The 69,942-nt window shown below is 43.4% G+C and overlaps 1 protein-coding gene across 1 annotated transcript; it reads right to left on the reverse strand.

Moving 5' to 3' along the window:
- Positions 1-18,216: 18,216 nt before the first annotated feature.
- On the reverse strand, positions 18,217-51,809 carry LOC311134575 (fatty acid 2-hydroxylase-like). The gene is made up of 7 exons (XM_084168302.1): positions 51,220-51,809; positions 23,944-24,033; positions 21,917-22,059; positions 21,592-21,692; positions 21,298-21,470; positions 20,754-21,006; positions 18,217-20,371 (listed from the first exon to the last, which is right to left on the reverse strand). The coding sequence occupies exons 1-7, from the start codon at positions 51,499-51,501 to the stop codon at positions 20,304-20,306; spliced, it is 1,110 nt and encodes a 369-aa protein (XP_084024428.1). The 5' UTR covers positions 51,502-51,809; the 3' UTR covers positions 18,217-20,303.
- Positions 51,810-69,942: the final 18,133 nt, after the last annotated feature.

Here is a 69,942-nt window from a genome sequence, read left to right on the forward strand (position 1 = left end):
CCAGGGACCCTCTGCACACATCGACAACAGTCACCCTCAAAGCACCGTTACCCGTCGCTCCACAAAAGCCGCAGCCCTTCTACCAAAATAGTTTACTAATGTGATGATGGTTTCCCCATTACCTTCTGTGGACATACCCCTTCCTTCACTATTATTAGTCCCTCTGATCTGCATTTAATCTGGACCCCCATTCTACACAGTGTATCTCTTCCTACTAAATTAACTGGAATTTGTTCTGACACTAATATATGTACACGTAGCTTTTTCCTGCTTTTTATTCTACTGGAACTGTCATATGTATTACCTACGTTTGTCATGAAAATTCTACTGTCTGTGCATCTTTGCCTGACATGGTGTTGGTGAGAGGCATCATTTGGATTTCCACATGAGTAAGTTGCTCCAGTATCTATCATCATTGGGGTGCCTCTATTCTTCACCTGAACCTTTAGCATAGGTTCTTCATCAGCCTGCATAGTTACTGCCACCAGCTGACCCTCCCCTTTAGGATTCTCTGGGCACCCCTAGTATCCATTATTTTATTTATTTTATTGTCCTTCTGTGTCTTAAATTTACTTTTTCCAGATAGTAATAATAATAACATGCCATTTAGCAGACGCTTTTATCCAAAGCGACTTACAGTCATGCATGCATACACTTTTGTATATGGGTGTTCCCGGGGATCGAACCCACTACCCTGGCGTTACAAGCGCCATACTCTACCAGCTGAGCTACAGAGGACCACAGATGAGCGTATAGTGCCTTTTACTGATAATGTTATAATTGTAGCCTATTGCATTACTTTAGTTTAAAATATAAGTTTGTTTATTCAACAAATCTAGAACCCACTATAAGTTGGTGCTATTCCTTCAGCATAATACCCAAAGCTCCTTGCATCCCCTGGTTCACGTAACGAAAATAAATTATCGTTCTAGAATTCACCAACATCACTGGTGTCACGCAAACCACAGAACAAAGCAACAACAACCAGAACCTGTCACATAAATGTCCTCCATCCAACTACCCAAACCCGCTTCAAACATCTCCTTCAGCTCAACACGGTCAAGCAAGCACGACTCTCCTCCACCCGAGAACAAGATCATGGCATTAGAAAAGTATATTCACAACCCAACAATAACTAATATTACATTTATATTCATATTAATAAAATACCTTACTTTTATTCCAGTCTACCTAAACAATTCAAATTATGGCCATAACTCTATCGCAATTGCCAGTCCGCTATTCAAATGTTTGTAACTGTCCTTTCTGATTAGACTATAGTCACTCCTCCCTCTTTCCCGTTGAATAAGTGAGTCCTTCAGTCTGAAAAGACGCAGGCTGCTAAATTGTCCATTCTTATCCTGACTGTTCCGTCAATCTAAACAACCCACAACCATAGTTTAACTATACTTTTAAAAAACTAGACTCTAATCAGCGATGCAGAATCTATGCTTTATTGAAATGACAAGTTAATCCTCCTTTATTCCAATGATAATGGTCAGTAGTTTTAGTATCTGGCACATACCACACTTTATCAGAAAATAGCTTTGAAGGACACATATCTCACACGCTCAACGTAAACAACTTAGCAGTCAACGAGTCAAACCCACATTCATTGATTTGGAAACAGATCTAATAACCTAACCAAATGAATTATATTTTCCCCCTAATATACTAAATTCCTTGACTATATCACCTCTGCTTCTGAAATAATAGATAACTTATTATAATGCTTAATTCTACTACATGCCCTATGTACTTTCTCTCATCTCCACGTAAGTCTACGTGTTTGGGCGTGCAAGTCAACACCTATAATTTTATCCAATCCCTCGTAATAAATTACACTCCCATAAAATTCATTATATTCTAATATATTCACATCTACCAAACCATTAATGTTTCTAATGATTCTTTATTGCCACAAATCAATTAATCACAATCTAGTCTCAGCGGAACGAACAACAAATTACCCAAATCCTTCCTCTCAGTCATAGAATCCTCCCAGAATCGTATATATGCTGGTCACTATTCCCTGATCTTACAAAATTCTATGACAGGCATTGTTGCACGAAACTCCAAGATATCATTTACAAGAATAGCTTATTATTCCACCGTATATATAATTATCTTACACACCTCTATATCTCATCATTCAAACTTCAGAGTGCGACTCACTTACACCATTTATACCACTCTTATTCCATATTTATACAATGTTATTCTCAAACGCGCTTAATTACTATTTGTATAACCTACAGGAATATTTTATTCTATCAGAGGGCCCAAATTTGGAATATTAACCCTATCCCAGTTATTATTTTACTGTAGTCAATTTATCATAATACTACATCACCTCTAAAGTTTCCAAATATAATGTCAGAAACATACCCTAAAAGATTGATCAAAATACAATGCATAGATGTCATATGATCACTCCGGTACACGTGACCTGTTCCTCCAACAGGATTTATTCTACCCCTCCTGGTAACGTGAATTTTCTACGCTTAGTTTGTCAATGAATATCCACGCACCATTTATTCTTCTCTTTCCTAATGTGAGATTCGGCACGCACTTTCTCCATCAGACAGAAGCTTCAAACGACCTCAAATATATTTCCTTTCCTTACAGAAAGGCTATTTACTTGCAGGATTTCTTATTATTCTCACTCACACAGATGAGCAGCCACTTGTGCCTAAATGAATCAGACAGTTGAATGACTCACAGCCGCCCAAGCAAACCATTCACCCACACAAGATGAGCAGCTACTCTATTTAACAATTTCTCTATATTCTGAAGCCCTTGTGGCTATTTAACCCGTTCACCTACTCAGGATGACCTAACTTTTTTACCTAATCGACCCTGCCTAACTTTGGCATCACCACAACACAGGATGATGCCCCACCTACCCGAGCAGACCTCTAACAATGAATTCCTCATTAGAGCGGTAACCGTAGGTTCCAAATTTAGCTAGCCACCTGCCCGTTCAGCCCTCTGGAGCGCTAATTTAGCTCTCCAAAGCGGTATCCACAGGATTTCTATTTATTTAGACCCCTAGGTGATACACTTCCCCCACACACCTGGACTTCTACTACACTTTTCTACTACACTACTACACTTTTTCTACTACACAATTCATATCATTTTTGACATGCATGTTTCTGGATTTTTTTGTAGTTATTCTGTCTCTCACTGTTCAAATAAACCTACCATTAAAATCATAGACTGATCATTTCTTTGTCAGTGGGCAAACGTACAAAATCAGCAGGGGATCAAATACTTTTTTACCTCACTGTATATATATATATTTGCGGGGGGGGGGAAATATATGGGAGATTGGAAGTGATGCAGACAATTACATTGATGGAATTTACAATCTATCTGCAATATTAAAGCTGATCTACCCTAAAAAAAAAAAAGACAAGCCTCTCAACAATTCATACACTCGTTCTCCTTAAAGTCATTAGTGTGGAGTCACTACACTGTTGTTGATCCATCCTCAGTTTTCTTCCATCACAGCCATAGAACTCTGTAGCTGTTTAAAATCACCATTGGCCTCATGGTAACATCCCTGAGCAGTTTCATTCCTGTCCTGCAGCTCAGTTCAGAAGGGTAACTGTATATTTTATGTGTCTGGGTGGTTTAATACACAATCCACAGCATTAACTTGACAATCCTTAAAGAGATATTCAATGTCTGATTTGTTATTGTTAAAGATCTACCAATCATCTACCAATTATGAGGCTTTCGAAAAGCTCCCTGGTCCAGACAATATTGTAAACTATAGACTAATCAAATTTAGTAAGTACATTTTCTTGGAAAGAGAACTGCCCAGTGCTTCTCCACCCATGCCATGCATGGTCTCTAAATGAGACCACACAGGCCTATGCGCACTTGATCTCGGCTCCCCAACTAGGAGAGGAGAGGTAGGATACTGAACTTCAAGCAGTGAATGATGATAGTTTTGAATAATGCGACAAAGATGTGTTTACAGTTTTTGCCCATTGCTTACACACTAAAACCGAATGCTTAGACCAAAGCCTCAATACCTAAACTTCTTGTAGCATACCTTAAACACAGTGTAACCATAGCTTAAACACAATGTCAACTTTGCACTTTGTTTGCAATTCTGCGAAACACTACACACGTTTTCTTACATTAGACACTTTGTTCAAAAACAAAATCACCTGTTATCATTGGGAAAACACTCTGTTCAAAATGCAAAACTCATCTGGCAATTGTATGCACTTACATACACACCTGAAAACACTTGCACAGAAAACAGAACACCAATCAGTCTGAGCCTTAGCACTACAAATAGGCCTCAGGTAAGCCATTTTTAGAACTTTGCAAGCATGGAGGCAATGAGAGTCAGAGTAAGAGGAGGACAAAGAGAGAGAGGAGTCGGATGTGGAAGAGGATGTGGAAGAGGACGAGGACCAGTGCGGAGACGTACAGTGAGCTCCATAATTCATTGGACAGTGACCATTGTTTTGTTATTTTGGTTCTGTACTCTAGCACTTTGAGTTTGAAAGGATACAATGACAATGAGGGTGAAGTGCAGACTGTCAGCTTTAATTTGAGGGTATTTTCATACATATCGGATGAACCGTTTAGAAATGACAGCACCTTTTGTACATGGTCCCCCCATTTTAAGGTACTACAAGTATTTGTTAAATTGGCTTCACAGATGTGTGTCGTTAGGCAGGTGTATTCATTTGTGTCGTTAGTGAATGCAGGAGAGCTGTTGATGAATAGTAATGATTCTAGACGTTGCTATTGCCTTTGGAGGTTGTTATTGGGGTGTGACAACATGAGGAAGACAGCAGTGTCGATGCAAATGAAGTTGGCCGTCATAAGGCTCAGAAATGAAAATCAATCATTCAGGAACATTGCAAAAATCCTGGCCATGCCCAAGTCAACAGTTTTGTTCATCATTAACAAGAAAAAAACAACCGGTGAACTCAATTATGTCAAAAGACCCGGTAGACAGAGGAAGACCACTGTAGTGGATGACCGGAGAATACTCTCTATGGTGAAGAAAAAACCCCTGATAACAGCCCAACAGATCAAAAACACTCTCCTGGATGCAGGTGTAGATGTGTCAAAGTCTACCATACGCAGAAGACTACACCAGCAGGACTACAGAGGGTACACTACAAGATGCAAACCACTGATAAGCCTGAAGAACAGAAAGGCAAGATTACAGTTTGCTAAAAAGCACCTAAAAGAACCCCAAGAGTTCTGGAAAAAAATATTGTGGACAGATGAGACAAAGATTAACATGTACCAGAGTGATGGAAAGACAAAAGTGTGGAGAAAAAAAAGAAATGCCCATGATCCAAAGCATACCACCTCATCCATGAAACATGGTGGAGGGGGTGTTATGGCTTGGGCCTGTATGGCTGCCAGTGGAACAGGCTCACTTGTCTTCATCGATGATGTGACTGCAGACAGAAGTAGAACAATGAATTCTGAAGTCTACAGAAATATTTTATCTGCTCAGATAAAACCAAATGCCTCCAAACTCATTGGACGGCACTTAATCACGCAACAAGACAATGACCCTAAACATACTGCTAGAGCAACAAAGGGGTTTTTGATGGCCAAAAAGTGGAAAAACCTTGACTGGCCGAGTCAATCACCAGATCTGAATCCAATTGAACATGCATTTTACATGCTGAAGAGGAGGCAATAAGTCCCCGAAACAAGCAGGAACTGAAGATGGCTGCAGTACAGGCCTGGCAGAGCATCACCAGGGAAGATACCCAGCATCTGGTGATGGCGATGCATCGCAGACTTCAAGCAGTCATTGCATGCAAAGGATATGCGACCAAATATTAACAATGATTACTTTATTCTACATTATGTTAAACTGTCCAATGATTTTTGATGCCCGAAAATGGGGGGGACCATGTACAAAAGCTTCTATAATTCGTAAACGGTTCATCCGATATGTATGAAAATACCCTCAAATTAAAGCTGACAGTCTGCACTTCACCCTCATTGTCATTGTATCCTTTCAAACTCAAAGTGCTAGAGTACAGAACCAAAATAACAAAAGAATGGTCACTGTCCAGTGAATTATGGAGCTCACTGTATATCAGATGACATCAGGGCTACTCTGGTGTACCATGTGATAAATCATGGCCTGTCCATGAGGGAGGCTGGGCAAAGAGTCCACCCTAACCTCAGTCACTACACAGTAGCATCGATAATAAGGACATTCCGACTGGAGAACAGGTATATCCTCAAGTTTCTACTCCAGACTGTACCTACTGTGTGTGTCACATGATTCTGTATCATATTACAGTATTACTGTACTAACTATACTATACAAAAATGGGTAGTGCTGTGAAGTACTGTATATGTAAAGGAATACCATTGTGATGTTGCAGTACTGTGTACAGTTTGAAAGTACAGTATGTGAAAAATAACCTAACCAATGACATCTTGTGGTGGCATTTTCTACAGAATGGTTGGACGACCTCCTCAAGGTGGAAGGGAACGGCTCTTCACTCAACAACAAGAGCTTGCCATCATTGAAATGGTGCGAGAAAATAATGCAATCTGACTTCGTGAGTTGCAACAACGCATAATTGCAAATGGAAATGAATTCAACAATATCAACAGGGTCAGCATTTCTACACTAAGTCGCATCCTACAGAAACATAACTTCAGAATGAAGCAGCTGTACAGGGTGTCATTTGAGAGGAACAGTGTCAGGGTCAAGGATCTGCGCCATGATTATGTGCAGGTATGTGTCACTTTACTTTACATACTATATATTGTGATGTGGGAATGAGGGTTTATGCTGCCACCTGCCCTGCCTGTAGCTTGTAGTTTTTGTCTATACTCACCCAACCCAGCCCCTACTTGTGTGAAAATATAGACATTGTAGTTACTGTATGTGTTTTCAGTAACACTATTCAATATTTTCTGTTACAGACAGTTCTGGAGTTTGATGCCGCCAAACTGCCGCATGAGTTCATCTACGTGGATGAGGCAGGCTTCAATCTGGCCAAAACCAGGCGTCGGGGCCGTAACGTAGTTGGACAAAGGGCTGTTGTAAATGTCCCTGGGCAGCGTGGGGGAAATATCACCTTGTGTGCTGCAATTAGTGTCCAAGGATCATGCCACTCTAGGTCCCTACAATACAGGAAAGATCATTGCATTTCTAGATGCACTACATGCAGTTGTGCAGGACAGACCACAGCAGCCCAGGTTTGTTGTCATCTGGGATAATGTTAGTTTTCACCGGGCTGCTCTGGTCCGAGATTGGTTCAACAACCATAATCATTTCACAGTTTTATACCTGCCCCCTTACAGCCCCTTTCTAAATGCAATCGAGGAATTATTTTCAGCGTGGCGGTGGAAAGTATATGATCGGCAACCACATGCCCGCATGACTCTTCTGCAAGCAATGGAAGAGGCATGTGGAGACATTGAAGTGGGATCAATCCAAGGGTGGATTCGGCACACAAGGCGATATTTTCCCCAATGCCTAGCCCGTGAGGACATCGCCTGTGATGTTGACGAGGTCTTGTGGCCAGATCCGAACAGAAGGCGTGATCCATAAGCCCCCCCGCCCCCCACCACACACACGCACACACACACGCACACACACACAAAACAAGTATATGTTTTTTCCCCCAATAGCAATTTATCCAGTAATTGTCTTGTTTTTTTACTTTTGTTTTGTTGCTAAATTTGATGTTAAACATTTCTGTAAGAATGTTTGTTTCTTTGTAAAAACTTTTTTGTAAATACTGTTTGATTACTGCAGAAATTCTACTTTTGAGTTTTACAGAAGACAATGACAATAAAAATAGAAACACAAAGACTGCAGTGTTTTATATAAAGCCCATCAGTGTGTTGCTGGTGATATGAAAGAGTAATTCAAATGTTGCTTGTGTGTATGGTTTTGTTGCAAGAATTTCATTTTTAGAAAGGAGTGTTAAGTTTTGATTGCAGTGTTTCATTTTGGCATATATGTGAGTTGTTAATCTCCAAGTGCTATGTCTGATTGGCTTGTGTGTTGAGTTTTGACATAATGAGCCAAATTCTGCAAAAAGTGTGTAAGCAATAGGCAAAAACTGTAATAGCCTACAATAGATAGGGTAACGCATACAAAACAGAAAGACGACCGTTTCAAAAGTTATGTCTTACTGCCTGCTGCCACCCGCAGCATGAAAAATGTCCACAGCGCCGCAATCATCTCTGTCGGGCCCATGGTTTACGTGGGTATCTTGCAGGAATGCAGTCCTCTACTCTGTGGGACAGTAGGAGGACCCGGGGCTGCAGACAGAAAGAGGCAAGCAGAGCTAGGAGGTGCCTGTCAGAGAGTAAAAATAAACACACAGAGCTCCACACCCTGAAGGGAAGAAGTTTCACTTCATTCCTGTCCTGGAACTCCGACTCACCCATCTGCAAGGACATATCCGCAGTGTGTCAGTGTGTGTATGTGTGTGTGTGTGTGTGTGTGTGTGTGTGTGTGTGTGTGTGTGTGTGTGTGTTTGTGTGTGTTTGTGTGTGTGTGTGTGTGTGTGTGTGTGTGTGTGTGTGTGTGTGTGTGTGTGTGTGTGTGTGTGTGTGTGTGTGTGTGTGTGTGTGTGTGTGTGTGTGTGTGTGTGTGTGTGTGTTTACGGTTGTGTTCTTCACCCCTGACCAGGCCCCCCTTGATTTCAGGACCACAGTGTGGGTCATTCTCACAAAACTGACATTTGACCAAAAAATTATCTGGTCATTTTTCACAAAATGTCCTCTTGGATCACTGAGATTAGAATCTGTATTTATCGATTTCATAATTATTATTATGTTTTTTGATCAGATATTATGCAACAGTCCAACATTGTTCCCCTAATGGAAACTGAGTTTAACATAAGACTGAAAATAAAAAAATATTTTAAATGAAATTATAAAATTATAATAAAATTAAATCAGACTTTTCCCCAATTTTAGATTTTTTGCCGTTTCGGTAATGAGAAGGCCAAGTGGGGTAAAGGGGGTGTTTGAGAAAAAGAACCTCATTCTGAAGGCATATAAGCGAAAACATTTACTTCTACTACTCTTCTAGATGATGCATCAAGGGTGAATAAAACTTTATTTAAAAACTGATTGGAGTTTTTGCACTAACTTGAAAAAGTGTTAAGGTAATGAGACACATGTCCACAGACACTGTGTTTGTATGTAATACATATTACAGTTTAATGTAAATTCAACTACTGTAAAAAAATTTATGATTTATGGACAAACTACAGCAACATATTTTGTGTTTTATTCAAATACCATACAGTCCTTCATTCCCTCTCCTTTTTCTGTCCTTCCCCCACTCCTTTGATTCCTTACCTATCTAGCTTTCATTTTCCTCGGCCTTGATGTAACATGTATCTCTGTATAGACAGGCAAAGCCCAGAGGAAGTTGCTTGTCTGTTCAGATACCGCTAGTCTGATTATTCAGGCTGTAATACACAATTGTGACCGACCGACTCGATTCGGTCTTATGTAGCAACATTTCAAATGGTGTTTTTTTACATTTGATAAAAGTAGAGACTCAGAGCAAGAAAATTGTATATCATACACTGCAGTTGAGGAACAATGGGAAAGTAATTCTGCTTTGAAAGTTGATAAACTTGTAACCCCACTTTTGAGAAAATGGCCTTTGAATGTTTTGGTACACCTACTCTCTTTGTCTACACCCATTCAGCATCGTTCACGCCCTCTTAAGCATTAGCCCCACCCATCTCTTTAAGGATTCACATGTGAGGCCATGTGGTAAACACACGCTAAAATCTAGCAATGGAGTTCATGCCCATGATTTTGGAATGAGATGTTCGACAAGCTGGTGTCCTCATACTTATGGTCATGTAGTGTACCTCACTTCGTTATTGAAGTATAAAGACATGAGTTACAAAACATGCTCGCATGGTTGGTTAACTCTTGAGGTTCCTCAGGTCTCCACTGAATTGGATAGATCCGCTTTTAGTTTTGATGCGCCCCACTGCTGGAACAATCTACAGATCTCGTTGAAATGGGATGCTCTGGTGCCGCTCAGGCAGTTTAGGGTATTGATTGAAGACCTGGTAGCTGAGAGATGTAGATGTTATCCATGATTGTATTTTGTATTTCTGTTTACTTTTGTGTGTTTCAACAGTTGCTTGTGTTCTATAAAATGTGTGAATTGTAAAATGCAGGGCTCCCTTGTAAAAGAGACCTTGGTCTCAATGGGACTCCCCTGATGAAATAAAGGTTGTTGTTTAACATTTCTTTAAAAAATGACAGAATGGAAAGAAGAATACAAATATACAGAGTACAAATATTCAAAAACATGCATATTGCTTGCAACAAGGCACTAAAGTAATACTGCAAAAAAAAACACAGCAAATGAATACAATTTTTGGCCTAAATTCAAAGCCTTATGTTTGGGGAAAATCCAACACAACACATCACTAAGTAACTGCCTCCTTATGTTCAAGCATGGTGGTGGCTGCATCATGGTATGGGTATGCTTGACATCGGCAAATACTGTGGAGTTTTGTTGGATAAAAAGAAACGGATGGAGCTAAGCACAGGCAAAATCCTAGAGGAAAACATGCTTCTGTCATGAACCCTGCATCCTGAGTCGGTTCCTGCCTGTGTTGCCATTTTTCTGCTCGGAATCTCCAGTTTCCTGAGGGTTCGTGAACGCTCCCGGCCTGGTTGCCAGGCGACGTTGCTAGGCGGGAGATCTCCCGATTAACCGCACCTGCATCTCATCAGCGGTCTGCACACCTGGTCCTGATCATCACCCTTCTTAAGCCCTGACCTGACATCCATTCCCTGCCGGATCGTTAGCCTTGAACAGTATGTTTGTCAGTGTATCAGCCTTGGAGTTTCTAGCGTTAGTTTTGTTGTTTTGCACCTTGTTGGCTTGCCGTGTACTTACCTCCGTTTTGTTTCTATCTGCAGTCAATCTCCCGGAACCTTCACCCAACCCCTGCCTGGTTGTCGGCGGCTGCCGAGCCATTCTTGGATCTACCACTGCACCTCCACCAACTCATCTCCGCCGTCCGCTCTGTCCCCTGGATTATTCTACATCGGGTTTTGAATCTGTTAAATAAATACTCACCTTCGTTTCAACTCACCTTGTCCTGGTCTGCTTCTGGGTTCTGGCTTAGTAAACCGTGACAGAACGATCCGGCCAGAAATGAACCCAGCGGACCTGGACTCTGTTCGCCATGCCATTACCCATCAGGAGAAGATGTTGGGACAACATAGCACGGCGCTACAGGAGATAGCTTTGTCCGTTCGGAACTTTTCTACCAGTCTGATCCAGGCTCAGCTCAGTTTGCCGGTGGAGAATCCACGACCGGTTTCACCCATCTCGCCTGCTGCTTCTGGAGCTGTGCCCTTCCGTGAGCCCAAGGTTCCGACGCCTGATGAATATGAGGGGGAGTTGGGAAGATGCCGTTCTTTCCTTATGCAGTGTGGATTAGTGTTCGATCTACAGCCCCACTCTTATGCCACAGACAAGGCTAGGATAGCCTTTGTCATTGAGTTGCTGAGTGGTCGAGCTCTGGAGTGGGCTTCAGCCGTTTGGGAACAACAGGACACCTGCATGGCCTCATACCAGGAGTTCACGGCCGAGATGAGGAAGCTATTTGACCATCCCGTCCGAGGTATGGACGCAGCTAGGCGCCTGTTTTCGCTTCGCCAAGGAACTCACAGCGTTGCCGACTTCGTGATCGAGTTCAGGACTTTGGCTGTGGAGAGTGGGTGGAATGAGGAGTCTCTGCAAGCGACCTTTTACCAGGGGCTGTCGGAGCAGCTCAAGGATGAGTTGATCTCCTATCCGGAGCCTAGTGACCTGGACAGCTTGGTAGCCTTGTCTATTCGGGTGGATAACCGAGTTCGAGAGAGAAGGAGGGAGAAGCAATGGGGCCCGTCCACTTGTTCCCGGCGGTCGTCAAACTGCTCGGCTCGCTAAAGTTGGGAGGACTTTTAGCGAGCCAGTTTCAACCTCTCAATACCTCTGTCAGACCCCGTTTCCCGGCTACCCTCATGAACAGGAATCAGAGTCTAGCGATTAACGCTTTCGTCGATTCAGGTGCCGATGGAAGCTTTATTGATGCCGAAGTGGTGGAACAGCTGGGGCTTTCCAAGGAGCGATTACCGGAAGCCATTGAAGCTACCACTCTGAACGGCAGTAGTCTGGCACGTATCACGATGAGGACTGAACCGGTTAAGATGCTGTTGTCAGGGAATCATTCTGAGGTCATCTCATTCTTCATTCTGCCTTCTTCCCATGTTCCTCTGGTCCTTGGATACCCCTGGCTGAAAGAACACAATCCCACGTTCGATTGGGTGACTGGCAAGGTAACTAGTTGGAGCCTTGAGTGTCATGCTAACTGCCTCAAGACTGCCTGTTCCCATTCTGTTCCCAGTCAGGTGATTGAGGCTAGACCCCCAGATTTGTCCCTAGTTCCCGAGACATATCACGATTTGGGGGAAGTGTTCAGTAAGCAGAGGGCTCTGTCACTCCCTCCCCACCGACCATATGACTGTGCAATAAACCTGTTCCCTGGAGCTGTCTATCCCAAGGGACGGTTATACAGCATCTCCCGACCTGAACGTGAGGCTTTGGAGACCTACATCAAGGAGTCCCTAGCGGCTGGTCTGATTCGTCCCTCATCATCACCCCTGGGGGCAGGATTCTTCTTTGTAGGTAAGAAGGATGGCTCTCTTCAACCGTGTATTGATTATAGGGGGTTGAATGATATCACGGTCAAGAACAAGTATCCCCTGCCCTTGATGAGCTCTGCCTTCGACTCCTTACAGGGTGCTACTGTGTTCACCAAGCTAGACCTACGCAATGCGTATCACCTGGTCCGGATCAGAGAGGGGGACGAGTGGTTGACGGGTTTCAATACACCGATGGGTCACTTCGAGTATCAGGTGATGCCGTTTGGACTGACCAATGCTCCAGCAGTGTTCCAGAGTATGGTGAATGACGTCCTGAGAGATATGATCGGTCTCTTTGTGTTTGTTTACCTGGATGACATTCTTATCTTCTCGAAGGAACCTTCCAGCCACGTCCAGCATGTCAGGCAGGTTCTGCAGCGATTGTTGGAGAATCGCCTGTTCGTGAAGGCCGAGAAGTGCGAATTTCACGCCCACACTACATCCTTCCTCGGGTACATCATCTCCAGGGGAGAGATCAGGATGGACCAGGAGAAGGTTAGGGCGGTTCTGGAATGGGCCCAGCCCGGTACGAGATTGCAGCTCCAGAGGTTTCTGGGGTTTGCAAATTTCTATCGCAGATTCATCCGGGATTACAGCCGTGTGGCCGCTCCTTTAACTGCCCTGACTTCCAGTACCAGGACCTTCAGTTGGAACCCTGAGGTGGACCGAGCGTTCCTGGATTTGAAGAGGCGATTCACCAATGCACCGATTCTCTCTCAACCTGACACGGCCCGTCAGTTCGTCGTGGAAGTGGATGCGTCTGATGTGGGGGTTGGCGCCATCCTGTCCCAGCGATGCTCCACTGACAGGAAACTCCATCCCTGCGCCTACTACTCTCGTCGTCTTTCGTCTGCGGAGAGGAACTACGATGTGGGTAACCGGGAGCTTCTCGCTGTGAAGCTTGCCTTGGAGGAGTGGCACCACTGGTTGGAGGGGGCGGAGCAACCGTTTATTGTCTGGACCGACCACAAGAATCTTGCTTACGTGCAATCGGCTAGACGTCTCAACTCCCGTCAGGCCAGGTGGGCTTTGTTTTTCGGACGCTTTAATTTTTCCCTGACGTTCCGACCTGGGTCTAAGAACGGCAAGGCGGACGCCTTGTCCCGGATGTTCTCCAAGACGGAGGAGAGTGGGGCCAAGACCGAGACGATTCTTCCCCGGAACTGTGTCGTGGGAGCAGTTATGTGGAGGATTGAGGAGGAGGTTATGGCGGCCCTTCGGACGCAGCCCGGTCCCGGTATCGGTCCACCCGGTCGTTTGTTTGTGCCTGAGTCGGTTCGTTCTGCTGTCCTCCAATGGTCCCACGCCAGCTGCCGAGCCATTCTTGGATCTACCACTGCACCTCCACCAACTCATCTCCGCCGTCCGCTCTGTCCTCTGGATTATTCTACATCGGGTTTTGAATCTGTTAAATAAATACTCACCTTCGTTTCAACTCACCTTGTCCTGGTCTGCTTCTGGGTTCTGGCTTAGTAAACCGTGACAGCTTCAGTCTGTTTCACACCCACCAGACACTGGGAGAGGAATTCACCTTTCAGCAGAACAATAACCTATAAAACAAGGCCAGATCTACACTGGTGTTGCTTATTAAAAAGACACTGAATGTTATTTAAGGCCAAGTTACAGTTTTGACTTAAATCTGCTTCAAAATATATGTAAAGACTTGAAAATTGATGTCTAGCCATGATTCCCAACATCGTGACAGAGCTTGAATAATTATGAAAAGAATAATGGGCTAATATTGCACAATTCAGGTGTGTAAAGCTCTATATGTTGACCACACCGCCTGTGTTTCGCGCGGGAGCTTTACAAAATAAATGTACACATACGGTACCAGTCAAAAGTATGGACACACCTACTCTCTCAAGGGTTTTTCACTATTTTCTATATTGTAGAATAATAGTGAAGACATCAAAACTATGAAATAACACATATGGAATCATGTAGTAACCAAAAAATTGTATATATATTTTATATTTGAGATTCTTCAAATAGCCACCCTTTGCCATTATGACAGCTTTGCACACTCTTGGCATTCTCTCAACCAGCTTCAACTGGAATGCTTTTTCAACAGTCTTGAAGGAGTTCCCACATATGGTGAGCACTTTTTGGCTACCTTTCCTTCACTCTGCCATCCGACTCATCCCAAACCATCTCAATTTGGTTGAGGTCGGGGGATTGTGGAGGCCAGGTCATCGGATGCAGCACTCCATCACTCTCCTTCTTGGTAAAATAGCCCTTACACCGCCTGGAGGTGTGTTGGGTCATTGTCCTGTTGAAAAACAAATGACAGTCCCCCTAAGCCCAAACCAGATGGGATGGCGTATCGCTGCAGAATGCTGTGGTAGCCATGCTGGTTAAGTGTGCTGTGAATTCTAAATAAATCACAGACAGTGTCACCAGCAAAGCACCTACACACCATAACACCTCCTCCTCCATGCTTTACAGAGGAAATACACATACGGAGATCATCCGTTCACCCACACCGCGTCTCACAAAGACATGGCGGTTGGAACCAAAAATTTCCAATTTGGACTCCAGACCCAAGGACACATTTCCACCGGTCTAATGTCCATTGCTCGTGTTTCTTGGCCCAAGCAGGTCTCTTCTTATTATTGGTGTCTTTTAGTAGTGGCTTCTTTGCAGCAATTTCGACCATGAAGGCCTGATTTACACAGTCCCTTCTGAACAGTTGATGTTGAGATGTGTCTGTGACTTGAACTCTGTGAAGCCTTTATTTGGGCTGCAATTTCTGAGGCTGGTAACTGTAATGAACTTATCCTCTGCAGCATAGGTAACTGTGGCGGTCCTCATGAGAGCCAGTTTCATCGTAGAGCTTGATGGTTTTTGTGACTGCACTTGAAGAAACTTTCAAAGTTCTTGAAATGTTCCGTATTGACTGACCTTCATGTCTTAAAGTAATGATGGACTGTCGTTTCTCTTTGCTTATTTGAGCTGTTCTTGCCATAATATGTTTTTTTACCAAAAAATCTTCTGTGTACCACCCCTACCTTGTCACAACACAACTGATTGGCTCAAACACATTAAGAAATTAACTTTTAACAAGGCACACCTGCTAATGGAAATGCATTCCAGCTGACTACCTCATGAAGCTGGTTGAGAGAATGCCAAGAGTGTGCAAAGCTGTCATCAAGGCAAAGGGTGGCTACTTTGAAGAATCTCAAAAATATGTTTTGATTTGTTTAACACTTTTTTGGTTACTACATGATTCCATATGTGTTATTTCATAGTTTTGATGTCTTCACTATTATTCTACAATGTAGAAAATAGTAAAAATAAGGAAAAACCGTTGAATGAGTAGGTGTGTCCAAACTTTTGACTGGTACTGTATATAAAAATGTTCTTCCACTTTGACATCACAGAGTATTTTTTGTAGATTGTCGACAACAAATACAATTAAATCCATGTTGATCCAACTTTGTAACACAATTAAATGCAAAGAAATCTAAGAGGTATGAATACTTTTGAAATGCACTGTAACTCAAGAGAAAGTACAAGTGTCCACTCTCTCTACAACTCTGGCTCTCTTTCAAACAGAGGATGTTGGTAGCACCTTAATTGGTGAGGACAGGCTTGTGTTAATGACTGGAGCAGAATGAGTGGAATGGTATCAAATACACTGAACAAAAATATAAACGCAACATGTAAGGTGTTGGTCCCGTGTTTCATGAGCTGAAATAAAAGATTCCACACGAACGAAAAACGTATTTCTCTCAAATGTTGTGCACTAATTTGTTTAAATCGCTGTTAGTGAGCATTTCTCCTTTGCCAAGATAATCCATCCACCTGACAGGTGTGGCATATCAAGAAGCTGATTAAACAGGATCATTAGACAGGTGCACCTTGTGCTGGGGACAATAAATGCCACTCTAAAATGTGCAGTTTTCTCACACAACACAATGCCACGATGTCTCAAGTTTTGAGGGAGCGTGCAATTGACATGCTGAACGCAGGAATGTCCACCAGAGCTGTTGCCAGAGAAGTGAATGTTCATTTCTCTACCATAAGCTGCCTCCAACGTCATTTTAGAGAATTTGGCAGTACGTCCATCCGGCCTCACAACCGCAGACCACGTGTAACCATGCCAGCCCAGGACCTCCACATCCGGCTTCTTCACCTGTGGGATTGTCTGAGACCAGCCACCCGGACAGCTGATGAAACTGAAGAGTATTTCTGTCTTTAATAAAGCCCTTTTGTGGGGAAAAACTCATTCTGATTGGCAGCCTCCCATGGCTGCACCCCTGCCCAGTCATGTGAAATCCATTGATTAGGGCCTAATTTATTTATTTCAATTGACTGATTTGCTTATATGAAATGTAACTCAGTGAAATTTTTGCATGTTGCATTTATATTTTTGTTCAGTATACATCAAACACATGGTTTCCAGGTGTATGAGCCATTCTCCCGTCAGCAGCCTCCTGTGATTTCAAACAATACCGATAGCCTAAAATAATGGGCAATGTGAGAATCCCTGGTAATTTAACCTATTATGTTATTTTAGTTATAATAATAATAATAATAATATGCCATTTAGCAGACGCTTTTATCCAAAGCGACTTACAGTCATGTGTACATACATTTTTGTGTATGGGTGGTCCTCATTGTTATATAAGGCCCAAAATTGCTGGGACCATGGCTGCCAAGCGAGCCGCATCACATAGCCTACGCCTAAAATAATATTTGTAGGACTGCGGTCGAGTTCGGTACCAGTTCTTTCGGTAGCAGGTGAGAGTCAGACAAAAAAAAACATTGGGAGTGAGCGGGTGCGTTAGGAAAAGCTGTAGGAGCTGGCGGTAGTGGGATGAAGGTATCAGTCCCGTGCAGACCTCTACCACAGAGCTCTCACAGACCACAGCTGCCACACTACTGAACTATTCACACACAGCAGGCATCATACATACAGCACAGCTATACATATTTAATTACTATAAAGATATATATTTTACATTACATTGGTGGTAAATTGAGCTTTTTAAAGAAGAGAACTCAACATAGGCTTATAGAAAGTATTCAATATAAATGCTAAAATGTTCTGGAGTTACATTTACATTTACATTTTAGTCATTTAGCAGACACTCTTTAGCGACTTACAGTTAGTGAGTGCATACATTTTGCATACTGTTAGTGGAGTTTGTGACAAAGCTCCTTCTGGATTATACTAAATAAGTATACTCCTTGATGGATTACACTAAATTCTTTCCACTACTAGCTTGCTTACAGAGGGGCAATGTGCCAGATGATGGCATACCTTAGCTCTCTGTTGTTTATGACAGCTGGAAGGTCCTCTGTTCTGAGACCAGTGTCTCAGGAGATCCTAGAGGATATGTACAGTATGATGTATGACATCAATCCTTCATTCGCAGCCATTACTAAGGCAAAGAATAACAGAATGATCTACAGTTCACTACTATAAAAAATTAACATAATAGTAGGTTTAGAAGACAACAATGGGCCGGCTCAAAAACAAAATACGACAAGTGATCATCAGAAAGATACAGGCATTTATTTACAGATATATCTGCATTTGCATAGACATTTAAAAACAAAGTTAAAATATATATTATGGTAAACAGATTTGGAAAATTCATTAAATGCATCATTTAGCAGAGATAGTTTCACTTGACAGAATTATAGCTTACAAGTTGTTTATAAATATTTATATGTAGTATTACTTTAACCCAACAGGTGGCACCTTCCTCAGCCAGAAGCTTGAGGGGAGGGCAGGGAAGAGGAGGGGGCATGGCAGGGAGGAGGAAGGGGACATCATCATCAACATTATCCTTATTTTCATCATTATTATCATTATTAACCTCACAACAATTGTTGGTTCTTTATCAAGTCATGTGAAAAGTTCATCATACAAAAGTCATCATCATTATCATAAGCATGAGTACAAATATTGGTTTGAACATGCATCATCTCAGTACTGTAATATGAGTCCTTTATGCTAATCTGGGTATTTTACTGAGCCTCCGCTGACCGTTCTCTGTCTGAACACAGTGTGAACACAACCCAACCCCGACCCCTGACCTGAGTTCCAAACAGACCACTCCCACCGCAATTTTTATACAGTTAAGTACATGCTGGATTATACATAATATTTTTGCAATGAAGAATTACTCTCATCTTATAAATCACCCCAATCAAGCCCCCTTGGAGGTGATAGGAGACTGTGGCCCCCAGAATATTATCTTACTGCAGCTGTAGTGATATACTATCACTAACATGACCTAACTAATGGTTCAAATCACTGTCTGAGACCACATGGGCTTCGTGAGGAACAGTAGGAGTATTTGGGCTCGTCTGTAGTGGCTTCACCCAAGGGTTCAAACTAAAGAAAATCAAGAAGGGAATTAGGGAATGAACAAAAGCACAGAATGCAGAAGATGGTACAAAGGATAGAAACATTAGGATATAAAACAAGTAGTCAGAACAGCTGAGGATCGACCCGTAACTGAACCAAGGGTCTCCTACACTTTAGTCTGACGCTAGATCGTCATCCTACATGCAGGGAGGATAACGGGCACCTATAGTGAGGACCTAATCTAATCGGCCCCATCCTTTAGCTGTCACACTAGCCATGTGCTGCTTCCTACAGCAGGAGACCTGATAGACCGGCCTCATGCCCTCAGTGTTCTGTCTCTGTATCCATAACAGCACGTATCCAGCCATCCTTCAATTCATCCATCCTCACAAAATCAGGATGTATACATCCGACTCCATCTCTCTCCACCTAGTAAAACATCAACTAATTCTGAAGCTTCATTTGACATGTCAACAACAAACCAGAGTGTATATGAGAGAGATGGAATGGGAAATGTCCCAGTTTAAGCAAGACACTACAGACTAACCATCATTGGATTCGGTGAGCATATGCTGTCAAAAGCGATTTTCTGTGGTTAGAGCATTAGTAACGCATGACCTCTAGAATAGAGGAGAGCATTCTACAGCATCAACACTCCAGGGATAGAGAAGGGACTTTCCTGAGTTTTCTTAAATGTAAATGTATAAACTTGGACAGCTTCTATAAGGACAAGTGTAATCTCTTTCACCTTTCACCCTCATAAACATCACTCATTCTCCTCTCTCTTCCACATTCACACTCCCTCTCTCACTTTCCAGTCTCTCTCTACTGTCGCTGGTGGGATGTTGACCGTTAGAACCTGGGACTGCATGTAAATTAATCCTTACTGCATCATAGTCATATACAATCTTAATTGTATCCTTTTGTCCATTATAAACAAAATGTATAAACAATAAAGAAATATAAACATGTGCCCCATCCCCGACCCTCCCTCCCCCAGTTCTGAAAATATATCTTCCTGCTTTGACTAGCAGGTGGAACATTATGGAGAAGTGTGTTTTGTTTTGTTTTGTTTAGTTTGGAGAGGAGAGTAGCACTGTAGCAGCGAAGCAGTGAACCAGACAGACAGACTGGTTTGTGGTAGTTTATAGGGACATGCTGGGGTCACAGGGTATATGGAGTAATTGAAGGGGTAAGTTGTCAGGTGTAAGAGGGATGGGGAAGGTCGCCCCCCTTTGGAGAGTAGATGAAGTTGGGTCTTCTAAAAGGTCTGTTCAGGGATCACTGTGTTGAACGGATGGTCCCACAATGTGGTGCTGATTCCAAAACCTGCAGAGGGAAACCAATGAATGTCATCATTGAGAGGACCGAGTCATAAGGTATAATAGATATAAGAACCATACACAGAGCTGAACTAATAATAATAATAATAATATGCCATTTAGCAGACGCTTTTATCCAAAGCGACTTACAGTCATGTGTGCATACATTTTTACGTATGGGTGGTCCCGGGGATCGAACCCACTACCCTGGCGTTACAAGCGCCATGCTCTACCAATTGAGCTACAGAGGACCACTACAGGGAATTACAGAGACGTATGAAGAGTCTGAGGTCATATACTTTACATTCTATGTCCCTCATTCTCTCCATCAGAAGTTACTATGCCAACAGAAGTATGGTGATACAAAGAGCTATTCTGGTCCTCCTTACCTGCTCTTTGGTGTTCAAAGTGGTGCTTGACGTGATATGCCTTGAGGCTGTACAGGTAGGAGTTTCTCTGAGGGGAGCCGTAGTGAAGGTAGTAGTGGATCATGTCGTACACCACGTACCCAAACAGCCCCCCCACAAACAGGGACACCCCCAGGGTCTCGGGGAAGGCCTTGGTCAGCAGCAGGTAGAAGCTGCCTATCATCACTGAGGCCAGGCCAGGAGGAAAGACCAGGCGGGAGCCATCATAGGGTGACTGGAGGGAGGAAACAGCAGGATTAACCATGGTGTTAGTTCAGGAGCACATAGACATTGACTAGTTACTGAAAACGTTGGTTTTGTCAGTCAAGCATATGGCTTGGCCTAGATTTGGAACAAAAATTATATCCTTCTGCAGTTTCCCAAGTTTCTGAATTCCAAATGAATCATAAACAAAAGAGGCATAAAACACATGTAAGTACTTATCCGTTTACAAAAAGACATCAGTGATTTTTAACATTAGTTCCAGAGTATCCTTCATTCTGTTCTGTGTATGACTGTATATCACCTTATGATGCTGTCCGTGCAGCAGGAAGTGAATGGTGATGAGGTAATAGTTGTGGGCGGGTGGGCGCATGTGGAAGACGAAGCGATGGATGCAATATTCGATGAAGGTCCACATGACCATGCCCATTATGAACATGAGGGGAAAGCTGTACTTGTGCACCAAGATGGAGTAGTCTGCAGAGGGAGGTGGTGGGACAGATACACGATATAGATATCTACTAGACAATACATGAGAAAAAGCATGAATTTGCTGGATGGATAGGCAGACAGACAGACATGATTGTGTGTTTGTTACCTGTGCTGGCAAACAGTCTGGTTGTCTCCAGTGCCAAGGTAGTGTAGCAGTACCAGCAGAGATAGAACACCAGTGGCATCCACACAGCAGGGACCATGTACCTACACACAGACAATCAAATGACTTATCATCTAAACCCAAGCTTATCGTTCTGGGGTAAGTGCTTTTCTACACTGTATGGGCCGGTTTCCCAGACAGAGATTAAGCCTAGTTTGGGACTAAAAGTATGCTTCATAGAGAGTCTCCATTGAAATAGCCTTTTAGTCCAGGACTAGGCTTAATCTGTCAGGAAAACCGTCCCGAAGTGTACATTCATCTCTCTTACCAGGATGTTTTAGTGCTGGCCTCTAGAAACTCGTTCCCGAACAGGCGAATGGGCCGGTCCACTGGCTGGTGCACCCAGGTGTCATATTTCTCTCCCAGGTGGCCCACCTGCCAGGCCAGGGGCTTCCGCCAGTCCACCAGGTCCTGCGGGAATAGCAGAGGAGCCACAACTTAGGTTACAACACAGTACAGTAGCTTAAGCCTTACAGCACACAACACAACAGTACAATACATACATACAGCATCATACAATACAAGGTGATTATAATGTGTCAGAACCCCATTAGCACCACTTCTGCCTAAAAGCTTGAATTACTACATCAAACTACATATTTTTCATGTAGAATCGAAATCCAATGGAAATTGGACTGGATAACTTATTTCAGTCATAACTTTATGACAGTGAGATCACGTTGGCTTGGCCCTTCTGACTGATGGTGGTCTGTCCAGCAGGTGGCGGTAGAGAGACTGAGACAGATGTCCAGAGGAAAGAGTCTCCACCACACCACACTTCAGACCCAGGAAGTAGAGGCGTTGTGCAACTCCCTGATAAACATGTGATCCAATCTCTGTGAAGGATCTGCTGATCATATCTCTGTCCATACCCTTTTCTAAACGTCTCCTTTACCCTTTAATGTGACCTTAGAGTCATGGTCTCTTATGCACTGTAATTGATTATAGGGTGGGTCAGGTGGATATAGACTTTATGAAATATCTATTTACTATAGTAGACAAGGTTGGATCTATTTAGAGAAACAAAAATGTAAACAAACCATTCATTGAGGACATCCATTGTCTTGGTGTAGGAGGTTAAAAGTGAGGAATGTGGTTTCAGTCAGGTATGTGTTGAAAAGCAAACCGACAGTTCAATAAGATAACAATGAGTGACAAAAGTATCATGGTATTCATGCCACAGATTCCTCCACTGTATAAGTATGTAGGGCTGAATGAGCCAAGAGAAGAGACGCTGCATTAGGTATGTGACAAGCATCATGCCATCACTCAACGCATCACAATGACCAACACACACAGCTGGCCCTGGCCACCCCTGTTGCAAAGTAAAGGTGACTCGCTGCTATCCACTAGCGACTAGCTAATCCAAAAACATTCCTAAGGCCTGAGAAGGCCTGCCCCTGTTCTGTTAGTGAGAACAGAGGACCCTCTCCCTGCATACAGTAACCTGTCTATCTGTACTGAATACTGATAAACCTTCCACATATCTACATATCTACTAGAGATGGTCATAAGCTATGATTATGAATGCCTCGAAGCGGCTCCCACACTGTCTTCAATAATTAGCTGTGAAAACAGTTGGGCACACATTTTTTTAGCAAAGCTGGGTGAATGACTGAGCGTGGTCACCTCTCTATCCTTCCCAGCTCTCTCTTTCTCTCTCCATCTTCTCCCTTTATGTGTCAACGCAGGAGTGTACTGTAGCTCACAGGCCACAGTCAGAGCAGCAGGACTCTGAACTCAAGGGCCTTGGACCAGACACATTGATGTTGCACAACCCTGACTGCCTGCAACACTGCCTGCTCCTATAGAACAGCAACATAGTGTCACAGTGTTGGGCCAATGACGGCCCAGTACGGCTCTGGGATCTGAGCTCTACTCTGACTTGTAGTTAAACCCCAGAACCATTCCCTGATATGATCACCTGTCACTTCCTGCCTAGCTGACAGCCTGCAGTTGTTGGGTTTGATGCTCAGCCTGATCAAAGGGAAGTCCAGAGGGCATCCTCTAGATCAGTGGTTCCCAACCAGGGCTACTAGGACCCCTGGGGGTACTTAGCCCATCCAAAGGGGGTACTTGAAAAGACTCATGAGACCATAGGCCTACTGGTAAAATGCACATGAGGGGGTACTTCAGGGGTACTCCGGGCAGAGCAAAATTCAGTTGGTGGTACAGTAACCGAAAAAGGTTGGGAACCACTGCTCTAGCTCTTTCTATCTTACTCTTTTCTTCTTCCAGTTTTTTTTCTGATTCTCTCTCTCCCGCTCACTTTCTCTCAATGTATTTTTCTCTCACCGTCTCCAGGTCGACTTGACTGCATTTGCTGAGGGGTGAAGGCTCCTCGTCCACGGTGTGCTCCTGAGTCTTCCTCCTCTCCCTCACCGTCTGTGGAACAACAGGAGACAGTGGGAGACAATGGTTGTGTGCTCCAATTCAAAATGCAAACATCGGCAGGATATCAATTAAGGCACTCATGCACACTGACACTCCGACACACACACAGAAACACCCACTTCATCTTTTTCCCACTCACACATAATATGCACATACATTTATACTGACTCTACACACACCACGTACACCCAGTCACATACAATTATCATATACACTTGTCAAGCAAATAACTGCCGCTCTCATGGTAATTAACCGTTAATTAACATAAACACATTTAGCATCTCCTGACTTCCACACATACCCTACAAGCAACTGATGCAGACCTTTGAAACATCTACATTTAAAAAAGTCTAATAAATCCATTTAATATAGCCTACACCTTTACATTTTCTTCATAAAAATGGATTTATTGTGGTCTTTTCAGAAGAACAGAATAGCATACTCTGAGTTGTCCTTATGTTAGGGCCTGATCTGGCTATGCCATATGGCTATGGGCTACACTCATTTAGCAGACAAGATTCGCTTAGAATTCTGTGGCATTAATTTTTAGTATTTTATGGTATGAAGAATACAATTGAACCAAGCTGAATAAAATAGAAAGTAGATTTCTCCAAACGATTTGAGGGAGTGCACACATGCAGCTATTCTGTGTTGAGCGGTTAACAAAGAAACAGGTACCAGAGGAAAAAAACTCTAGACCACCTTTACTCCACACACAGAGACGCATACAAAGCTCTCCCTCGCCCTCCATTTGGCAAATCTGACCATAACCCTATCCTCCTGATTCCAGCTTATAAGCAAAAACTAAGCACCAGTGACTCGGTTAATAAAAAAGTGGTCAGATGACCCAGATGCTAAGCTACAGGACTGTTTTGCTAGCACAGACTGGAATATGTTCTGGGATTCTTCAGATAGCATTGAGGAGTACACCACATCAGTCACTGGCTTCATCAATAAGTGCATCGATGACGTCGTCCCCACAGTGACCGTACGTACATACCCCAACCAGAATCCATGGATTACAGGCAACATCTGCACTGAGCTAAAGGGTAGAGCCGCCGCTTTCAAGGAGCGAGACTCTAACCAGGAAGCTTATAAGAAATCCCGCTATGCCCTCCGACGAACCATCAAACAGGCAAAGAGTATATACAGGACTAAGATTGAATCGTACTACACCGGCTCTGACGCTCGTCGGATGTGGCTCGCGAACTGCCCAGTGACACAAGCCTAACAGACGAGCTAAATCACTTCTATGCTCGCTTCGAGGCAAGCAACACTGAAGCATGCATGAGAGCATCAGCTGTTCCGGATGACTATGTGATCACGCTCTCCGTAGCCGATGCGAGTAAGACTTTTAAGCAGGTCAACATTCACAAGGCCACAGGGCCAGACGGATTACCAGGACGTGTATTCCGAGCATGTGCTGACCAACTGGCAAGTGTCTTCACTGACATTTTCAACATGTCCTTGACTGAGTCTGTAATACCAACATGTTTCAAGCAGACCACCATAGTCCCTGTGCCCAAGGACACTAAGATAACCTGCCTAAATGACAACCGACCCGTAGCACTCACGTCTGCAGCCATGAAGTGCTTTGAAAGGCTGTTCATGGCTCACATCAACACCATTATCCCAGAAACCCTAGACCCACTCCAATTTGCATACCGCGCCAACAGATCCACAGATGGTGCATTGGTTCTTGCCTTAAGCTGGGCATCATTCACAAGTGATAATTTATCATTCGCAAGTGATAGGCTAATATTGTCACCCATAAGACTATTCTTGATTTAATCTTGTCTTTACATATACTAAATAATAAACTCAGCAAAAAAAGAAACGTCCCTTTTTCAGGACCCTGTCTTTCAAAGATAATTTGTAAAAATCCAAATAACTTCACAGTTCTTCATTGTAAAGGGTTTAAACACAGTTTCCCATGCTTGTTCAATGAACCATAAATAATTAATGAACATGCACCTGAGGAATGGTCATTAAGACACTAACAGCTTATAGACGGTAGGCAATTAAGGTCACAGTTATGAAAGAGGCCTTTCTACTGACTCTGAAAAACACCAAAAGAAAGATGCCCAGGGTCCCTGCTCATCTGCGTGAATGTGCCTTAGGCATGCTGCAAGGAGGCATGAGGACTGCAGATGTGGCCAGGGCAATAAATTGCAATGTCCGTACTGTGAGATGCCTAAGACAGCGCTACAGGGAAACAGGACGGACAGTTGATCGTCCTCGCAGTGGCAGACCACGTGTAATAACACCTACACAGGATCGGTACATCCGAACATCACACCTGCGGGACAGGATGGCAACAACAACTGCCTGAGTTACACCAGGAACGCACAATCCCTCCATCAGTGCTCAGACTGTCCTCAATAGGCTGAGGGCTTGTAGGCCAGTTGTAGGCCTGTTGTAAGGCAGGTCCTCACCAGACATCACCGGCAACAACGTCGCCTATGGGCACAAACCCACCGTCGCTGGACAAGACAGGACTGGCAAAAAGTGCTCTTCACTGACGAGTCGCGGTTTTGTCTCACCAGGGGTGATGGTCGGATTCGCGTTTATCGACGAAGGAATGAGCGATACACTGAGGCCTGTACTCTGGAGTGGGATTGATTTGGAGGTGGAGAGTCCGTCATGGTCTGGGGCGGTGTATCACAGCATCATCGGACTGAGCTTGTTGTCATTGCAGGCAATCTCAACGCTGTGCGTTACAGGGAAGACATCCTCCTGTGACGAGTACTGAGGATACGAAGAGGCAGGACGCAGAGGCAGGAATCAACAAGGTAAAGGTTTACTTAACAATGAGAAAGAAAATAACAAGGAGCGAGTAAATGACACGACGCTAACAATTACACACAACAATGACTGAACAGTCCAGGGCTATATAGTGGTGGTGATGAGATGATGAGGTGCAGGTGCGCTGGAGGTGATTACTTTGCGTTGGGTTTCCATTCCTGTGGTGCTGAGGTGGTGCGCTCAGACCGGTGGCTCAGTAGACCGGCGAATCAGAGCGCCGGAGGGGAGCAACGGGAGGAGACGGGACAATACCCCCCCCCCCAGATGCGCAGCTCCTGCTGCAAGACATCACTAGCCATGAGGATGACCCCGAGGACGAGGAGCGGGCCGGAGGGGTATTAGCAGGCGCTGGGTCCTCCTGAGCCACCAGGCGGATGTCATCGTCCACATCCCAAACGACAGGTGCAACGATGAGAGACAGGGGCAGGATAGGACCCACCAGATCCTTCCTTTCTCCGGTATGGTGCATCCTGGAGAGTGCGTCGGCTTTCACATTCTGGGATCCTGGGCGGTAGGACAGAATGAACTGAAAGCGAGTAAGAAATTGGGCCCACCTGGCTTGACGAGAGTTCATCCGTTTCACTGCCCGTATGTGCTCCAAATTCCGGTGGTCAGTAAGAATCTGGAATGGATGGACTCCGCTCTCCAGACAGTGTCTCCATTCCTCCAGAGGGAGGACCACCACCAACAGCTCCCTGTCTCCAACTCCATAGTTCCTCAATGTGGGGGTAAGCTTTTTAGAGAAAAAGGCACAGGGATACATTTTCTCTGGCTTACCTTGCCGCTGGGAGAGGACCGCACCCACGCCCTCCTCAGATGCGTCCACCTCCAGGATGAAAGGACAAGATGAATCTGGGTGTTTTAGGATGGGCGCTGTGGTGAACCTCTCCTTCAGCCTCTTGAAGGCAGCGTCAGCCTCAGGGTTCCAGGCCAGCTTCTGAGGTCCACTCTTAAGGAGAGAGGTGAGGGGGGTGGCTATGGAGCTGAAGGACCTGATGAAATGCCGGTAGAAATTGTAGGCCCTTCATGGTGGTGGGGCCCGGCCATGACCTGACGACGTCCGTCTTCTCTCTTTCCATGAACACCCCCTAAGGACTGATCCTGTATCCCAGGAAGGAGATGGCCTGTTGGTGGAATTCGCATTTCTCCCCCTTCACCAATAGGCTGTGTTCCCGGAGGCGGAGTAGGACAGCTCTGACGTCCCTGACGTGCTCCTTGAATGTAGCTGAGTAGATCAGGATATCGTCAATGTACACCACCACCTGTCTACTCAGCATGTCTTGGAGCATGTCATTGACGAAGGACTGGAACACAGAAGGTGCGTTGGCGAGGCCGTATGGCATGACACAGTATTCATAGTGGCCTGAGGTAGTGCTGAATGCCGTCTTCCACTCGTCTCCTTCCCGGATTCGGATCAGGTTGTAGGCATTCCTCAGGTCCAACTTGGTAAAGTACCGGGCCCCTCGTAGCTGCTCGATGGCCGACGGAACCAGAGGGAGGGAGTACCGGTACTTGGTGGTGACTGCGTTCAGCCCCCTGTAGTCAATGCACGGCCTCAGTCCTCCGTCTTTTTTGGCCACGAAGATGAAGCTGGCGGAGGTAGGAGAGGTAGAGCGTCTGATGAACCCCTGTTTCTCCCTATCTATAAGGTTCCCCGCTGATCCGGAATCTATCATTGCAGTGGAAATGGAAGAGAAGGAATAACCAGTCACCGTTATGGGAACTAAAAACAATGGTTTGGTGATAGGAGATGACGTAACGCTCACGGAGCGTTGACGGGAGTCATACCGCCTAGATTGGGAGCCGTCAGGAGATCTGTGGTCCGTGGTGGTGTAGGGGGTGCTGCCCAACTCAGATGGGATGAGCGACAAGGCTCCAGGAGGTTTTGGGAACGCCGTCTGTCTCTCAACATGTCGTCAAGACGGATGGACGTGGTGATGAGGTTATCAAGGTCCATCTCATCTTCCCGACATGCGAGTTCCATCTTGATGTCCTCCCATAAGCCTCTCCTGAAGGCCGTGCGCAGAGCATGCTCATTCCAGACAGAAGACGCCGCCACCGTGCGAAAGCTCAGAGCGTACTCGGACGCGGGCCCCTCTCCCTGTTGTAGCTGGAGGAGACGCTCACCCCCGTCCTTTCCCTCCATGGGATGATCAAACACCACCCTGAACCGAGCGAGGAAGGTGGAGTAGGGAAGCGCTGCGGCCTCACCTCCTTCCCAGACTGCCGTGGCCCAATCCAGCGCCTTTCCTTTAAGTAGCGAAACCACCAGCACTATCCTGGCTTGGTCAGATGTATATGCCCCAGGCTGACGCGCCAGATAAAGTGAAACCTGTAGCAGGAAGCCGCTACATTAAGCAGTTTTACCGTCATAGCGCTCCAAAAGGGCGAGGGGTCCCTCAGAAGTTGGTGATAGCATGGGAACAGGTGGACTGGGTGCACTCGCCGTTCACTGAGGTGGAACCGGAGCACTGGGCAGATTATGCAGAGTTTGGAGCACTTCCGTCATGGCGGCGTTCAACTGGGCAAGCTGGTGCTGGTCGAGGCTGATGGGATCCTCCTCTTTTTAATAGAGGCCATCACTCTGTTTTCTCACGCAATTAAATAGCCTATAGAAATGTTGTGCAACATGAGCTCATGGGCTCTCATTAAGTGTTTGATTAGATTTTCGATTACATTTGCATTGATGTTAGAGTGATTAGATGGACAAGAGAGTGCTGAGTACCAGGCAGTTAGCAAGTTTGGTAAGCTACTAATGACCATCGGCAGCATCAGAGCTTGGGGAAGCCCACCGTGACTAAACATAATTTGACTGCCTTCATGACTTGTGACTGACAGTGTGGCGGTAATATGGTCACCATAACAGCCCTAGCTGCTACTCTGTTTATCATATATCCTGATGCTTAGTCACCCTACCCCTATACATACCTCTATCACTCCAGTATCCCTGCAGATTGTGAATATGGTACTGGAATGGACTGACCGTATATATAGTATGCTTACTTACTTTCTTGTGTTCTTCTTATTTCTTATTTTCATTTCGTGTGTGTTTTTGTTCTACCTTATGTTCTTTTTTGTATTACATTGATATTGATTACTGCATTGTTGGGTTTAGAGCTTGCAAGAAAGGCATTTCACTTTACTTGTGCATGTGACATTAAAACTTGAAACTAAGGCAAATTACCATGTGGACATACAATTTGGTTTAGATGTGTGTGTGGCTAATCATGACAGGTATTTGTTTCTGCACATCCCCATGGCTATACTCCAGATTATTTAATGACATTACAGTATCAGCGTTGCCAACTACTAGTATCAGTGTTGCCACCTGTATGGACTGAGTATGATGTCCAGTGTCCACCATTACACTCATGATGATCAGGTGTTATCTGTATTCACTCACAAACAGGCACGGTACATTCTCCTATTTATTGACTGTATGAGTCAGAGGCATAGAGCATTTAGATCTGCCTTTGCCATTTGCTCTGAAGAATGGGCAGTATGCAACATGGACACAGCCCTGATTATATCATATTGCACATTCTCTTCAGTTCATATGGTTTGATTATATTCCCTATATTAACCCCTGTCTCTCATTGGTACTTTGTGTGTTATTGTTTGTTGTCATTCCGGCAGTTCTTGTATGTACGGGTCTTTGTGCTTTCCTCCCTGTTTGGAGGTTTGTTGTTTTTTGTACGTTGATTTTACTGTGTTCAGTAAAACACGTTGCCAGCCGCTCTGTGTCCTGCTTTTGACTTCGCTACCGCATACACGCCGCGTGACACTTGGTGATATGTGATGTGAAGAGTTTGTACAATTAAAACAAATAGGCAGTGAGGCATGCCTCAGCTTGTAACACAATGCCCTGCATTGGTATTGACTATGGGTGTTGACTATTTACACAAAGTGACAAAGTAACTATTTAACACCTGAACACACCTCCATCCTTTACTATTCAACAATGACTTTTGATTCCATCATTCATTCTTATAAAATGGCATGCGAATATTCCAATATGAATCCCATGCTCATTTCTGAAGGTGAATTTCATAGCTCAAGTTACGAGTGGGGGGTAAGAGATGGTTTTATTGACCCTCTAGTCTAAACCCTCCTATCCCAGAGTTGATCTGTGGTTTCTTGAGCAACAAATTACCTTTTACCTACACTACCTGGTGAAGGTTAGCCTCCTTGTGACATAGGGGTAGAACCTGTCTTTCAGTGTCATCCCTCCCACCATGTCTGTCCTGTGAGGGTCTTCCCATCCCCCTCCTTTCCCAGGGACAAGGCTAGGCCATCTCATTTCCTCTCCCGTGCATCCCCTCTCAGCTCTCCCTGGCCGAGCCATTTCCTGGCAACTCCTCTCAGAGTCAGAGAGGTGCAACATTAATCAGGTGTAAAGCAGCAGAGCGGCAGCTCTCTCCATCTCTACTCTCCAGCTATACAAATGATTAACCACAATCCTCCTCTACTCCCTTCCTCTTACACACACATCTGCATGGATACGCAACACCTCACATGGAAACCAACCCCAGCACTATCACGCTGTTGTGCCCTAAACGATATAACCACATCTCTCTCTCTCTCTCTCTCTCTCTCTCTCTCCTGACAACCAGGAGGCAAACAATTGACTATATACAAAATACAGTATATTCAAAGATATCTAAATATCCCTTTGAGCATGGTGAAGTTATTAATTAGGCTTGGATGGTGTATCAATACTAACAATCATAACTCAGTGGCCGGAGAGGAAAGAAACCGCTCAGGGATTTCACCATAAGGCCAATGGTGACTTTAAAACAGTTACAGAGTTGAATGGTTGTGATAGGAGAAAACCGAGGATGGATCAACAACATTGTAGTTACCCCACAATACTAACCTAAATGACAGAGTGAAAAGAAAGAAGCCTGAACATAATACAAATATTCCAAAACATGCATCCTGTTTGCAATATGGCAATAAAGTAAAACTGCAAAAAATGTGGCAAAGAAATTAACTTTATGTCCTGAATACAAAGTGTTATGTTTGTCACTGTCACTGAGTACCACTCTTCATATTTTCAAGCATGGTGGTGGCTGCATCATGTTATGGATATGCTTGTTATCAGGAAAGACTATGGAGTTATTTAGGATAAAAAGAAACATAATAGAGCTAAGCACTGGCAACTTCCTAGAGGACAACCTGGTTCAGTAGGCTTTCCAACAGACACTGGGAGGCAAATTCACCTTTCTGCAGGACAATAACCGAAAACACAAGGCCAAATATACACTGGAATTGTTTACCAAGACGACATTGAATGTTCCGGAGTGGCCTAGTTACAGTTTTGACCTAAATTGGCTTGAGAATCTATGGCAAGACTTGAAAATGGCTGTCTTGCAATGATCAACAACCAACTTCACAGAGCTTGAAGAATTTTCAAAATATTGTACAATCCAGGTGTGCAAAGCTCTTAGAGACTTATCCAGAAATACTCACACCTGTAATCGCTGCCAAAGGTGATTCTAACATGTATTGACTCAGGGGTGTGAATACTTATGTAAATGAGATATTTCTGTATTTCATTTTCAATACATTTCAATAAAATACTTTCTGAAGACACTGTAAATGTGTTTCACAAGCTTACATACAGTGGGGGAAAAAAAGTATTTAGTCAGCCACCAATTGTGCAAGTTCTCCCACTTAAAAAGATGAGAGAGGCCTGTAATTTTCATCATAGGTACACGTCAACTATGACAGACAAATTGAGAAGAAAAAAAATCCAGAAAATCACATTGTAGGATTTTTTATGAATTTATTTGCAAATTATGGTGGAAAATAAGTATTTGGTCACCTACAAACAAACAAGATTTCTGGCTTTCACAGACCTGTAACTTCTTCTTTAAGAGGCTCCTCTGTCCTCCACTCATTACCTGTATTAATGGCACCTGTTTGAACTTGTTATCAGTATAAAAGACACCTGTCCACAACCTCAAACAGTCACACTCCAAACTCCACTATGGCCAAGACCAAAGAGCTGTCAAAGGACACCAGAAACAAAATTGTAGACCTGCACCAGGCTGGGAAGACTGAATCTGCAATAGGTAAGCAGCTTGGTTTGAAGAAATCAACTGTGGGAGCAATTATTAGGAAATGGAAGACATACAAGACCACTGATAATCTCCCTCGATCAGGGGCTCCACGCAAGATCTCACCCTGTGGGGTCAAAATGATCACAAAAACGGTGAGCAAAAATCCCAGAACCACACGGGGGGACCTAGTGAATGACCTGCAGAGAGCTGGGACCAAAGTAACAAAGCCTACCATCAGTAACACACTACGCCGCCAGGGACTCAAATCCTGCAGTGCCAGACGTGTCCCCCTGCTTAAGCCAGTACATGTCCAGGCCCGTCTGAAGTTTGCTAGAGTGCATTTGGATGATCCAGAAGAGGATTGGGAGAATGTCATATGGTCAGATGAAACCAAAATAGAACTTTTTGGTAAAAACTCAACTCGTCGTGTTTGGAGGACAAAGAATGCTGAGTTGCATCCAAAGAACACCATACCTACTGTGAAGCATGGGGGTGGAAACATCATGCTTTGGGGCTGTTTTTCTGCAAAGGGACCAGGACGATTGATCTGTGTAAAGGAAAGAATGAATGGGGCCATGTATCGTGAGATTTTGAGTGAAAACCTCCTTCCATCAGCAAGCAAAAAAAAACATGTAAACTCACATTATGGAAACTCATAATTACATTCATAAATAGAAGCACTAAAAAATACAAAGTTAATGATCTCCTAGGCAGGACTTTTATGGCACCAGAGGCAGACACACCATGTATATGTGAGCTTCTTCATGTTTCAATATTTGGTTCATGACACACCGATATTTCAATTAATTAGTGCAACTGAACTGATTAGCTGTTTTAACAACCAGTTAATTTAATAGCAAAAAATGCAAGATATCTGTTTCAAAATTGGCCTTTGAATATAATATGCTACACTACATTGCACTATTTTCACATTAGGAAACACACGTTAATAAAATAGAAAATCTAATTTCCATAATTTCTATCCCATGTGTGATCATTCACATTCATTGATGCACAAATCCTGTCTTGAGCATTTGGTCATAGGTTCTCACCGACATCGCAGTAAAGCACTTAATGTCCTCATTGTTCATGCACCTTGGGAAAAACCTTTTGGCATGGCGAATCCAAGCCTGACATTCGTTGTATTGATGTCATTGCATGCTTCATCCATGGCCTGAAGGAGTGTGGCATTTGTTTTTTTATAAAAAATAAACATGTCATTTTTTATTGTCACATACACTGGATAGGTGCAGTGAAATGTATTGTTTGACAAGGTCAGCCATAGTGGTATGCACTGGAGCAAATTATAATTAAGTGCCTTGCTCAAGGGCACATTGACCGATTTTTCACTTTGGGTATTTGAACCAGGGACTTTTCGGTTACTGGCCCAATGCTCTAACCGCTAGGCTACCTGTCTCCCAATCATACACATTACACCTTCCACCTGTATTGTAATCATGTATTGTATTTTACAGTATTGTATTGTACTTGTGTTCTATTGGTCCTATGTGGCTAAGTTAGTAAGAGTATGGCACTAGAGTTGTGGGTTCGATTCCCACCGGGGTCACATATGAAAAAGTATGGACTCACTGTTGTCACTTTGGATAAAAGTGTCTGCTACGTAAATGGCATGTATTACAGTACTGTATTGGCCAATGCAATTTTACAGTAGTAAAGCAGTGTAACCCCCCCCCCCCCCCCCCCCCCCCCCCCCCCATACAGGGGATACATGTCTACTATACTGGAGATGCATTCGTTACATACACTATATATCTGATCTTGTCAATATCAGATTTTTTAAAATATTGTCAAGTAAAATCATAATAGTCATCATCATAATAGTGTACATTACAGTATAACATACTTGTGAAAACTGCACCAAAGCGATATTTATTTATTTATTACAACACAAAAAATACCATTGAATATTACAGCTGGTGTGTTAGCATTTCCTGAAGAGGAACAGACCATATTATTTCCCAGAGAAGGCTTAAGAGAGTATTTTCATAAGACCACTGAGAAAGTGGAGAAGTATAGAAGCACCTATAGCAGCAATTTGGAGGCAATGACTATTCTGGGCCTGTTTTTATCACTCTGGGCACTGACTTTGATTTGAAACCAGCATGTGTGTAAATATGGCCACTCTTAACATGGACCTGAACTTTAGGGTAAGTTATTGTGAACCGAACACAGGCGCCAGAGCCAACAAGTGTGTAAATCAACTAGCTTACTGCAAGCCATAATATACTTTAATAAAAAAGGACAAAATTATCAGTTGAAGTTCTAGACTGTAAGCTGCTCCAGCAGAGCAGTGTCTCGGTGTGCACTGTGTCTGTGTAGGGCTCTGACCCCTCCATGTGAAATGGGAGAGGGCCTGAGGAGAGGAGAGAGCGGAAGGCTTTTATTTGCTCAGCCAAGTTGGGTACGTGAGGGATGGATACTGCTAAGAGAGAGGCAGGGCCATTAGGTAAGGTCATCCACACCAGACCAGTTTACCTCCCATCCACTGAACACACAGGCTCAGGTAGGCCTCACCATGGTAACACATCAACAGCACATCAGAGTAGAGGAGAGGACAGAGGGCCTCCCAACAGCTCATAGTGTAGAGTACAGTGTCCTCTCTCTCTCTCTCTCTCTCTCTCTCTCTCTCTCTCTCTCTCTCTCTCTCTCTCTCTCTCTCTCTCTCTCTCTCTCTCTCTCTCTCTCTCTCTCTCTCTCTCTCTGTGTCTCTCTCCCTCTCTCTCTCTCTCTCTCTCTCTCTCTCTCTCTCTCTCTCTCTCTCTCTCTCTCTCTCTCTCTCTCTCTCTCTCTCTCTCTCTCTCGATGAGACATCTATTCAGTCTCAAAATGTGAGAAACAGACAGTCACACACACACACATTAGTTTCATCGCTTGAGGCGAGACACACCGGCATTAATCTGACTAGGTCTACTACACTGAATAGGGTTGTGCCTGTGTATACTCTTACTATGTGAACTAAGACACAATGTGTCAAACACAAAGAATATTGACAGAGATTACATGGCGTGTTGAATTATTGTTAGAGTTTGCAAATACTGTATTATACACTTTTCACAACCCTGGTCACAGCATTCAATTTAGGTGAATGAAAAACAGTTGAAGTCGGAAGTTTACATACACCTTAGCCAAATACATTTAAACTCAGATTTTCACAATTCCTGACATTTAATCCTAGTAAAAATTCCCTGTCTTAGGTCAGTTAGGATCACCACTTTATTTTAAGAATGTGAAATGTCAGAATAATAGAGAGAGAATCATTTATTTAAGCTTTTATTTCTTTCATCACATTCCCAGTGGGTCAGAAGTTTACATACACTCAATTAGTATTTGGTAGCATTGCCTTTAAATTGTTTAACTTGGGTCAAACGTTTCGGGTAGCCTTCCACAAGCTTCCCACAATAAGTTGGGTGAATTTTGGCCCATTCCTCCTGACAGAGTTGGTGTAACTGAGTCAGGTTTGTAGGCCTCCTTGCTCGCACACGCTTTTTCAGTTCTGCCCACACATGTTCTATAGGATTGAGGTCAGGGCTTTGTGATGGCCACTCCAATACCTTGACTTTGTTGTCCTTAAGCCATTTTTCCACAACTTTGGAAGTATGCTTGGGGTCATTGTCCATTTGGAAGACCCATTTGCGACCAAGCTTTAACTTCCTGACTGATGTCTTGAGATGTTGCTTCAATATATCCACATCATTTTCCTGTTTTTGCTTTGTCATTATGTGGTATTGTGTGTAGATTGATGAGAAAAAACAAACAATTTAATCAATAAGGCTGTAACTTAACAAAATTTGGAAAAAGTCAAGGGGTCTGAATACTTTCTGAAGGCACTGTACAAAGAAATGTCAATTGAAAAAAGGTCAAACAAAACGCTAGTTTGCAGTCTAGTTTGCAGTCTAGTTTGCAGTCTTTCCAGCTTCAGTTTGAAATGACTGTGTTAGCTGTATTGTTGGCTAGTTCCTGTGATGTCACGCCCTGACTCTGGGGACTCTTATTTGTTGAGTAAGGGTGTGTATTTTCTATGTGGTGTAGGTCTATGTTATAAGTCTAGTATGTCTAGATCTATGTTGGCCGGTGTGGTTCCCAATCAGAGGCAGCTGTCGCTCGTTGTCTCTGATTGGGGACAATACTTAGGCAGCCTATTGGCACTAGTGGGTTGTGGGATCTTGTTCTGTATAAGGTTTGTTGTGTTACCTTAGGACTTCACGTGTCGTTAGTTTATTGTTTTGTCGTGTATTTATTAGTGTAAATAAACATGTTTGCATATCACGCTGCGCCTTGGTCCGTCCCGTCTGTGAACGAACGTGACATCTGAACAACAGTGTCCTGATGAGTGAGCACATTTTCTATGCCAGGCGAAATCGTGCCTCATTAGCTCATTGTTATGGATGTATCCAAATAAATGTCACTAGAAAACAGCTTAAACAAATGCAAATGCTACTACTTCGCTGTTAATTTGGCTGCACTTTTTTTTGTTTTGCTAGCAAGCAAGGGCTAAGAATGTTGCCAGCCATTATGGCAATGGAACATTTAGAACTAACGACTGGGTCGCATCCATAGATACAGAACAAAAAGACTGAATGACTGGATCACGTCTCTTGCAACCGAACCAATAGAATGAACGACCAGCCGGCTTGGGTAGCAACCCTAGATGTGTCGGGACTATATCTTGTGGAAGGATGAAATAGTATGAATAAATTCATCAAAATAACGTTTTGAATGAAAATATGTCAACCATTATTTGAATATGTTGGTAACCCGTTGTATAAAAGTGATAATGCCCTTGAAGCCGGTGTTTGGAGGATATATTGGCACGGTTTGCCGGCCCTCGACTTTGTCTCTGGCCTAACAACACCTGTGCCAATATATCCTCCAAACACTGGCTTCTCGGGCATTATCACTTAAATAAACTGGTTACAAACATAATTATAACAGTAAAAATAAATGTTTTGTCATACCTATGGTATAGGGTCTGATATTCCATGGCTTTCAGCCAATCAGCATTCTGAGCTCGAACCACCTGATTTATAATTCCTTTTATAAACTGGGTGGTTCGAGCTCTGAATGCTGATTGGCTGAAAGCCGTAGTATATGAGACGGTATACCACGTGTATGGCAAAACATTTATTTTTACTGTTCTAATTACATTTGTAACCAGTTTATAATAGCAATCAGGCACCTCAGGGGTTTGTGGTATATGGCCAATATACCACGGCTAAGGGCTGTATCCAGGCACTCCACGTTGCGTCGGGCATAAGTTTCACATTGCCAGACATCAAACCATATTCTCATTCAAAAATCAGACGTGTGACCTTTTCTGGTGACTAAACCTAGAAGATGAATTATGAGAGATATCCTGCACTTTATGTTTCTATACTACTACAGTACTACCCCTATTGCTACTTCTACAGTACGGGTCTGACTGTTTCAAGGGAATGGGGGTAATTGTCTCTGGTTGCAGCTGGTGTGGAGGCATGCAGCTGGGAGAACTGAGCAGTTACATTTGAGTAATTTAGTCAGACAATAGAGCTTCTTAATTCCCGGTCATCTCAGCCCTACACTGAGAGGAGAGGAGGGGGAGCGGACGGTAAGAAGGCTCTCTGTGTGTCCTCCATCTAATAGGCTGGGAAGGAGAATTAAGGAAAGAATGAGTGACAAAAAACAAAGGGGATGGACAGAGGAGATCCTAGTCCAGGCTGGTACCATCAGAACAGGGTCCACAGTGTGTTGGTGGGGCCCTGGGCGGATGGGCGTGGCAGAGGAAGGCAGGGGCCCGTGTTTTGGGAGGGGAATGCTTGGTTTAGGATGGGGAATAGTGAGGTCACAGACAGGCAATATGAACAACTGCCCACCCAGCTGGCCAGAGCCACAGCACAATCCTGTGGAGCCTCTATTTCCCATTCTTTATAGCAGCTGAAGATGGCCTTGTAGTTTATTCTTTGTCAAGACAAATCCGGCAACCACTGGCGCTCACATAAGGGCACAGTACTGGACTAGTAGTAGGCCTACACAAATATCTAACCCACCACATAACAGGCTAGTGTTGCTCCTATCCAGAGAGCAGCTCTGATAAGGAGTGGGGTGAGTCAATGGCTGAGAAGAGGGAACAGGACACAATCTCAATACATGTTACGTCCAGGCTTTTGTGAGAGATTATGGATGGATAGCTTGTTGTATAAAGGAGCACTAAGAGAAAGCAGGGAGTTTCTTTTTAACAGTATCAAGCAGATTATTCTAGTGTTTGCCAACAGTTTCTGGGTTGGGCTGTATAGTCATTTCCAATGTGGGTACAGGTTCAAAGTTCACAGTCACACTCTTGGAGTCCTTGAACCCACACTGGAGGTCGTGATGGTGTAGCCAGAGTAGTTGGGTAACAAGAGGAGACACGACAGACAGACACATTCAGTATTATTCAAATACACGTGTACTCGAGTATATACATCATCATAAACATTAAGATATGAATCACTACCTAACATTGTAAAAAGCATTATTTGAACAAGGATATCTGAGAAGCAATAAGGGCCCAGTTAAAGCCTCTTTCAAGCTTATCTATCGTCATTATACTAAATATAAAATATAATGGTACAGTATCACCTGTCATTATATCACAGTAGGAGGGAAGTGGATTTTGTGTACGTGGAAACCACTGAAAGATCGTCAGTTAAAAAAGGCATATCCCAGATGACATCAATAGTTCCATCCCTGGTCACAGTGAAGAGGTCATGTGACTCATCTTGGTTAATGGTTAACCATCACTATCATATCTGTGCCGGGGTACACAGTCAGACGGGCTACAGAGTTTAGAGAGATACGTTTATTTCCCCTTCGCCACACACACTTACATATGAACCATTTACTGAGTTTCGTTGTCAGATCAGTCTCAATCTCATTCATACATCAGTTGACGTCAGTTGACGTGCTGGAATGTGTAAGAGCAGTCTCCCTCTCGCTCGCTCTCTTTTCTCTAATCCCTGAGCCAATTGGGTATGAAACTACCACCTTGTCACGTCTTGGCTTGTCACGTCTTGGCTCAAGTTACTAATTGCAGCAAGTGGGTAATGAAGTAATTAAAGTTGACTTAATTACTTAATTTAGGTCACTTACAGAACACACATTCCTTTAAGTCACAACAGTCACCTTGCACAAAAGTCACCTCAGCTGTTTATTAAACTATAAAAACGGTCCCATACAGGATGTTTTAACTTGCAGGAATATGTCAGCTATATAACGGAAGTGCATGAATGATTCCGTTCAGGGGAGTCACATGTTTTTACAAAACATTCAACTTTTTATTGTGACAGGGTGTGGAGGTGTGTGACTCCCTCTCATCTTCCTCTCCTTACACACACAGGCTAGCAGGATCACTCAGCCCCTATCAGTAGCAAAGCCAGTCAAACCTGACCAGCAAGAAATTAAAGATGACTCTCATTCTCACACACACACACACACACACACACACACACACACACACACACACGCAATCGCGCTCTCTTGTTCTCTTTCTTTCAGTTGGGCGGATATGGATGGTACTAAAGTCAGAGACAAATTGTAGCTGGAGAAGCTTGGGACCGAGTGTCCTGTTACTACAAACCCAGAGTATGAAAAGACACTGCCATTATTTTACTACAATAAACCAGGAGAACCATGATAGATTTCAAACACGATATGGGCATGATGACCAGTGAGTTTTGACCTAGATTCAGTCTGAGTAGCAGGCAACCACAGAAAATCTCTTGACGTGGAAACTGGGCAGACTCTTCAATATGCAGATTCATAACCAGTGGCAGTTAGAAGTTTATAGCTCACAGATTGGGAAAGCCAGGTGCCAAGGACTATCCAAATATACAGGTTAGCACACATAAACATCACAAATGACCAGGACAACACTGATATTAGGAAGTAGGCATAGAAAGATGATTTTATATGTTCTACGTGCTATTTTTTTTGGTGGTATTTTTGTATTTTTTAGGGGGTAGATCAGCTTTAATATTGCAGATAGATTGTAGCTTCCATCAATGTAATTGTCTGCATCACTTCCAATCCCCCATATATTTTTTTGCAACTACATACACTACCAGTCAAAAGTTTGGACACAACTACTCATTCAAGGGTTTTTATTTATTTTTACTATTTTCTACATTGTAGAATAATAGTGAAGACATCAAAACTATGAAATAACACATATGGAATCATGTAGTAACCAAAAAAGTGTTAAACAAATCAAAATACATTTGATATTTGAGATTCTTCAAATAGCCACCCTTTGCCTTGATGACAGCTTTGCACACTCTTTTTTGGTTACTACATGATACCATATGTGTAATTTCATAATTTTGATGTCTTCACTATTATTCTACATTCTAAAAAAATTAAGAAAAACCCTTGAATGAGTAGGTGTGTCCAAACTTTTGACTGGTCGCGTAATTTTAAAAACTGTTCGCTAGGTGTAGGCAAGACCATAAGCAAATAGGTAAACTGGGATATTACTAAAGAGTTAATCAGGGTGATTTTTCCACAAATAGACAGGTATTTACCGTTCCTCTGTAGCAAGATCTTATCTATTTTTGCTAACTTTCTATTCAAATGTATTGGAGTGAGATCATTTATTTATTTCGGGATATGTATACTGAGTATATCCACATCACCATCAGACCATTTTATTGGTAAACTACACGGTAATATCAAAGTTGTATTTTTTAGTGATCCAATATGTAATATAGTACACATATCATAATTTGGTTGTAATCCAGAGGTTAGAAAATGTATGAGGCTGTGGAGGGATCCAAGTTGTGGATTTAAGTGAAAACAAGAATCATCAGATTTATCTTCCTCTTAATCACTGATATTATTGGTTTAAGGAGTGTGTGGATGTGTTTAGAAGAAGAAGAAGAAGAAGAAGAAGAAGAAGAAGAAGAAGAAGAAGAAGAAGAAGAAGAAGAAGAAGAAGAAGAAGAAGAAGAAAAAGAAAAAGAAAGTAATGGAATGATAGGCTCCTGTTCGTGTTGACTGTGATGGCTTTTCTACTATGTTAAAGGGAGAGGTACAGTAGCTTTCCCTCAAGTGGGGAATGGGTTAATCACCTTTTTTGAATCTCGTTCATAACCCAGTTCATAACCCAGCAATCTCTGAGATATGCCTACCACGAGCCAAATGCTGGGCCAGGGTGTGCCTTCAGTCATTCACACCAAACTTGCTCACCCACCCTTAAACGGTATGTTTTATAAAACACGTTTTTGTTATAGCGCTACTACCATTTAGCCTTAGGCCGTTTATAAATACACATGACAGATAATTGGTATTAGGTGGCACTTGAACAATGAACTTGACTTGGCGTTGAGCTGGAGTTGACAGTTACAGTAGGTCCTTCCTATATAAATACCAACAGACAGGCTCTAGTATAGTGGTCCTCAAGGCCCTGGAATGTGAGAGAGGCCTGGGTTAGAAATTAACAGAGCTATGGGAGAAATGATAAGGAGAGCTCCTTTTGTCCTCATAGTGGTTAACAATACTCATAGTGGTTAACAATGGTTAACAACTCAGTGACATGAAACTAAACACAGCAATTTGCTCTTTGGTTTTACCTCCATTTAACTCATCCGGCCCTGCCCTGATTATTGTCTTTATGCACCTGTCTACCATTGTGTCGGTCCTTGCTATACAATCTGACCTGTACAGTTCTCCTATTAACTAAACATGTTAGCAAAAACCTATTAGCTAAACAGCTACAGTATAATTTGTAGTGCTGAGAATTGCCAGGTCCCACACGATATGATATTAACATGATACTTAGGTGCCGATATGATATGTATTGCGATTCTCACAATTCTAAATGTATTGCAATTCGATACTGCGATTTTATTGCGATTCGATGTTCCAAACATATTGCTCATCATGTCTGCTGCAGAGGGACAAGAGAGTGCCATGAAAAAGCGAGTTCAGTCATGGAAATAAAAGTGCTAAAAACATGTTGGCTCACTATTTAAAAAGAAGATGAAGAAATAACGTCGTTTTGACAAAGGTAGAGCCGACTAGCGAAAATAATATAGATATATTGTCAAAAATAATATAACTGTATCGATTTTTTCCCCCATCACTAATAAGTTGGTCTGCAATCATACAAACTGACGGCTGTGAATGAGTAACTGACTCTCCGTGGCTCTCCTTGTCTCTAGGAAGACTGATTTGGAGGGGTAAGGAGAATCAGGAGGCTGCAGAGACAAATAAAGCAACAGTGTGGCATGGCATCCCCCACCCCTCAGCACTGCCACAGGCAGCTGTCTCTCTGCCAGCCTTCAGGGCTCCTCATGGGTGGGACTACCCTGCCACACTAGCCAATGAGAACCCACCTGGATCTCTCTCTATCCTGGTGACGACAGTCTCACCTCTTCAACTCTGCCCCTGCTGCCTCTCCCAGGGGCCCATGCCACATCTTAATGCAATTACTGTGGCAGAGCAGGCCAGCCATCCTCATGCCGGCCGTGTTTGGGTTGCGTCTTAATCAATCGGACCTCACAACCTGTTCTCTCTCCGTCCCCCCTGGCCCTCTCCAGCCCTCTCCTCCCCGCTTACATCATCCTATTCCCTCACCACCCTTTGGCTCGAACCGGCAGTTGTAGAGCATTCCCTGAGGAACCTACATATGAGGATGTGTGCTAATTGAAGGCTTGTGACAACTGTCTCCACGGCAGCAGTTTTTGCCTAATGATAAACTTAGGCCAACTGCAGCAGAAAAGGAGATGAGATAGAAGCTTCAAACTGAACATTTGAGGCACTCTAGTTTCCATCCCCTCAGTAGCCTGCTGCATAATGCTTGGTCCCTGGGAATGAGTGATGATAGACAATAAGGCCTTTGAGAGAAAAATGTGATTGATATCCATAAAGAGGAAACATTCCTTCGAGGCTGAGGCACCACCGACTGCCCTCACAAATTCCTCCCAAAAGGTTTTCATCAACCCACTGATGGCGTGCTTTCCTATCAGAGGGCACTCTGTCCTAAAGAGCAGTGGAGGGCCACATCAGGCCAGAGGGCCAACATTCACCATTCACAAAAGCCTATGCATACACACACACATACTTTTTACACATGTTGTTATGTTACAAAGCGGGATTAAAATTGAATTAATTGTCATTTTTTGTCAACGATCCACACACAATACTCTATAATGTCAAAGTGGACAAAATATTCAACGATTTAAAAGATATATATGAAAAATAAAACAATAATATATCTTGATTAGATAAGTATTCAACCCCCAGAGTCATTACATGTTAGTTTTGGGGTATGTCTCTAAACCATGTTCACATTGGCAGTTTGAAGTGACTCAAATCCTATATATTTGCATATCCGATTTGAATCTGTTATTTTTCCTGCAGTCTGAAGAGCCAAAAAGCACATGGAATCGGATATTTCAAACCACATTTCAAACCACTTTCGTATGTGGTTAGAAGTCAGATACAAATCTGATTCCTGGCCATGGGACCTATTTGCCCTCAGGTGGTTTTTAGACTGTTATTTGGCATATCTTGTTGCTTGCCAGCTGCTCTGTTGACAGTTTAACAAGAACATGTGGTAGCTAACTAGCTTGCTAATTGTTTACAAACAAATTAGTGAATATGCTAGACAGCTACCTAGCTAGCTTGTTGACTGCAGTGGCTAGCCAAAAAGGACTTGTTTTGAAAGTTGGGTCATCTTATCCTTTGAGGCTTTAAAAGTGTTCTTACCCTAATGATTCTGAACATTCAAAGCAACTGGGAAACGTCCATGGCAGGCATTGTTGTCACCTTAGCTTGCTACATAACTTCTGAGTGATAGGAAGCACAAACACCACCACCAATCAACCTACACCACTTCACACACACATGTCATTACCAGTGGCGGCTCCTGAAAAAATTCTCAGGAGGGGCAATTTTTCTGATGATTTAGGTGACCTACACACATTTTAAAAAAGATATGTCCAGCAACAACATGAAGACAGGGGCAGCATATAAGTCAATACCAGAAGCATTTATTGACTGATCTGGGGAGATGGATTCCAGTTTCTGTGACAGATTATAAATAATCTCTGATGCCTTTGTTATATTAGCTTTTGGTTGAATGTACTGTCGTAGTAAATATATAATGTTATAGCTTGGTCTGACTAAAATCTTGTGCATGACCCATTTTGTGTTGGGCCTTTGTATTCAATACAATGAACAAGAGTCCTATCTTGTCAGCCTTGTCAGCAGGTGGCTAAGGATAACACCCACGCCATAGGTCTCTCAGTTCTTCCAACTCACGAGTTCTTGCCCTGAGGACACACACACACACACCCACACACACACACACACACACACACACACACATCATCACTGATAAACACACACACACACACACACACACACACATCATCACTGATAACAAACACACACACACACACACACACACACACACACACTGATAACAAACACACACACACACACACAAATCCTCTTCTCTTAGGCTGAACATCTGAAGACAGAGAACCCGACTCAGAGCCAATGCAACAGTGACACTAGCCTGGAGGTGTCCTCGCCCAACTCATCAGGACCAATCAGAAGATCAGAACTACTAGATTCAACCTACTTAATTTTATTGTATAAAATGTCAGCACACAATGTTTATGGGCTCTTCTGATAAACTCCCTACGAGTTTGACGAACGGGTCCGTGCACGCGATTCCAGATATCTTTACCTCTGAATAAACTGCCTTATATTATACAATTATCCACCTTGTCCAAAAGTCTCTACTTGGTCTCCGTTCTCCAGTAAACTTGTTTTATCAACAATAGTAAGGTTCAATGACACAGAAAGCAGTTCAATGTCGGGGTACAGAGTCGCTCTCTTACCAGGATCGCGGTCCGCTCTGACCAGGGTGAAGCCGGCCGGCTCCACCTCTCTGTCCGGGACTCTGTCATCCAGCCAAGTATCCCAGCTGTATTGGGATTCCGCTGCCAGCAGCGTTTTCATTATTTAGTCTGTTCGTAGCGGGTATGTACACGATCAACAAGATCAGTCCAAAACCGAAGATCAGTCCAAAGCAGAATGTTTGCAGAATGTTTGTAAACTAAGTCTACAAATTAAAAACATAAAATAACGCCACACTGCAGGTCGCAACATAGACGCTGTTAGCCGCCATTGTCTTAGTTACGTTCAACGTTACGTCACGTATGACGAAAGCGCGTAAGTGCATGCCCACAGACACCCATAGAGAATGTATTGAAAGCTTTGAAATTTGAAAAAAATAGATTTTACATGACAGGCTATGAGAGACTTCTGGGCGATTTTTCAACCTGACTGAAATCGCCCAAAAAACGGGCGGGGCCATTTGAAGCACGACTTTAGCCTGATTTGACATTTAGTGGCTGGCAGATCAGACGTGAACACTGATAACTGCTGTTGCCGTGATATAATTGATTAGGAAAAAAATCCCTTCCTTTTCCCGTTTGGCAGTGCGTCGCCCATATCGCCCTATTGAACAAGCCGTCCCTGGTCATTACTATGACAACTAGTGTAGCCTTGTCAGAAAATGACTACTGTCTGAACACACACACATTTGATTTGTGTGTGTTCAGCTTGGCCCATTCAAAATAATTGGAATTGGAATTTTAGTGTTCTTCCTGAATTGACTGAAATGTTAATGAAATTGACCACAATCCTGCAACAGACCCCACAGTAATAGCTTCCGGATCCCATTAACGCCATCCAATCAACCATTTACATGGATCATCCAATCAACCATTTACATGGATCATCCAATCAATCATTTACATGGACCATCCAATCATCCATTTACATGGATCATCCAATCATCCATTAACATCTTTCCCATGACCCACGGCAGCATTACGTTACTCTACCAGTCCCTCCGTCCTCTGCTACCTCGGAGAGACACGGAAGATGGGCTAATGGGCGGGTGGGATGATGTGAAGTGAATTGTCCTCTGGGTTGGGCTCTAATGTTTACATAAAGGGACCACTGAATAAGCAAGAGGCACATCACCAAAGCTGTTGTTTATACTATCAGCACTATAATCAATTTGCATGCAAAACCCTGACAGCACTGGAAACACAAGCCTGTCAATTAAAACTGAACCCAATGATTTGAATTGATACGTAATCAAATAAGACTGACAGAGAGGAGAATGCCATACTTAGGCATTAAGACTAGCATGAGGGAGCAGTTCAGTGTTTAACTGTGGTTAACAGGATAAAGACAGTGACACAGTGTTTAAATGCAGTTAACAGGATCAAGGCAGTGACAACCACATGCCTCCCTTGCCCCCTCTCCGCAACACGTACACTTTATGATGGGGATGTAGAGGTAGTGACAGTGTCCAAAAGTCAGATTCAACCAATGAAACGTATTGTTATAAGGCTCAGTGGAGAGGTGAGAAATCAGGCAATAAAGTGCCATGTTACTCATTTGACAGCAAAACGCAGTAAGTTCTTCTCCAGCTGATTTCCAAACTCACCATGGACCACACTGTCATTTTGAGATCTACAAACATGCACACACAGATGCTAAATGGGTGGCTGGAGAAGATGTACTTCTTGCCACACTAGGTATTGGAGTAGAGAGAGACTAGGGTGAGGCTCACTTGGTGTCTCCTATTTTGGTCAAACAGATTTCCTAGATCTTAAAATAAAAATATATATTTAGAAATGTTCTGTTGACAACTTTTGCCAGAGCATTCTGAAAGACACAGATATCAACTCCCTCTACAACTAAACATTCATCAGTGGAGGCTCCTCAGAGGAGGAAGGTGAGGACCATCCTCCTCAGTGAATTTCATAAAAATAAAAATATCATTTATATATAAAATATACTAAATAAATAATAATAATATAATATGCCATTTAGCAGATGCTTTTATCCAAAGCAACTTACAGTCATGTGTGCATACATTTTTACATATGGGTGGTCCCGGGGATCGAACCCACTACCCTGGCATTACATGCTCTACCAATTGAGCTACAGAGGACCAGATATATTCAAATGTCACCAAATAATGTATTAACACACTGTTTTGCAATAAAGGTCTACAGTAGCCTCAACAGCACTCTGTAGGGTAGCACCATGGTGTTGCCAGAAGACAGCTAGCTTCCGTCCTTCTCTGGGTTCATAGACTTCAATACAAAACCTAGGAGGCTCATGGTTCAAACCCTCTTCCATAGACTTACACAGTAATTATGACAACTTCCGGAGGACGTCCTCCAACCTATCAGAGCTCTTGCAGCATGAACTAACGTTGTCTACCCCATCAAAGGATCAGATAATTAATATAGTACTGAAATCATAAGCTACAGCTGGCTAGCACTGCAGTGCATAAAATGTGGTGAGTAGTTGACTCAAACAGAGAGAAAGACAATAGCTGAACAGTTTTGAACAAATTAATTTATTCAAAAATGATAGAGAAACAAGAGAGAGAGAACTATATTTCATATTTTTTCACTTTCACTTACAGTTGAAGTCGGAAGTTTACATACACTTAGGTTGGAGTCATTAAAACTTGTTTTTCAACCACTCCACAAATGTCTTGTTAACAAACTATAGTTTTGGCAAGTCGGTTAGGACATCTACTTTGTGCATGACACAAGTCGTTTTTCCAACAATTGTTTACAGACAGATTATTTCACTTATAATTCACTGTATCACAATTCCAGTGGGTCAGAAGTTTACATACACTAAGTTGACTGTGCCTTTAAACAGCTTGTAAAATTCCAGAAAATTATGTCATGGCTTTAGAAGCTTCTGATAGGCTAATTGACATCATTTGAGTCAATTGGAGGTGTACCTGTGGATGTATTTCAAGGCCTACCTTCAAACTCAGTGCCTCTTTGCTTGACATCATGGGTCTGGATCATCCTTGGGAGCAATTTCCAAATGCCTGAAGGTACCACGTTCATCTGTACAAACAATAGTACGCAAGTATAAACACCATGGGGCCACACAGCCGTCATACCGCTCAGGAAGGAGACGCGTTCTGTCTCCTAGAGATGAACGTACTTTGGTGCGAAAAGTGCAAAGCAATCCCAGAACAACAGCAAAGGACCTTGTGAAGATGCCGGAGGAAAAAGGTACAAAGGTATCTATATCCACAGTAAAAACGAGTCCTATATCGACATAACCTGAAAGGCCGCTCAGCAAGGAAGAAGCCACTGCTCCAAAACCGCCATAAAAAAGCCAGACTACGGTTTGCAACTCCACATTGGGACGAAGATCGTACTTTTTGGAGAAATGTCCTCTGGCCATAATGGCCATAATGACCATCGTTATGTTTGGAGGAAAAACAGGGTGGCTTGCAAGCCAAAGAACACCATCCCAACCGTAAAGCACAGGGGTGGCAGCATCATGCTGTGGGGGTGTTTTGCTGCAGGAGGGACTGGTGCACTTCACAAAATAGATGGCATTATGAGGAAGGAAAATTATGTGGATATATTGAAGCAACATTTCAAGACATCAGTCAGGAAGTTAAAGCTTGGTCGCAAATGGGTCTTCCAAATGGACAATGACCCCAAGCATACTTTAAAAGTTGTGGCAAAATGGCTTAAGGACAACAAAGTCAAGGTATTGGAGTGGCCATCACAAAGCCCTGACCTCAATCCTATAGAAAATGTGTGGGCAGAACTGAAAAAGCGTGTGCGAGCAAGGAGGCCTACAAACCTGACTCAGTTATACCAGCTCTGTCAGGAGGAATGGACCAAAATTCGCCCAATTTATTGTGGGAAGCTTGTGGAAGGCTACGCAAAACGTTTGACCCAAGTTAAACAATTTAAAGGCAATGCTACCAAATAGTAATTGAGTGTATGTAAACTTCTGATCCACTGGGAATGTGATGAAATAAATAAAAGCTGAAATAAATCATTCTCTCCACTATTATTCTGATATTTCACATTCTTAAAATAAAGTGGTGATCCTAACTGACCTAAGACAGGGAATGTTTACTAGGATTAAATGTCAGGAATTGTGAAAAACTGAGTTTAAATGTATTTGGCTAAGGTGTATGTAAACTTCCGACTTCAACTGTACTTAGCTAGCAAATGCAGCTAGCTAGCTAGCTAGTTTAGCCTACTCAAACACCAAGCTCTATCAGAGGGATGCTATGTTAGCTAGCTGGCTATGACTATCCAACACAACACTGGAACTCTTCCAAGTCAAGGTAAGCTTTGGGTTTTACTAATTTATTGCCACCGGGCCCGCCGGTGTAACTGATAAACTGCTTACTGAACTGCTTATTGACTGTACACTAACATTACTGCATGATTGTAGCGGGTTTACAAACACTTTAGTTATATTACCTATGTTGACTATGACGTTACTTTCGCTAATATGGTGACAAAGATGTAGGCTGTGTGTAGAGGTTATGACATGGTTTGGCTTGGAAAGGTTTTTTCACCTGGTCACGTCCAGCTGATGTGTTGTGCATTGAAGTCCACAAGCGAAGAGAAAAGGTGAGAGGAGGAGAAAGCATAAATGTGAGAAGGAATACAACATGGCTGCTATGAAAGTGAACTGTGTGATCAGGGGTGTATTCATTCCGCCGATACTGTTGAAAAACTTTTCTTAAACGGAAGCAAATGGAATGAAACGGGGATAAACATACCTGAATTCGTCCAATAGGAACTCTCGTTTGCAACTGTTAGACTAATGATTACACCCTAGATCAGTTAGATGCAGGCAAGAGTGTGCAAGGCGGTATTGAATGTGTCATTGTCCAATTTTTCTCTCGACCTGTGTGCAACTACATTGTAAACTTTCATTCATAGGCTAGATTGTAGCAACCTCATGATGGGCATAGGGAACATTTGAGTATCATGTAGTAGCCTAAACCTAGCAATGTTACATTGAACTGGGTGAATGGAATATGAATGACAGTCATCCAATATGCTGTAATAGAAAAGGCCATGCTCATGAAAAAACGAAAATCGTCAGCCCTCATCTTAAAGTGCACCGACCTCCACTGAGTCTTGCATGTAGCCTACAACCATAAGAGTGATGGAAAGCTTATCCCAAATCCACTGACTGTGTTAATAGGCAGATTGTTGTGCCATCATCATCTCCTATTTGTAAACCACATGCATGTGATTTACAAATAGGGGCAATGTGAGATTGTTGTTAGATGCAAATAGGCAATGTGTCTTAAATCAGATGTGAAAATCACACTTCCACGTACAACTTTACTGTAATCTACTTTCAGTAACAGATAAGAAACTATGTTTGGGTTACATTTTAGAGTAGGCTATCTGAGAAAGAGTATTATAGCCTGTACCTGTGTTTCATCGGCATTACTGTCTCTGTCCAGTTCTCCGATGTAGTACTGTTCCATCCACCGCCGTGCGTTCTCGGAATGCCGGTGCGGGGGTCCCTCCATCTCCAGGCTGATATCATTCCCTGACCGGTGTAATATCAGAGCCTCTCCACCCGGGTGCATTCGAAGGAAACCCGTCACATCATAAACCCTCATCCCCAATAATACCCAACATGAGTCTTTTGTGCTATGACGAGCTACCTCCATCTCGGAGAAAAACCGAGGGGGCACCAATGGAGACATTGCGATGTTGAAGAGTCCACAAAAAAAACATAAACTAAAGGAGTGCGTAAAGACCCCCTTGGCAGGCCGACGACCGGGTACTAAATTCTACTTCGTCTTTCAGTCCTGACTGAGCTTACTCGACGTATTCATTAGCATATCATGAATTATTCATTGCTCAAGACTGCTCAAAGCTCAGTCTTTCATCTGCCTGTTGCTCTCTCTGCAACATCACAGTGCTCTAGCTTCTTTTTTTTTTTTACCCCCAATGTTTACAGCTATGAGATCATTATTCCAATGTTAATTCATGTTTAGATGTGGTTGAGATCAAATGAAAAACTAACTTTTCAGACTAGTCTAATTACCTTCATAGAGAACCTGTTCAACATGATAGGCCAGCTGCCAGTGTGTGTTAGTTACTCATGGGCGTAGTTCTGTTTGATGTGTGGGCGCTTCTCAATATCAATAACCTATATCAACGGTAACCAACCGGTCGATCTTCTAGGCATTCCCAGTGGGTCACCAAACATTTCTGTTGAAAAGCCAACGATAAAGGCTTGCGTTCCTTTATTATTATAATTTTTTTAATTCGACTTTGCGCTTTTGCCGGAAGGTGCACTTGATTCAGAAACCCTGCCGCCGAGTAGGCAAAGTGTTCCCATTTTTAACCATTTAATTTGTCTGAACTGAAGGGACAAACTTGTGCATAAATCAAGTACGCCTACTGCGTTCGCAAATCGAATAGATCAAATCACAGTGCCTAGTACTCCACGACCCCACAGCAAAGTTTGATACCAGCCTACTTGAGATGTATTAACTTTTAAAACCATGACCAGAGAGAAACTGTCAAAGAATACAGCAAAGAGCTGTATGTTTAAGTTTTTATTCAGCACCGTCAACACTGTTTTTATAAAACACTGTTTTTATAAAACATAAAACGTGCTTCTCCTGACTCGCGCTGCAGCTGCACTCAATTAGTAGCCAAGTGTATGGAAAAGCCTGCGTTTTTATTATTAGCAGTTCGTCACGTCTGTTTTAATATCGACGAAAAATTCACTTTCTCTGGTCATAGGAACAACATGAATTTGTTCATGAGGCAAAAAGAATGCGGTGCGACTCGAGTTTCGCCATCAGTAGGAGGTCGGTGTCCCCGGAGGAAAGGAGAGAGCAGGGACCGTGAGAGTCGGACCCTCTGCAGCTCTCTTCCTCCCTCTGCAGGTACCATAAGTCCAGTAAAATAAAAATGAAATTATTTCAATTGATGCTCAGCTGTGCCTCGCAAGTGATACAACAACTGATCTATTTTGTTATCAAAGCTCGAGTTTTGAAATATAATATGGTTTGAGAAGAACAATATTGGCAGGCCTAGCATATAGCCAATATGCTGTGATAATGTATTAGGCCTACTGCACAAACTTCATTCCTACAGACTGTTTTTATTAATGTTGCATAGGGTTACATGTTGTACATGTCAATCTGTGTATTGTGTATAGGTTCACCTTCCAACAGGACAACAACTCTAAGCACACAGCCAAGACAACGCAGGAGTGGATTCGGGACAAGTCTCTGAATGTCCTTGAGTGGCCCAGCCAGAGCCCGGACTTGAACCCGATCGAACATCTATGGAGAGACATGAATATACAGTGGGGGAAAAAAGTATTTAGTCAGCCACCAATTGTGCAAGTTCTCCCACTTAAAAAGATGAGAGAGGCCTGTAATTTTCATCATAGGTACACGTCAACTATGACAGACAAAATGAGAAAAAAATTCCAGAAAATCACATTGTAGGATTTTTAATGAATTTATTTTCAAATTATGGTGGAACATAAGTATTTAGTCAATAACAAAAGTTTCTCAATACTTTGTTATATACCCTTTGTTGGCAATGACACAGGTCAAACGTTTTCTGTAAGTCTTCACAAGATTTTCACACACTGTTGCTGGTATTTTGGCCCATTCCTCCATGCAGATCTCCTCTAGAGCAGTGATGTTTTGGGGCTGTCACTGGGCAACACGGACTTTCAACTCCCTCCAAAGATTTTATATGGGGTTGAGATCTGGAGACTGGCTAGGCCACTCCAGGACCTTGATATGCTTCTTACGAAGTCACTCCTTCGTTGCCCGGGCGGTGTGTTTGGGATCATTGTCATGCTGAAAGACCCAGCCACGTTTAATCTTCAATGCCCTTGCTGATGGAAGGAGGTTTTCACTCAAAATCTCACGATACATGGCCCCATTCATTCTTTCCTTTACACCGATCAGTCGTCCTGGTCCCTTTGCAGAAAAACAGCCCCAAAGCATGATGTTTCCACCCCCATGCTTCACAGTACGTATGGTGTTCTTTGGATGCAACTCAGCATTCTTTGTCCTCCAAACACGACGAGTTGAGTTTTTACCAAAAAGTTCTATTTTGGTTTCATCTGACCATATGACATTCTCCCAATCCTCTTCTGGATCATCCAAATGCACTCTAGCAAACTTCAGACGGGCCTGGACATGTACTGGCTTAAGCAGGGGGACACGTCTGGCACTGCAGGATTTGAGTCCCTGGCGGCGTAGTGTGTTACTGATGGTAGGCTTTGTTACTTTGGTCCCAGCTCTCTGCAGGTCATTCACTAGGTCCCCCCGTGTGGTTCTGGGATTTTTGATCACCGTTCTTGTGATCATTTTGACCCCACTGGGTGAGATCCTGCGTGCAGCCCCAGATCGAGGGAGATTATCAGTGGTCTTGTATGTCTTCCATTTCCTAATAATTGCTCCCACAGTTGATTTCTTCAAACCAAGCTGCTTACCTATTGCAGATTCAGTCTTCCCAGCCTGGTGCTGGTCTACAATTTTGTTTCTGGTGTCCTTTGACAGCTCTTTGGTCTTGGCCATAGTGGAGTTTGGAGTGTGACTGTTTGAGGTTGTGGACAGGTGTCTTTTATACTGATAACAAGTTCAAACAAGTGCCATTAATACAGGTAACGAGTGGAGGACAGAGGAGCCTCTTAAAGAAGAAGTTACAGGTCTGTGAGAGCCAGAAATCTTGCTTGTTTGTAGGTGACCAAATACCTATTTTCCACCACAATTTGCAAATAAAATCATTAAAAATCCTACAATGTGATTTTCTGGATTTTTTTTTCTCAATTTGTCTGTCATAGTTGTACCTATGATGAAAATTACAGGCCTCTCTCATCTTTTTAAGTGGGAGAACTTGCACAATTGGTGGCTGACTAAATACTTTTTTCCCCCACTGTATATATATATATATATATATATATATATATATATATATATATATATATATATATATATATAGTACCAGTCAAACATTTGGACACACCTACTCATTCAAGGGTTTTTCTTAATTTTTACTATTTTTTACATTGGAGAACATTAGTGACGACATCAAAACTATGAAATAACACATATGGAATCATGTAGTAACCAAAAAACTGTTAAACAAATCAAAATATATTTATGAGCCTTGAAGGAGTTCCCACATATGCTGAGCACTTGTTGGCTGCTTTTCCTTCACTCTGCGGTACTACTCATCCCAAACCATCTCAATTGGGTCGATGTCGGGGGATTGTGGAGGCCAGGTCATCTGATGCAGCACTCCATCACTCTCCGTCTTCGTAAAATAGCCCTTACACAGCCTGGAAGTGTGTTGGGTCATTGTCCTGTTGAAAAACAAGCCCAAACCAGATGGGATGGCGTATCGCTGCAGAATGCTGTGGTAGCCATGCTGGTTACATGTGCCTTGAATTCTAAATAAATCACAGACAGTGTCACCAGCAAAGCACCCCCACACCATAACACCTCCCCCTCCATGCTTTGCGATGGGAAATACACATGCGAAGCTCATCCGTTCACCCACACCACGTCTCACAAAGACACGGCGGTTGGAACCAAAAAGCTTCAATTTGGACTCCAGACCAAAGGACAAATTTCCACCGGTCTAATGTCCATTGATCGTGTTTCTTGGCCCAAGCAGGTCTCTTCTTATTATTGGTGTCCTTTAGTAGTGGTTTCTTTGCAGCAATTCGACCATGATGGCCTGATTCACACAGTCCCCTCTGAACAGTTGATGTTGAGATGTGTCCGTTACTTGAACTCTGTGAAGCATTTATTTGGGCTGCAATTTCTGAGGCTGGTAACTCTAATGAACGTATCCTCTGCAGCAGAGGTAACTCTGGGTTTTCCATTCCTGTTGTTTCACTTTGCTTATTTGAGCTGTTCTTGCCATAATATGGACTTGGTCTTTTACCAAATAGGGCTATCTTCTGTATATCCCCCCCTACCTTGTCACAACACAACTGATTGGCTCAAACACATTAAGAAGGAAAGAAATTCCACAAATTAACTTTTAACAAGGCACACCTGTTAATTGAAATGCATTCCAGGTGACTACCTCATGAAGCTGGTTGAGAGAATGCCAAGAGTGTGCAAAACTGTCATCAAGGCAAAGGGTGGCTATTTGAAGAATCACAAATATAAAATATATTTTGATTTGTTAAAATTTATTTGGTTACTACATGATTTCATATGTGTTATTTCATAGTTCACTATTATTCTACAATGTAAAAAATAGTAAAAAATAAAGAAAAAACTTTGAATGAGTAGGTGTGTCAAAACTTTTGACTGGTAGTGTATATATCATTAGGCTGTATGTATTTTTAGATATAGGTTTTTGTAAATGTGCATTATTGTAGCGTCGTCATCTTTATTGCAAAAATAAATACAAATACACACATAACTTTAAGCTACATATTCATTTGACAGAGGTAATGAACTGTCCATTGATCAGCACAGCAATTGATAAAACACAACCATGTTTGCAAAACAAGTTATTCTGAGCTTATGTCAATATTACACAATTAAGCTAACGGTTACAGGAATACAGACAGGCTCTATAAACCTCTATATCTATATGAATGACAGTGTCAAACACACCATCTCCTGTTGTTATGTTGGGTACCTTTTGACCAAAAAATATGTTATGAAATATATTTATTTTTCAATGACATGTATTGTTAAAATAAAGATTTAAGGAAATACAGGCAGGCACCCCATTACTACAAGACAAAACAGCTCACTCAATCAAGCCTGATGGTGTTGTAAGTATAACAGCAAAGCTTGCTCTAATATGTAGCAATGGTGGTTTAGTATGGTTTAAAAACTATGGATGTAGTCTAGAACCGAAGCGGTCTACAAAGTTAGAATAGCGTATTTATTCAATATTATACAGGCTTTTTCCATACGTTACAGTATATTGAACCCAGGGACAAACTGGTCCGTCTGGTGCATGTTTGTGTACTGAGGAAGATGTAACTTAGTTCCAGAAGAAAGACACTTTCAGTTTCCTTATGTTGGGGGCTTTCATCAAGGTACAGTATGTGTTGCCTGGTGTAATGTGACTACCATGACTGCACTTTAGGTTGGGGTCAGGTCCAATATTGGCTATGCACCCAAGAGGGAAAGAGGTTGGGACATCCTAGAAATGTTTTAGAGTATGACATGACAAGGTTATAGATGCTTTGTGAAGCCACAATTTAACATGATTTATAAAGCCTTTATTAAGCAGTGCTTATGCCACCCTATAAAAAGCACAGGTTTATGTCACATTTGACATTGATGGTTATATCACACAGTTAGGACCCATTTATGAACCCTTTATAAAGCATGGCATACGGTTATAGATGATTTGTGACACATTTATGTAGTGCTTATGAAGCTTTATGAATGCTTTATGAAGCCTTCATAAGTTGCACTTCGTTTAAAGCTGGACCACTTGACCTATGCACAATCTAGGTTTTCCAGGCAGCACAAGTGATCACACTGGTCAGTTTTGCATAGGATTTGTAAGTCGCTCTGGATAAGAGCGTCTGCTAAATGACTTAAATGTAGCAACCGTGGAGGCCCAGTCTACTGGAAATCATGATAGCCTAGCTGACTACTAATGTTTATTATGCCTTATGTTTGAACCACAAGATGACATAAAACAAAGATGACATTAAATGGAAACAATGAAACAAAATGAAATTAAATGAAACAATAATGATTCATGATTAATATTATGTATTCTACCATATCTAATCATGTTGAAATATGATAATACAAATAATAGCCCAATGTATTCAACATCTTGCTGATCATCCCCCTTTACCCTAATTACTATAACACACCCCTCACTGTGTTCATTGGTTGCACTAATTGCACTCTTTGTCTGCATAACCTGGTTCAAGCATTCATTATGTAACCCTGAAGAAGGCACTGCATTGCCGAAACGTTGGTTATTAGCTTTACTCCAATCAAGTTGTAGAAACATCTCAAAGATGATCAATGGAAACAGGATGCACCGGAGCTCAATTTCGAGTCTCATAGCAAAGGGTCTGAATACTTATGTAAATAAGGTATTTCAGTATTTTATTTTTTATAAATTTGCTAAAATGTCTAAAAACCTGTTTTTGCTTTGTCATTATGGGATATTGTGTGTAGAATGATGAGGGAATACAAATATTTAATCAATTTTAGAATAAGGCTGTAATGTAATAAAATGTGGAAAAAGGGAAGGGGTCTGAATAATTTCCAAATGCACTGTGTGTGACTTTCTTTTTTTCTATTTATGCGAATGCAGACTACCTGTTCGTAATATATGTCAATGAGGCTACCATGGCCAAGTTTTTAGGTCCATTTCTGGAGAGGTGTTATTGATGGTCCACCTGGAGCATGCACTCTTTGTGGGAAGAAACTGGAGTCAGTGCAGTTCCAGGTAGCCTAGATATTAAAGATAGTCTCCAGTACTTTTCTATACTTTTTAGCCAGTAGTTCTGAAAGTAGCTCTCACAAGCCAAAAGTGGTCCCCGAAAATTGCATCTGTGTAGATACAGTATATGCACCATGTCATTTCTCTCTCTCTCTCTCTCTCTCTCTCTCTCTCTCTCTCTCTCTCTCTCTCTCTCTCTCTCTCTCTCTCTCTCTCTCTCTCTCTCTCTCTCTCTCTCTCTCTCTCTCTCTCTCTCTCTCTGCTGTGTGCACTGAGCCGTTTGGCCTGCCCTGCAACCTCATTGGATAACATGGGACTGGCCTCTTGCTAGCTTTCACTCAAATGGCAAGGAGCTGAATCTCATTGGCTAGAACTCGATTTGCTAGGGGGCTGGCGCATGTGGTCCAAGCTTGCAGTACTCAAAATAACACGCACAGCTCCAGAAAATAGTCACTTTCAAACTTGGGATTTCGTGGCTAATTGAGGCAAGACAGTAATTCTGCCCATAGATGATGCATGTATGACTACACATTGACATGTGTTTGATGTATTTGATACCTCCCCAATTAAGGTGCCACCAACCTCCTGTGTGTTAAAGATTAAGCTTTAGCATTCAGTACCTTTTGCAGGTGGTGTGATGGGTGGTGTGGTCGGGCTAGAGATCTTCTCATAGTCCAGACAGGGCCTACTGCCTCTGCTGTGGTTGCCTGGTTTACAGCGGCACACATTATTATGCTAAGTGAAACAGTGAGACGCATACTCCAGCTCTACAACAAAACACAAAAGGCATGTCATGACTATTCCATTTTCACAATGATTATCTTTTTGATTCTAAGAGGAGCTGTGATAACTAACTACAAACATGAAGGGCCCATAGCATTCTAAAAACACTCATCCATGTAGTCAGTTTTACAACAATTCAAGAGTCTCCCTGTAGGTGGCAGAAGAACAGTGGAGAGTATTTTCCTCACCCATACAGTAGCATGCAGTAGGATGGAAAATAACCAGTCATTTTCTTGGAGGATTTTTCCATTACTTAATTGAGCTTCATATCATAAGACTGGAATCAAATTGGATTCAACTCAGTAATTCAACACCGCCTCTGATGGCAAAATTCACTTACTTTACTTAACCCCTTGGCTTCTACAGTAGGAGCATTGACGAATGTACTCCATCTTACTCGGTTAGGGGCAGGTTTTTCCAGGCCACACCAGTTGAGACCGCTTTCAGTCATTTCTGCATGGACGTCTCTCCTTCAAGTGTTTCTGGGTCGCCCTCTATTTCTTTTACCCTGGCAAAATAAAGTTATTATAACCTGGCTTATATATAATCATGATGAATTGTAAAGAGCAGGTTTGATGGACCTAAAATGAGGTGTCCCATTTGTCAATGTGAGTGTGTGTGTGTGTGTGTGTGTGTGTGTGTGTGTGTGTGTGTGTGTGTGTGTGTGTGTGTGTGTGTGTGTGTGTGTGTGTGTGTGTGTGTACGTGCATGCTCCGGTATGTGAATAGTGCTGTAAATGGGATGTAACATACAGTGGGGAGAACAAGTATTTGATACACTGCCGATTTTGCAGGTTTTCCTACTTACAAAGCATGTAGAGGTCTGTAATGTTTATCATATGTACACTTCAACTGTGAGAGACAGAATCTAAAACAAAAATCCAGAAAATCACATTTTTTTCAAGTAATTAATTTGCATTTTATTGCATGACATAAGTATTTGATCATCTTTCAACCAGTAAGAATTCTGGCTCTCACAGACCTGTTAGTTTTTCTTTAAGAAGCCCTCCTGTTCTCCACTCATTACCTGTATTAACTGCACCTGTTTGAACTCGTTACCTGTATAAAAGACACCTGTCCACATACTCAATCAGACTCCATCCTCTCCACAATGGCCAAGACCAGAGAGCTGTGTAAGGACATCAGGGATGAAATTGTAGACCTGCACAAGGCTGGGATGGGCTACAGGACAATAGGCAAGCAGCTTGGTGAGAAGGCAACAACTGTTGGCGCAATTATTAGAAAATTGAAGAAGTTCAAGATGACGGTCAATCACCCTCGGTCTGGGGCTCCATGCAAGATCTCACCTCGTGGGGCATCAATGATCATGAGGAAGGTGAGGGATCAGCCCAGAACTACACGGCAGGACCTGGTCAATGACCTGAAGAGAGCTGGGACCACAGTCTCAAAGAAAACCATTAGTAACACACTACGCCGTCATGGATTAAAATCCTGCAGTGCACGCAAGGTCCCCTTGCTCAAGCCAGCGCATGTCCAGGCCCGTCTGAAGTTTGCCAATGACCATCTGGATGATCCAGAGGAGGAATGGGAGAAGGTCATGTGGTCTGATGAGACAAAAATATAGTTTTTTGGTCTAAACTCCACTCGCCGTGTTTGGAGAAAGAAGGATGAGTACAACCCCAAGAACACCATCCCAACCGTGAAGCATGGAGTGGAAACATCATTCTTTGGGGATGCTTTTCTGCAAAGGGGACAGGACGACTGCACCGTATTGAGGGGAGGATGGATGGGGCCATGTATCGCGAGATCTTGGCCAACAACCTCCTTCCCTCAGTAAGAGCATTGCAGATGGGTCGTGGCTGGGTCTTCCAGCATGACAACGACCCGAAAACACACAGCCAGGGCAACTAAGAAGCATCTCAAGGTCCTGGAGTGGCCCAGCCAGTCTCCAGACCTGAACCCAATAGAACATCTTTGGAGGGAGCTGAAAGTCCGTATTGCCCAGCGACAGCCCCGAAACCTGAAGGATCTGGAGAAGGTCTGTATGGAGGAGTGGGCCAAAATCCCTGCTGCTGATCTCTGTAATTGCAAACAAAGGTTTCTGTACCAAATATTAAGTTCTGCTTTTCTGATGTATCAAATACTTATGTCATGCAATAAAATGCAAATTAATTACTTAAAAATCATACAATGTGATTTTCTGGATTTTTGTTTTAGATTCCGTCTCTCACAGTTGAAGTGTACCTATGATAAAAATTACAGACCTCTACATGCTTTGTAAGTAGGAAAACCTGCAAAATCGGCAGTGTATCAAATACTTGTTCTCCCCACTGTACATACTGTAGCTTCTACTGGCAATGACGTGAAGCATAGCATAGATAAGGCATACTTTCATACAGCAGATCACCTTTATGCTCAATGGAAGCATTCCTCTGGGTACAGAGTAGTGAAAGAGTCCTCTCAAGTGGTCTAAGTCAAGCATGAGCACCAGGGGCCCAATTCAAACAATGAAATTATGACATAATGCGTCCCTCCTACTAAGCTTGTCATCCTATTCTTCTCCCTCATCATTCCCAGAATTATACTTATATGTTCCCACCAGGGGTTGGAACCGGTTCAGTGAACAGAACCAAAACCCGAAAAATTAAAGAATCAGAACAGAATCAGAAACGGGAATGAAAGTGATCTATACTGTTCTGGAACAGAACAGTTATTTTAAAAGCATGGGAACCGGTTAATAACGTTATTTAACGTACCAGGTATTTATTTTCAGTCCCACAAAAAAAAAAAACAAGGCTCCTATGCTAAACCCTCCCTCTGTCGAACAGAAACTTCTTACAGTGTCTGCCTGCCAGCTGAACATCTTTGCCAGTGTGTGTGTGTAGACTACCTGCCTCTCCCCCTCCGAAGCTTAGCTGTAGCCTACTGACATTACAAGCGTGATTCAGAAGATAGGGAGAGAGATTTTTTATTAGAGCAGAATGGATTAACTTTTTCAATGCTAGTTAGGGATACTATATTTATCACATTTAATTTATTAACTACAAAAAGGTAATATGTTTTTAATTCTGGTGCCACTCTACACACACAAACTTGTTAGCTAGCTAGCTTCTCTGGTCCAACGTTAAGCCATCTCTGAAGTTCAAAGACATTCAAAGTTCCTCCGTAGAAGCCGCTCCTCCGTAGGTATAATTATGTAGGCCTAATTCAGATAATGCATGTCATCACAAGATGCCCTTTAAGCTAAGCCTCCTCCTCCACCCTCTCTCGCTCTCTCCCCACCCGCAAGATTTCAGTAGCATTTCGGGCCTGACACATGTCTTTCCATCACTCATGTAAATAACTCACTGAGCTATAGAGTTCGCCAGCTTGTAGTCCTAAAAAACGTGAATGAGTTACCTCTGGTTCGTTCAGACATTCCTATGGGGAAAATGAATGGGGAAAGAATAGGGTTTTGGGATAAATGTTGAAAATAAGGTCTGAAGTTAACACAGGCTTAGGAGATCTTATATGTTTTGTTCTATGAGATAATATCAGTTAGTTGACATGACCTTTATGAATTATGAAGCCTTTATGTGCTTTATGTGCTTTTTCTGATTACATAAATGCTTAAAAATTCACAAAAAGTGACATTAGCTGATCTCATAGAACAAAATGTATAAGTCTCCTAAGCCTGTGTTTACCACAGACCTTATTTTCGCTGTTTATCCAAAAACCTTACAAAAACTCTATTCATTTTCCCATAGGCTTTATCCAACGAACCATGGCGGAGTTAGTGCCTACAAAAAGACGCCATTACTATTGCTCTCTATAGAGTACCACAGTATGAGTCATAATACCCATAAAACCTAGCGGTCAAACAAAGAAATGGTTCCAATTGTTTTTCCACCATTCATTTTTCCCATAGGGGATTTTAGAAACATTTCAAATAAGTGTTTCGTGGAGGCTTACCCTGGCGTGACGTTTTGATAACCATTTAAATCTCTATCGGACAAGGTATTTACCCCCCAAAAATGATATGCTAATTAGCTGCTAATGTGGCTATCATACAGAACTATACATTCCTGTCTCAAGCTTCACGTCACTCACCAAGGCCATGATGATCGGGAGGAGACTGCCGAAATGAGGCAAAGGTAAGAATCTCTGGATTAAATATGTTAGCTACATTTAGTAATGAATAAATTGGCTACATTTGCTTGAATTGAGAATTCTGTGAACTGTCTTGGGCAAATAAAAAATGTACACAATACCTGTTGTCTAGCCATGCATGAGAAATTCATGGATTTTATAAACCAACAGTCTAGCTTGCTAGTTAACTTGCTAGCTAACTTACATGGTGAAGCTAGGTGTTCTTGATAATGTTTGTTTGTGTCTGTGTGTGAGGGGTGGGTAGCATATTTCAAGTAACTACTTGACTTGTAGCTACCCTAGCTAGCTTGACTTGTAGCTCCCAAGTGGCGCAGCGGTCTAAGGCACTGCATCTCAGTGCTTGAGGCGTCACTACAGACCCCCTGGTTCGATTCCAGGCTGTATCACAACCGGCCGTGATTGGGAGTCCCATAGGGCGGCGCACAATTGGCCCAGCATCATCCGGGTTTGGCTGGTGTAGGCTGTCATTGTAAATAAGAATTTGTTCTTAACTGACTTGCCTAGTTAAATACATTTTTTTATTTTGGTCTGGATTTTTGAGAGGTTTCATAGATGGACTGATTAGCATACTTTCTTGAGTCAACAGTGTGCTTACTTCACTGCGGGAAGATATTTATCTGTTTGTTGTTACACTCTGTACAGCAGATCATTAGTATAGCTAGTAAGCAAGGTAATGTAACCTTATTTAGTCCTATGCTATGGTGGGTTTTACACATTAATTGGTATTCACACGTTTGTTTTTGAGGTAGAATTACTGTAATTTTATTGATGATACATTTCTAAATGTATTTACACCTTGTCTATCCCAGAACCAATGGGTGTGCCTGAGTCTTATCAGATATTAATATTAATTAAAGGCATGCTCCACTCTCAAGTTGAAGTTGAACTTGTTGACTGATGCCAAGGCGGCGGCTGCTAAGAAGAAGAAAGGAGCAGCTGCGGACCAGAAGACTGCAGCCAAGGCAGCACTGGTCCACACCTGCCCTGTCTGTCTGGTGAGTGGTATTGGTTGGTACTGTATGCACCTTCAGGTTCCTCTCTATGTGTAGGCTATTCTACTGGCTGGTGTGGTACAGTCTTTCATGTGTGTAGTAGTTTGTTGCATCATATTGCTTAGTTTATCATTTGTGTTAACTTTGAATTCAATCTAAGCCACAGATTGTTAAGTGTCCAATGGTCCCAGTACTGGTTTATGTGCAGACCTAAGTGGCCACACACACTCAAATGGACCTACAGCTGGGGTAAGATTCTTACATCATTTACACACAGTAGACATAGTGTAAACCACCATGTTGTCAACAAAATGATGTCCTCGATGCTTAAGTTGTATTGTGTATGGCTCAATTTGTGAAAATGCTGTGATCACTCATCATCTTTAATGTTGTGATTCACAGAAACACGATGACCACGATTTGAATGCAGCAACTGAGACGGAATGACGTCCAGGGACACGTTGAGAACCCGAGTATGACTGGACATGCCCGGATATTTGTGACCTAAAAGGGATACAGAAGCACACCAGCACCCCATTTTATGTTTATTCCATGTCCAACCATCCATATAGCTTCCGCTTATTCCACACTATGCCTTTTATGCCCCATGGTCCTGTAATGAATACTTGGACAGAGAGGTAAGATCCAATCGCAGAATAGCGATGCTTTATTAGAGTACAGACAAGGGAATAGCTTAATCGTGGTCGGGCGGGCTGTGGTCAAAACCGGGCCAGGCATAGACAGGCAGAGGTACCAATGGAGCGGGCTTAGTCGTAGTCGAGGGCACAGGCACAGGATCAGAGGACGGTAATCACTGGGGTAGACAAGCAGAGGATTAAGCAATTCGGGGAGTCAAACAACAAGGCACAGGTCGGATACACGGGTAATCAAAAACAACAAACTCTCTCTCTCTCTCGGAACAAAACGCTTAGCAAGTCACAATGGAACAATACCTCGCACCGACTGAACTTCTGAGCACACCTTATATCCTGCCCTAATTACGGACAGGTGTGCTCAGAACTCAGGTGAACCAGATCGAGTCTGATGACTCCCCCTCTCAGTAGATCGGGGAAGTGTCAGACTCTGTCTAGACCCAGCCAACCCCCGATCCCTTACAGTATCCCCCTCCCCAGGGCCGGCTCCTGACGGCCTTCTACCTCTACTGGGTGGTCTTCCTCTGGGTCGGGGTCCGGGATGATCTGGGTGTTCAGCGTGGAAAGTGGCCTTGAGAGCGGGGTCTAGTATGTCCTTAGCAGGGACCCAGGACCGTTCCTCAGGTCCATATCCCTCCCAGTCCACGAGATATTCGATGCCCCCTCGTCTCCGTCTTGACTCCAGTATCTCGTGGACTGTATAGGTGGTGTCCTGTTCATCTTCCAAAGGTGGTGTAGTAGGTTGTTGAGCGATTGGTGGGTACATCGGGCTATAATGGACAGGTTTCAACAGGGAGACGTGGAACGTAGGGTTTATCCTGTAGTGTCGAGGGAGTAACAGACGGTAGGTGACAGGGTTAATACGTCTCTGTACCTTGAAAGGACCAATGTACCTGGGTTGGAGCTTCTTGCAGCTCCGTCGGAACCGCAGGTCTCGGGTAGACAGTCACACTCGTTGCCCGGGTTGATAAGTGGGAGTAGGTCTCCGGCGTCGGTCGGCGTAGGTCTTTTGCTGTTGTGAGGCTTGACTGAGATGTTGATGGGCCGTCTCCCAGACCTGCGCACTCCGACGGAACCACTCGTCCACCGCCGGTACCATCCCTGATGCGGTATCCCACGGGAACAGGGGTGGTTGATACCCTAGAACACACTGGAAGGGCGTTAGGCGTAGGGAGGTGTGAATGAGTGAGTTCTGAGCATATTCTACCCAAGGAAGGAATCGGCTCCACTCTTGCGGCTGCCGCGAACATTGTTGCCGTAGATATTTCCCAATTTCCTGGTTGAGCCGTTCTGTCTGCCCATTGGCCTGGGGATGATATCCGGAGGTTAGGCTAACCGAGATGCCCAAGCGTTCGCAGAAGGCCTTCCATACCCGGGATACAAACTGGGGTCCCCGGTCGGAAACAATATCCTCCGGGACACCAAACTGCCGGAACACCTGGGTAAACATAGTCTCAGCCATCTGAGTGGCGTTAGGCAAACGGGTCATGGGTACTAACCGGCACATCTTGGAGAAACGATCGATGACCACGAGAATTACAGTATGGCCCTCTGATTCTGGTAGGTCGGTAACAAAGTCCATTGCAATATGCGACCAGGGTCGTTGAGGAGTTGGCAATGGCATCAGCTTACCCTCCGGTAGTGCACGAGGTACCTTGGACTGAGCACATACTGGACAGGATAAGACATAGTCTCTGACGTCATCTGTGAGGGAATCCCACCAGTATTTTCGGCTGATGAGTCGTGCAGTTCGAGTGATTCCGGGATGACCAGATCCCAGCGACGTGTGGCACCATTCCATCAGTTGAGGTCGAAGCGGCGCTGGTACAAACACCTTAGACTCCGGGGTTTCTGGAGGGGCTGGTTCCGATTGTAGGCTCTCCTGAATAGTGTCATCGATAGCCCACCTCACAGGACCAGCATGGCAACTCCTGGGGAGGATAGGTTCTGGTTCCACGGGTCTTTCCGCGCGCTCGAACCGTCGGGAAAGCGCGTCCGCCTTACCATTCTTGGACCCGGGGATATAAGAGACAGTGAATCGGAAACGGTTGAAGAATAAAGACCACCTTGCCTGTCGGGAGTTCAGTCGTTTAGCACTGTGAAGATACTCCAGGTTGCGGTGGTCCGTGAGCACTTGGAACGGATGCTCTGCTCCCTCCAACCAATGTCTCCACTCCTCCAGTGCTAACTTCACGGCCAGTAGTTCACGATTACCCACGTCGTAGTTCTGCTCGGCCGAATTCAGTTTCTTTGAAAAGAAAGCACAGGGTCGTGATTTAGGCGGCTCACCTTGGCGTTGGGATAACACGGCTCCCACTCCAACCTCCGAGGCGTCCACTTCCACGATAAACGGCAAGGTAGGGTCCGGCTGACATAAAATAGGAGCGGTGGTAAAGCGTTGCTTCAACGTTTCAAACGCACGCACTGCCCCCTCCGTCCAGTTCAGACCGCGACCCTTGTAGCTGGTCATCGCCGACAGGGGAGCTGCGGTGGTGCTGAAATTACGCACGAACCGTCTATAGTAATTGGCAAACCCCAAGAATCTCTGGAGCTCTTTCACCGTCTGGGGTTGAGGCCAATCTTGTACCGCTTGTACCTTGGATGCATCCAGTTTAACCCCGTCGGGAGTGAGTATGGCCCCAAGGAAGGAAATCGTGGTGACATGGAATTCACTCTTTTCTGCCTTCACGAACAGAGAGTGGTGTAGGAGCCGATCCAGAACCTGTCGTACATGGGACACATGTTCACTCAGAGAGTTAGAATAGATTAGTATGTCATCAATGTACACTACCACAAAGCGATCAATCATGTCCCTGAAAATGTCATTCATGAACGCCTCGAATACTGAGGGCGCGTTGGTAAGTCCATAGGGCATGACACAATATTCATAGTGTCCTCGATGTGTGATGAAGGCGGTCTTCCATTCATCCCCTTCTCTAATGCGCACCAGATTGTACGCACTCCTGAGGTCCAGTTTACTGTAGATAGAGGCCTGCCCCACCTGCTCGAGGGCTGCTGGGATCAAAGGAAGAGGGTAACGATTTTTTACGGTAATATCGTTCAAACCTCGATAGTCTATACAAGGACGCAGTCCGCCATCCTTTTTCTTAACAAAGAAAAAACTGGATGCGGCGGGAGACGTAGAGGGGCGAATGGCCCCTTGCTGTAGTGCCTCATCAACATACTTGCTCATCGATTCTCGTTCCGGCTGTGACAACAGGTAGATTCTTCCACGAGGAGGTGTAGCCCCGGATAGCAGATCAATCGCACAGTCCCAGGCCCGATGCGGTGGTAACACGGTAGCCCTCTCCTTGGAGAACACCTGCGCGTAATCCTGGTATTCTGTTGGGACCACAGTAGACACTGCACCCTGCGCATCCTCCACAGTAGACATTTTGCACGGTAAATTGAGGCACTCTGCCATACATACCTCACTCCAAGCTGTGATATCGGCAGATTTCCAGGAGATGACCGGATCATGGAGGACGAGCCAGGGGTGGCCGAGAACTAGTGGCTCCCGTGGAGCGGAGATGACAAAAAAAAAGATGTTCTCCTGGTGTATGGAGCCCACTTGTAACTTGATTACCTCTGTACAGTGCGTAATGAACCCAGTGCCCATGGGTTCACCGTCTAGCGCGTTGACTCGCAGGGGAGGTTGAATTGGGATAGGTTGAACTCCCAACTCCTCAGCAAGACCCATATCCAGAAAGCTGGCAGCCGCTCCAGAATCAATAAGTCCTTCCAACCTGCGCACTTTCTCTCCGACAGATAAGGTAACTGGCACATACATTTGTTTCGATGTAATGTTCAAAACTTGATTCTCACTCACCGGTTTGGCAGTTCCGAGGCGATATCCTGGTGTACGGTTAGGTCGTACCGGACATTGACGAACGAAATGCCCCGACTGACCACAATACAGGCATAGTCCGTCTTGCCGACGTTGTTGTCTCACCGAACCTTGTAGAGGTGACCGTCCCAGTTGCATAGGTTCCTCCTCAGATTCTCTCCTCCGCTCTGTCGATTGCATAGGACCAGTGATCGAGGACTCCCGGACTGTGGATGCCTTGTGTTGCACTATAAGATTATCAATAGAGATGGCTATTTTGATAAACTCATGTAGCGCAGTGATATCTCCTCGACAAGCCAACTCAGTCTGTACGTCTTTGCGCAGCCCTCTTCGGAAAACTGTGAGCAAAGCAGTCTCGCTCCATCCGCTACCGGCTGCTATAGTACGGAACTCTAAAGCGTAGTCGGCTACTGTGCGACGGCCCTGCTGAAGTTCGCATAGTTGGTCTCCCACACTACGCCCAGATACTGGGTGGTCGAACACCTCTTGAAACAGTCTCTTGAACTGAACTTCCGCATTCAACTCGGGGACCTCAGCTGCCCAAAGCGCAGTAGCCCAATCCAGTGCTCTTCCCGTTAGCAGAGAAATCATGAAATCCACCCTGCTACGGTCATCGGAAAACATAGTACGATTATACGACATATACAGGGACGTCTGGAGTAGAAACCCCTGACATTTGCCAGGTTCCCCGTCGTACCTTGTAGGTAGAGAAATCGGAGGTGCATGACGAGGACTGACCGTGCTCGGGGTGGTGCCTTTAGCTGCACCAGCGTTGAGTAGCTGTAGGAGTTCATCCATCCGTTTCTCCTGTATCTCCCATCGCCTCTGTAATTCCGCTGGATCCATGGTAATGGCGAGGTATTCTGTAATGAATACTCGGACAGAGAGGTAAGATCCAATCGCAGAATAGCGATGCTTTATTAGAGTACAGACAAGGGAATAGCTTAATCGTGGTCGGGCGGGCTGTTGTCAAAACCAGGCCAGGCATAGACAGGCAGAGGTACCAATGGAGCGGGCTTAGTCGTAGTCGAGGGCACAGGCACAGGATCAGAGGACGGTAATCACTGGGGTAGACAAGCAGAGGATTAAGCATTTCGGGGAGTCAAACAACAAGGCACAGGTCGGATACACGGGTAATCAAAAACAACAAACTCTCTCTCTCTCTTTCTCGGAACAAAACGCTTAGCAAGTCACAATGGAACAATACCTCGCACCGACTGAACTTCTGAGCACACCTTATATCCTGCCCTAATTACGGACAGGTGTGCTCAGAACTCAGGTGAACCAGATCGAGTCTGATGACTCCCCCTCTCAGTAGATCAGGGAA

This window comes from Coregonus lavaretus, assembly GCF_964263955.1.
Source record: "Coregonus lavaretus genome assembly, chromosome: 9".
Lineage (NCBI taxonomy): Eukaryota > Metazoa > Chordata > Actinopteri > Salmoniformes > Salmonidae > Coregonus > Coregonus lavaretus.

Coding starts and splice junctions, on each gene's coding strand:
- LOC311134575 (XM_084168302.1), bottom strand. CDS start 51,501: ATGTCTCCATTGGTGCCCCCTCGGTTTTTCTCCGAGATGGAGGTAGCT. Junction 22,060..23,943: donor GTCAAGTCGACCTGGAGACG/GTGAGAGAAAAA, acceptor CTATTCCCGCAG/GACCTGGTGGACTGGCGGAA. Junction 21,693..21,916: donor GCCAGCACTAAAACATCCTG/GTAAGAGAGATG, acceptor GTCTGTGTGTAG/GTACATGGTCCCTGCTGTGT.